This window comes from Saccostrea echinata, unplaced genomic scaffold (assembly GCF_033153115.1).
Source record: "Saccostrea echinata isolate AGI-Se365-2 ecotype Australia unplaced genomic scaffold, CSIRO_AGI_Sech_v1 ptg000030l, whole genome shotgun sequence".
Classification (NCBI taxonomy): Eukaryota; Metazoa; Mollusca; class Bivalvia; order Ostreida; family Ostreidae; genus Saccostrea; species Saccostrea echinata.
In genome coordinates, this window is record NW_026889779.1 from 3,410,134 (window position 1) to 3,463,845 (window position 53,712).

The window sequence follows — 53,712 nt, forward strand, 5'->3', positions numbered from 1 at the left end:
AATACACGGGAAAAAAATCTTTGTGCATTTCCGATCGCCTGTATATTTGTTTGTTTGTTTGTTTTTTGTTGTTGTTTTTTTCAAGCGTAACATTCTTGTAGTATCCGTAGTGACCCACAACGCAGTTCAATTCATTCAGCTGAAATTGTCAGTTCAAGCCATGCTGGTACCTCATTTGCTAATCTGACGCAATAAAATATAGTCCCAGTTCCCATGCAAGTATGTTTGTCCAAAAAGAATAACTGCAGAGTATACTGACATAAAGAATACTAATCTAAGTTTGAATTAATTCAAGAGAGATTGAAGTACATTTCTACAGATATTATACAGTGGTGAAAACTGAAACACAACATAACTTTTCTGTTTTACTATGTCTCCACGTGCTAGTCACTTCCTAGCCACATTTCCGTGAATAATTTACCTTATCTCGCTTTAGTCTCGCTAAATCTCACCAGAGCTACTGCGAACTCCTCGGGTTTTATAATTTGCAAAACATCGAAAAATAAAAGGTTCCGAACACATTAGTAGGGGTGCAAGTAATCATTTAGAATACTCTGTCGACGAAATCTGAGGTCATAAGTTCAATTAAACTGCAGACACATGCGTACTGAAATTACTTGACAAAACAATTGGCATTTTATGATAGCCATTTAGTTGTGTCTGACCAATAAAAGTTACTTTCAAGAAGCTGCAATATCTTTACATATATTGTTATTGCCTTCCCTAAAGAATCTTTCCGACACAATAAATATTTAGAATGTTCGGTCTGAAGTATCTGTCCAAAACATATCAGTAATAATCAGAAGTATCTCACTTACACAAAAGCCTTTACCTGAAAGTATTCCGCACATATACATACCAATGGTATAAGAAATTATCGGTTTGGATGCCGATTTCCAGACTTTTGATCTCGAGAACACTTTATTCCTACACACGTGTATATATATCTCTGTATAATTATTTGCACACATTTAGAAGTAACTGACTAGGAAAATCAGTATTTCTTTCTTTCTTTATAAATTGTCACTTGCTTTACAGTTTATCATGCAGTATACACAATATGATACAATCAGATACAGTACAGAGATGGATAATTTACAGGAGAACAATATGTACATACATAAATAATAGTGAAACAAAAAGAAGGAAAATTTACAATTATTGGATTACAAGATCACCTCTTCGCCTCATGCTATAACACTGTATAATAAATATATTTACCGAGGTTACACATATCCTTAAAGTTCTCAGTACTGAACAATTGCAATAATTTATACATGGATGGTTTTTAAAGAAATTTGCTTCGATAATCTGCATAAACAGGACATGCTATAGAAATTTATATTCATTCTCAACACAAGTATGCCACGAAAAAACATTTCATGTGGGCTTTAATAGCTACATTGTAATAGGTGTGAGGATAATCTTAACTTTGATATACATTTTTGAAACTTAGCCGGAATTGATTTTCTTAAATAATACTGTAGGTAAAACCCATCAAGTAGATATTTATAGAAAGAACATTTCTGCTAAATTTCAATTTTAGCAAATATTTCTTGTTTAACCTGATATGATCCAAGATCCTGTGTTTAATAAATTTTAAGGAAGCTGTATTAATTTGTTGTATACACGTGCACCAAACTTCACTACAACCAAGATCATTTAAGCATTTCTTCACCTGAAAAGCCCAGGTTTTTTTTTTTTTTTTTTTTTTTTTTTTTATGAGATTCACTGTTAATGTAATTGTCTGGGTTCTTAATGTCACCTTTTTTGAAAATAGGCTCGATTACAGACGATGACCAACTGTATCTAATATACAGTTAAAAAGCAAGTGGAATGCTTTGACCTCCAGAAGTTCTAGGATGATGATCAATATTTAAACGAAAAAAATTACCAACATCAACATTAAGCTTATCAGTAATTTTTGCAATACAATTATCCAGATCACTTTGAGTTGAAATTTCATTAAAGTTTACATGACTACAAATGTTGTCCAATGAATTAAAAAAAATCTTTACATAATTCACTATAGGTAGGATCCCGTTTGAAAATACTACGTGTTTTATAAACATGCGCATCAGTGTTTTCAAACAATTTCAAAGCTAAAGAACATATGAGTTCAGTATGTAAAATTGCATTGTCTGAAAATGTATTGAAATTGCAAACAATTCAATAAATTTACTAATAAAATCAAACATATCAGTTGTGGTCAATATATAATCTATTGTGCGAAGTCCACGAGCACCATCAAAAGTAAAGTCATTGGAATGTCCACCATTATGCCGACTGTTCACAATACGCACAGCTGTGGCTTTACACAATGTCAATAACTAGGAAAATCAGTATTTACATTAACTGATTTTTTTTGTTTCTTCAACATGTAAGAGAATCCGTAGCGAGCATTGACTGGGTAATGAGATTTGATTGGTTGCCATGATCTGCAAAGTAATCATGTACACAAACTTTGAAGAAATTCAGTTCTGCAAAGGCAGAAAAGAGGTTCCATAACGTGCTTTTTAGTAACCTTTTTTTTTTCTCGAACTTTCGAATCTCCTTTATTTTTTTGTCAAGAGATTGGAAAGCTTCGGGACTTTTGATGATAAAAATGAAGGAACTCGAGTTGGAGGAAAACTGTTAACTCACTAACATGAGTTTTGGAACCTTTATGTATTCAATATTTAGTTGTTATATTGTTCGTTGAAGAATTAGTCATATTGTAAGAGGCAAATTTCAAATTGTACTCTCGTGTCAGTTTGTCGCAGTAGGCCTTATTCCAAAACATGAATAATAGTTTCAGATGATAACGAGGTTCCGTCATCCTCCAGATATAAAACACTGGATTCATTGCACTGTTCAGGCATAATAACATTCCGCATAATGAGTGGGCAGTTTTCCCAAATGTTGTACTGTAATCCAGGATGGGAAATGTCAGGGTTACATAGAAAGGTGTAGCAATGACCAAAAAAGTAACCGTTATGACTGAAATTTTCTTGGCGATTCGAGATTGTTCGTTTGTGATTCCAGCGGTGGTGGATGATATTTCCCCAGTCTTTCGCGTGATTTTACGAATATGATGTAACAAGAAAATGTACATGACAATATTGGAGAATATGGTGACCAAAAGAAGATATTTGGTGCTTTGGCTGACAATGTTCTTCTTCATATCATACGTAAATGTACATCCAATTTTATACGGGTCATCTTCGCTGTAAAACATAAAGTATGAAGTGATTAGTCCTATAACCCAAAAAATCACGCAAAGCCAGACCAATCGTGTTCTCGTTACGTACTTATAATACTTCATGCCTAATACAAAGACAAAACAGCGGTCAAGGTTGTACGTTGTTACAGTTAATAAAGACACGTTGATGCATAAAAATGCCAAGTATTTTTTGAATTCGCAATTATTTCCATATTGGTAAACGGAAAGAGGAAAACACAAAATAGCGCCCGTGGAGATATCTGATATCCCCAAATTCATCGACAGAACCTTGACTTGAAAGTTAAGTCTTTTACACCGATATAAAATTACCATTGCCACCAGGTTTTCAAAAACAATTGTTGCTCCGATGGAGATGAGCATGCCATCAGTAAGTATTGGCTGTGACATATTAGATTTCGCTACGGTTAAATTATCATTCAGCTCCATTGCACTAAATTGTCTTTAGTAGAATTTTTTAAAATTTGTTATAGTGTTTATTATATATTAATTGCCAATAAATCTTTGTTCGGTTACAATTCCCCTGATTACAAGTTGCCTTGTCTTCACAGAAACAACCTTTATATTCCAATAGCATTATCACATGATTCTAATGGACTAATGGGGAGCCGTAGAAGATGGAAAACTGAAACTATTGTGATCAATTTCTTCACACAGTGAACATGTAGTACATCCTACTATTCCAAATGTATATTGAAAATGAACACGATATTAATTTTCTTACTGGCATTGTGAATAATAATTTATGCCTAAGGAATTTCCACAAAGTTGCTCGTGTAATAAAATGCATCATTTTGGCGAAAATTAAAATCTTTTCGACAAACATAGCTAAAGTGATTATATTATGATTTGAAGAGAACATGTTAGTTTGTTTAATGCCCCTTAAAATAATTCTTCACTCATATTGAGACTCCACCAGTTGCCGGTGGAGGGCTGTAAATTGAGACCTGTATTCGGCACTTGCGGTCTTTGAGCAGTGGGAGATCTTTTTCGTGCCAGTACCTACTCCGACACGGGACCTCGTTTTATAGGTCTCATCCGAAGGTCCGGTCTCCACGTCACACAGTGGATATGAACCTGCGACGTAAGGATTAACTCCTTACTCCGCTATAGAGCAAACGCTCTAACCTCTTTGCAACGCGGGCGACGAAGAGAACTCCTTTTCATTCATAAAGGCAGTGATCAAAAGTCACTGCTTTTGACATTTTATTTCTATCATATTTAGAAGTAACTCAATTTATAAAATAATTATATGCCTTGTATATACTATGCCAAACTAGTGGCCACAGTTTTGACATACCCGAAAAGTGGGTGTGTGAAGTATATGTGTCTATACTAAAATTTAATTTCAATTTCGGCATAATATTAAACGGACGTCCATTTAGGACCTATCAAAAATGTTTTTAAATTCTATATAACGATTGCCGAATTTATTTAAACAAATTAAATTCGTGGAAACAAATTGTTTTATTCGTTGTAACGAATCTAATCTGTTATAACAAATTTGTTGAATTCGTTATAACCAATAGAAATACAAGTTGAATGTTACTAGACCTTCGAGACATAGTGACAACAGAAATCAAGTTAATTAAAATATCAGATTTCAAGAATTGATCATCAGGCATATGACGAGGGCTGCAATTACATGAAAAGTTGCATAAGAGTTTTTTCCCTTATCATTTATAACCGTAGTACGGAAGCCCATTAAGGACCTATCAAAAATATTTTTGAATTCGATATAACGAATTGTCGAATTTGTTATATCGAATTTAATTCGTTATATCAATTTTTTTTTAGAATTCGTTAAAACGAATTTAATCTGTTATAACAAATTTGTTGAATTTGTTAAAGTTCAAAAATTTGTTATAACGAATTAAACTCGTTTTAACGAATTCTAAAATTTGCTATAACTTATTATATTCGTTAAAACGAATTCTTAAATTTGATATAACGAATTACATGTATATTTGTTTATTTTATTTGTTTATATTACAATTCGTTATATCGAAGTCACATATATTTTTCAATAGACCCTAATTGTCGAATTTGATTAAACGAATTTAATTCGTTATAACAAATTTTAGAATTTGTTTAAACGAACAAAATTCGTTATAACAAATTTTAGCATTCGTTTAAGCGAATTAAATGCGTCATAACAAATTTTAGAATTCGTTATAACGAATTCAACAAATCTATTATAACAGATTTAATTTGTTATTACGAATTCAAAAAATTGTTATAATAAATTAAATTCGTTATATCAAATTCGACAATTCGTTATCTCGAATTCAAAAATATTTTTGACAGGTCCTAATTGGGCTTCCCTACCGTAGAGTTAGGCGTCTTGTAGGCGTGAATTTTATATATATATATATATATATATATATATATATATATATATATATATATATATATATATATATATATATATATATATATATGTTGTTTTTTCTGTTTTCGCGTTTTTATATTAATATAACGTTTTCTTACACCCAAGTGTCAATGAATTTTTTTATCACTGTCTATCACCGTATGGCAGACAAATGTATCATTGTGCCAGACTAGAGAGGATTAATGGTAATTATCCAAACAAAAAAAAACATCGAGAAATTTGTCTTTTGGTTTTTTCTAATGTTTTAATTTCTCACAGGTTACATACGTCTGACTTGGAGCGATAGTAAAAAAATGGAAAGAATAATTGGCAAACAAGCAAAATATTTGATACATTAAACCGTTCATTTATAACTGGTTGCTATGGCATTAAGGCTCTATCACAAGACGGTCTTTGATGCTGTTGATACGGTTTGTAACGTAGGCGTAGAAGAAATAATATTTTATATAATAGTGTTGTTCTTTGCATTCACTATGCCTAAATAGTAGTCAGGGTTTGACACATGGTGCAAGAGCCACCAACCATCAAAAATTGCCCTGTCTCAAAAAGTAACGGGGTTTTGTCAATTGACAGTGAAGACCTTAAGCTTTGCTTTGCCGTTTTTCTTTTTTCGATATCGATTATATTTTTTGAAAAAGAGAGTTTGCAGTATGATGGTGTTTTTATTTTAAAAAAATGCTAGTTGAACGTCATTTTCTGTAACGTAACGTCGTAGGGCGGAAAAATTACCTTGATCGATTTTACGTGTATGAATATGTGACTTTGAATTAAAACTAGAATTAATAATATAATAAACATCATAATTAATCTAATACTATTAAAAACATCTGAAGCTTGATTTTACATTGCCGTCTTTATGGTAACCTCGTGTTTAACTGATTGAATTTTATAGACACATGTAGTAAAAACTAGAGCTAAGAGACGCAAAGATATCCTCTATCTTTGGTAATGGATATTGTTCGATTTTCATAGAGGATTAACTGTCACCTTGTATTCACCGCAAATTCTCACTTTGCCGTTTGCCTTGAGTAACGGTACTCGGTTTCCCGATTCCAGTTTCAAACACTTTCTTATGTTTCTCCAGAATTTCCTGGACAGTCATTTTCCAGAAATGTTATGTTTGTCATTCGATAGTCTGATTGATTTTATTTCCTTTAAGATTATTTTTTATGACCGGTTTTCGAACGTTTTGGGGTTTTCTAGCTTCCCCCATTGAGCCTACTCTTTTTCGAAAAGCAGAGAAACGTTTTTTTGCGTGCGAAGGAGGTTAAAACATTTCTTAAGACCCTTTTTCTGCATGATCTGGTCCGTCGCATTTTCTTCCTTCCAGTTACAGTATATTCGATATACATGTGTTTTGGAGTTTAATTTTTCTATTTTCCAGTTCTATAAGATCAATATCCTGTTTCAAAATCATCATTGTATATATGAAATTTAACTAATTTGCTGTTTACTTAAAAATCACACTTTTTATTTCTTTTGTTTAGTAACAGGCCAATTTTGAAGGATATCAGTACTGAGACAGTCTGATATTACGATTAATATCAGACTGCTCACTAATATCGAACTGCCAGAGGTATATTTTTAGACTGCAAGAACAAAGGAATGTTTTAAGGCTAGGATACATTTAAAGCCAGGAATGACTATTTCTTCCCTGTAATGCATGGAAAACTTGAAAATATTTTTTATTAGTCGTTTTTTGTTCGCCACTGTATTCCGAGTTTAGGATGAAAATTTGATAGACCGGATATCTCTGGAGCATAGGAATCTATAGCACAGGAAGTGATACCTTTACCCGCCACGCAGAAATTTTAGAATACAAATGGAAAAATATAGAATATAAATAATAATATTAAAAAAAATATAATAAAAATCAGAATTATACAATAGAAATGGAAAATTATACAATACAAATGAAAAAGATCGAATATTGCAACGATTGACATGCCATAGTATCACCAAACATTTTGTATCGTGATATATCACGATTTTTCCCAAAAGTATCACGATAAAATCATGATATTTTTTCACATAATTTTTACTATGATTTTAAATGAATTTCCATGATTTTTCTAATAAATATAGTCTGAAAACATAACTTCACTTTTTTTCATTTTTATTTATATATTAATATATTTATATATTAATATATTTATATTAAACATGTTTTGATGCTAGGATGCCGTTGTGTTACTATTTTACAACATTTTTTACAATTCTGTTAATTGTAGTTTAATCAAGAGTTTGAACAAAAAAATTAATTATTTCCGGAATTTATAATTACATACTAAATACTGGTATTTAATCTCCGTATCACGATACGTATCGCGCAATAAAAAATCACGTTATACCGATATATCGATAAAATCACACATCCCTAATTTCGGGTAAACTTGATACCATCAAGCGATATTATATAAATACTGATGTAGTTGAGGGTAACATTGAAAATTTTCACCCCAAAAATCCATTGTTAACCTCGGCTGCGCCTCGGTTGACAATGGTTTTCTTGGGGTGAAAATGTTCAATGTTACCCTCAACTACATGCTGTATTTATTATATTATACTGAATGTTTTATGCAGATGCATGCAACACTGAACCGTGTGCGCATAAATTCTGCGCAGTCAATATATTTTGGAATATCACCCGTCGTCAAGCAATGTTGACTGTTGCTACGCTGGAGGGCGTGGTGTCATTATTCAGAGGGTAATAGTGTTTTTTAAAACATGTTTCTCGACGAATCAGATTCAAATAATTTACATGAAAGTATAATATTTATTGATGGTGAAAATCTGCTTGTCCGTTTACAAATGTTTTTTTTATTTACAGGTAATCTTGGTCATACCCCGACCATCTGATTTATAAGTGATAGATATTTGATGTAAAGTATGCTTACTCTGCTAAGAAAGTCCTTAATGAAGATTCACTGAACTTTTATGTAACAGTTCTCTAGGCATAAATGAAACTCTAAAATATGACAAACTTCACGATGTGATGTCTCATTTAATGTTTTCACAACTTGTTAGAACTACTCTTGTTGCATAACTTGTACTCTTCAGCTTCTGAAAAGTCTGGCACCAGAAAAAAAACTTCTTTTTTATTTAAGATATCCCAGCTGAGTAAGTGATTTTCTATATCAATTTGCACAGGCTATCACTGTCTATTTTAGTCAACTGATCATGACTTTTAACGAGGATTATTACTGTATGAACTTCAGATCTGTTAAAGTGAATACTGTATTTGTTTAAATTTCATACAAGGTTTTTTTTGTCTTCAAAACTCTTTTAAATGAGATTACAAGATGATTCAAATTTTTTACTCCGGGTACTCTTAGTATTAATGTTATCTTATAATTCGACACAATAGTACTCCGTGTTATTATACTTTAGTTTATAGGTTTTCACTACTTTCCTTTCATTGTCCTCTAGCTTTTGAAAAAATCAGTTGCCAGAAGAAAGCTTTTTTGTTCAGCATATTCCAGACAACAGAGTAATTTTTTTAAAGTTTTTTTATATTTTCAATCAATCTTTATAGTCTCTAATAAAGCCACTAGTACTGTCAGAATATCGATGCAGAACAAAGATCGGATTCTAAGCAGAATGATTTTCAATGCACTGTGAAAAAACACTCTCAGATGTCTTTTTCAAATGCTCAAATGAGCTGTTCTGATTAAATTATGTCCATTGTCTATTCGTTTTTATTCATCATTTTTACGTTTTATAATTTCGACTTCTCATGACCCTCTTAGTCAATTTCAATCAAACTTGAAAAAAAGCTCATTTCAGTACATGATTCAAATGTATTTCATCGAAGGCCTTGCCTTTCTTAGAAATTACATAAAATGAAATGTATGGAGATAACGAACAGTATTCAAGTCAAAAGTCCATTAAACAATACAAATTTTGGAGCAGGGCAAACACGGACCTCTAAAACATCAGAGGTGGAATCAGGTGCCATGGAGGAGTGAGCACCCCCCCTCCCCCCCCCCCCCCCCCGTCGACCGGTCACACCCGCTGTGTGCTCCTTGTCATGATCGGAATATAACGGAAAAATCCGTCGACAATTCAGTGTGTAAATAATGGCCTAACAATTAGTATGAAAAACGTCAGTCAGTATTTGACTTAATGATAAATTGTATTTGCTGACAAGGTCATTGTATCGATCATAGAACTTACAAAATGGCGACTTTAAACGAGACTGCTGATTTTCTTGTTTCATCAGCTTGTCTGTCAATAACTTATCTCGTTTTAGAAATTGTTCATACGTAGAACGTGCTTTTGCGTATCGAATCAACTGAGAGATATAAACCCCATATGCAGGTGACGAAGGTATATTGCTGCATAAGTAAGGGAAGTTGACGATTGAAAAGTTAAAAGTCATCATGTTTATTATAAAGCTTGGTTGTTAGATTACCATTAACGTCTTTTCAAGTAAAATATCCAAATATGAAGCAGATGTGTCAGACTCTGTGGTATCTTTTATTTCAAGCTCACCGGGATATATCGTATCGGCATAAGAATGGAAATAAGCATTGTTAATTGACAATATATACGTCGTCGATATATCTAAATGTCGAGTTGAAGGCCACAGCAAGTGTTTTCTTCTTTTCACGTATAAGATTTTGAACAAATTCTGCTTCATATGAATACAAAAATAAGTCTGTTAATAACGGGGCGCAATTGGTACCCATGTGAATTCCAATAGATTGTTGGAAGACCTGGTCTCCAAAAACCATAAAGATATTGTCAATTAGAAACTCAAGCATCTTTTTAATATCAACTTCAGAGTACTTGTATGTAGAATCAGAATGTTTTTTAAAAGAAGACAAACAGGGAGGCCATTTAGAATTCTTGAGGATCGATCATTTGGTCCAGAAGCCAAGACATGTTAAGCCTTTCTTTTATCGTGCAGCATTTACCAGCCAATGATGGAACATCTCAGTGACTCTGCTTTTGGATGCATTTCATCTCGGGTCATAGATTCAGTTCAGTTCAGTTTATTTTCTCAAATCCATTGGAAATGGCACATGAGGTACAAAAAACATATATACATGTAATACATATAATACAATGGATCAAGCAAGAAGTGTGATTCAAAATATCATGTTTTTGTGCTAGTGACTAAAAACATGGGTTTAATGAAGAATAATTATATAATTATATTAATGCGCTATCAATAATCATTAATTTTATTGTAATTGAATGTAAGATGCAGGTGATAAACGCATTCTTTTGCTTGGAATGATTAACATTATTATTTTGGATAATTGAATGAATTTTCATATGTTTAAGTCTACGATAAACAAATCAAGTTTATAACTGATATTTACATGCCCATGTATTATTAATCTCGAAAAAAAGATCGTCGATCTGGGTGAATCAATCTCGGTATTCAATTCGTATCGGAATTAAATGTACCTGAATCTCTTATCATGTTACATTTAATTTATTAGTACACATAATGCCAGTGACGACGTTGTCAACATCGTAGGGGTTAGTATATGACAGTTTGGTAGATATTTTTCCTTCTATTGTTCACACTATACATGATTTCATTTCACAAAATAAATAATTGTATAAATAACCAGACAGGAAGCATTTTCAAATGTGTGTGGGAGGGGGTGTACATGATATTCTTGCCAAGCCCCCAAAAAGTTAATCAGGGAGTATTATTGATATAATAATTGTTATGTATGTTATCAATATAAAACAGTTTAGACTCACATCACCTTTCTTCGTTCCTTTCAGAAAGAAAAAACAAACTTAAAAAAATACTCTTACACAAGACAATATATTGCAAATTACCAATCTTATGTACAATACACATAATACAATTATACTCAAAATTTTTGTTTTTGCGACACCTACTCGTATATCAGGCCCGTAGAACGCGGGGGGGGGGGGGGGGGGGCAGGGGGGCCCGGCCCCTCACTTTTTTCTGAGTGTAGTATTTTGCTATAGTAAATTTTCTTTTAGATGTTGGTCCCCCCCCCCCCCCGCCGCTTTTTGTTGTAAGATCGAGCACTGGCAAATACCAGGATTTGGACAGTAAATTAGTTTTTTGTTTTTGTTTTTGTTTTTTTGCTTGTAAGATTTTTCTTGGGAAATTGGTCCCCCACTTTTGAAACCGTTGCTACGGGCCTGTTTATTATCATATGACTCCATATATGTATATATTATATATCGGGATGCCCTGTCCCTTATTAAGGACAATAAATGATTATTGATTGATTTTATGTTGTTTTACGCCCCGTTCGAGAATTTTTCACTTACTTAGAGACGTCATCATATACCGGTGAATCGCTTGAAATTTTGACCTTTACTCAGCACTCAGGACCATTGAGCAATGAGAGTTCTTTATCGTGCCAACGCCTACCGTGACTAGGGGCCTCGGTTTTTTAACGTCACATCCGAAGGACCCGCGACTTTCACTTCAAAGTACCGAGCGCTTGGCGAAGGAACAGTTGCTCCATGTACCTATTTATTACCGACTTAGGTAAGTCGTGGCCGTGATTCAAACACACGACCTTCCAATCACGGAGCAAGCGCTCTACCGACTGAGCTACCGTGACGGTAAAATAAGGCCTTTCCAATTTTTTTGTCCATTTAGCGTCCATCCATCTTTCAAAAACCTACCTACCCATTCGCAAAAAACACACAAACCAAAAAATAAAACACAGACTTTACAGTCTATTGTAAATCACCCATCTATTCCTCGAAAATTATTTCTATACATATTAAGAATCTAGACGGAATACAAGTTAGGGTTGTAGTCTACGATAGAACCAGAGACCTCAGAATGGAAAACTCGAAAGGCTCTGGTTTTATCCTACATTTATAACCCCAGCTGGAAGTTCTTGTATCCCTGTATAATAACAATATCATCGTCACCTTAGTACAAGTAGAGCTTTTTCAAAAAGCTTACCGTCTTTAGCAACAACCTTAAACAGTAAACTGACATCCTATCAGGCCGTATTATTCTTAAGCATTTCTTCATCAACATTTTACTGACATTGGCCCTACCTTGTGAAAGTTCAACCAGACGCTCGGTTTTTTCCGTAGTCTTCGACTCTGCTAATCGGAGTTTACGGAGAAAGCCGAGGGATTAGAAAGACAGTGCAAAACAAAGAAAAAGAATAAAGCTGACGAGCAATAAAGAACATTTCTGTTTACAATGAAAATATAGAAACGCCTTTTAGTAATTATTGTGATAAAATATCAAAGTGTTATTTAGATTTATTTTATTGCCATTTTCAACTGTTCGTTTGTCAATTTTTTTGAAGATTGAAAATCTTAAGTTGTACGAAAATTAGATCAACAGAAAATTTTCTCCCTTGCGTTGAACAGCGTTTTAACCAATGATATAATTGGAATTTTCACATCATGTAATTTCTACTAATCACATAAGAGAGGAAGTGCATATAGTCCGAAGACTGTAAAATACTTCAACTCTGTATACCGTCTTCCAAGGAAGACGGTAATAAATATGCAAGCTTTTTTCGGAGACACTTTATGTGCCGATTTTTTTTTAAATCTACTCCTTTCTAAATTTCTCTACTTGATCCAAAATACAATGATTTTGATATGGCTGGAGTATATCAATTTTAATTCCTTCTAAAATCACATGGACATTTGATATTCGGACCACTGCCTATATTTTATATCAGTGTAGTATCCATTACATTTCTTCATATCATGTATTCCATGCATTTCGTTTTAATTAAAAAAATAAAATGAAATCCAAAACAAATAAAGTATGAGGAAGATACATCAGTAATATAATGTATTTAAATTTGGGCTCACTTAAGTTAAACAATGCATCAAGCTTAAATACAAGTGTAAGTATTATAATTTTATTTTTTCTCCAATGAGAGGACACATACAGAAAACGAACAGTTGAACAGTAAAGTAAAAAACCTATCAAAATTTTCATAAAATTCTGGACACAACTCCCCCCCCCCCCCCCCAAAAAAAAAAAAAATATAAAAGAAAAAAGAAAATTTTGTAAAAGCTTTTAAATTAATCAATAACATTTTTACCCTACATCTGTAAATAAAAAAAAATTGCAAAAGTACATGCTTAATATATGTAGGTGCAATTTCAATGATTCATCGATTGAAAACCAAAACAAGAGGCCTATTGGCCACAACGCTCACCTGAGTATATATTTGGCCCTCCTTGTTCATCAGCAGATTTCTTTTCCTATATATTCTCATGTAAAATTTGACCACCATTTGTGTCCCCATCCCCGGGGTCATAATTTGAACAAATTTGAATCTACACTATCTGAGGATTTTTTTAAAAATAAATATGACAAATCATGACTTTGATGTTTCAAGGAAAAAGATTTTCTTCTATGTATGCTTTTGTAAAACTTTGATCGCCCATTGTGGCCATACCCTACCCATGGGATCATGATTTGAGCTAACTTGAATCTACACAACCTGTGGATAAAACCATATGAATATGACTGATCATGCCTTTGATGTTCTTGAGAAGAGGATTGCTATAGAATTTTTCTATGTAATTCTACAAACTAGTATTAAAACTTGTGACCCACCTTCCATCCGGGGATCGAATTTGAACATACACTACCTAAGATGATTTTTAAAGATTTTTCCTATTTTTCTATTTATATCCTTGCAAAACTTTGATCACCCTAGCAGCCACACCTACCCCCCCCCCCCCCCCCGACGGCGAGGGTATGAATTGAACAAATTTGAATCTACAAAACCTGAGGGTGGTTCCATATAAATATGATTAGTTACACCTTTTCTATTCTTGAGAAGATTTTAAAGATTTTTCCTATTTATACCAATGTAAAACTTTGATCGCCCCTAGTGGCCACAACCCATAGGCACTTGTTGCGTATACGGTGCACCTCAACTTATTTTTACCACATGGTACTTAACTCAATTTCAGGCACCCCCGCTTCAAGCTCATATTTTGTAAACCACTCATTTCTTCCTCGAAAATTACCTCGATACAAAAGAAGACTTTGAATGGGATACAAAAGCTTCTGGTTGGGGTTATAAATGAAGGATAAAACCAGAGAACTCGGAATGGATTACTCGGAAGTCTCTGGTTTTATCCTACATTTATAACCCCAACCGGAAGCTTTTGTATCCCATTCAAAGTCTTATTATGAATCGAGGTAATTTTTGAGGAATAAATGAGTGGTTTACAATAGAGAGCCTCGGCCAGAGACGTCTGAAACGATTAATTTGACAAGAAAAAAGTCTTTCGGTGCGAACGATGTCAATTTAAAGTAGGTTAATGATTGATATATTAACAAAATAAGAGCTTGAACAGGGGTTGCCCCTGAAATTGAGTTAGGTACATGTACCTTGTGGTAAAAATAAGTAGCGGTTGCCCTGTATACGAAACAAGTGCCTGTGCCACAACCTACCCCCGGGGGTCAGGATTTGAACTAACTTAAATCTACACTACCTATGGGTATTTCAATATAAATATGACTGATCATGGCTTTGCTATTCTTGAGAGGAAGATTTTTAAAGAGTTTTCCTAAATATATATACATACCCACTTTGATCGGCCATACTGCTCCCGCCCTCGCCCCAGGGGTTATGATTTGTTCAAACTTGAATTTACAGTATATCAGGAAGCTTTCACACAAGTTTCATCTTTTCTGGCCCAGTTTTTCTTAAGAAGATTTTTAAATGACCCAATGTCTACTTTCTCTTAATTATCTCACCTTGGAAGACAGAACGACTCTTCAATTGAACAAACTTGAGTCTTTCTTATCAAAAGATACTCTTTGTCAAGTTTGGTTGAAATTGGCCCAGTGGTTCTGGAGAAGAAGATGGAATTGTAAATAGAACAATGACGGCAACGACTAACAACGGAAAAATTGTGATCCGAAAAGCTCTCTTAAGGAGGTTGGATATTGCCATCAAAAGTAATGAGAATTTTTTATCAAGTATATTTTTAGAATTTATACACATAACTTTATTAAAAATCAAAACATAAAATGGGGGTCAATGCGCTTCTTTTGGCGCTACAGAGCATTTAGTTTGACCTTTTTGCACTGTAAATACGTCTTACACATAAATCAATTTTTAAAGTTTTTCCTTCAATATTTTTTGTTCAAATAAATTATGGTGAACAAACACAGTCTTATTTCATCTTAAATAGACACATTAAAATTTGTAACAACGAAGAAATTTTCGAATTACTCCGCATGTTCAATTATTTGACCTTTTTGCACTCAAACATTTTCATTTTTCTGGCATTAAAATTTTACAAGCAAAAAAATCATTTGAAAGTAATGACATTTTACTGAATTTAAGAAGAATGGTTAAAAGTATCGTATATATTCAGAACAGAAAATTAAAAGTGGGGGTCTGTGATGTTAATTTTTAGATATTACTAAAATAGAGCTAATTTCAAGCTTAAAGTAAGGCTATTTTTTTCTTCATTTCCACAATATATTTGCTATATTTATCAAATATGATGTATTTATCAAATATGATGATATAGAATTCATGACAGTTTATTTAGTAAATAATTTAGGACCAGTATAAAACAGTCCACTGCACAAAATAACTATGTGTGCAGACTGCATGTAAAAATAGGAATCCAAACTTAACATACTTTAAATACTTCGAAATAGAAAAATTGATCATTTTCTTCTAAAAAAAACCTTCCGCCACAAAATATAGTTCCTAACTTAATGCTTTTGGTATGGAATTTACTCGTAAATTCCATACCTCGTTAAGTCTTCGGCTCAGATGTTTGGAAGAATATTTATTTGGAGTTCCTATAAATTTTGAAATATTATTTTTAAAATATTTTATCGGATGATAATGATAATGATAATGATAATAGAAGTATAATCAATAAATACAAATGAAGGTAAAAATTATACAATTAGGGTTATTTAAAATTATGATGTGGATTAATTAACTGTAAAGCTCACACTATTTAGAGAGAACAGTCTAAGACTTCTTTATCAAAATAAGGACAGGTTTTGGTTACGTTTATCCCGGTGAAGTCATTTCGTTTGTTAAGACTATTGAGACGGTATGACTTCAGCCTTTTCACCCAGAACTTTCTTTGCCTTTTTTCTAAGCATCTTGGGCTATGTCAATAACCACTACTGTCGTGTCCTTCACTTTGTGGCCTCCAAGGTTGAAATGTTTCCCAAATGGTTCATTGACTTTCTTGGTTTTAATGGTCGAGAGGTGATTTCCTCGGGCTCCTATAGGCAGCCAATGGATGTTCCTTTAGGACCTCTCCTATTCTTTTGTTGGAATAAAGAATTGGCGGGTTCCTCTTAAGAATATATTCCTTAAGCAGTTATTCCCAACTAGCAATTTCATTTGTAGAGTAGAAATTCTTGCAAAATGTCCTTAGATGCGTCCCAAAATATTAAGAAAAAGAGTTCCCTTGTTCAAAATACATTTGCATTGAATCTTGATTTTTTTTCTTTTGTTCTAAAAATCTATTGAAACGAAAACTCATATTTTGATGTCCGAATTTCTATTCTAAGCAACGATATAAATTCATAATAATATATAACATGTGCAAAGGAACAAAATTACAAAAACTGGCTTAAGTTAGCATGTTTGACAGAGAACATTGGATTTTGTGAGTATGTGATTTTCTGGAAGAATCGCCGGTCCTAAGTTAATGACGTATGATGCATTTTCTTCGTTGTGCCTTAACTGGAGTTTTTCAACGTAACTTTGATTCCAGAAGCATAACGATCGTCTCAACTGATACCTAGCCTCGCGAAACCTCCATACATACAGCACCGGATTTATAGCACTGTTGGAAAGAATAGTCAAGGCTGTAATGGTATGAACTTTTTTCCCAAATGGAGTGCTGTAATCGAGGACGGGAAAAGTTGTGATAATGTATGGGGTGGCACATAAAATGAAGCATCCGGTTATGGCCAAAAGCTTCTTGATCACAATGCCTTGTTCTGTGTACCTGCCTGTTGATCGAGTAAGGACATTTTTGTCTTTGATGTAGAGGTACCTTTTACGAATTTTACGTACTAGGTAGATGAACATGATCACATTCGACAGAATCGACAGCAATAGAAAGGAGCTTGCACAAATGGTAATGGAGTTTTTAGGGGTACTGAATATCGGTTCACAATGAACTCCATAATATCCAGTGAAATCAAAATACACCATGTAGGTGATCAGGAAACTAATGAACCAACAAACTGTACACACCGAAATTAGAAATCTTTTGCTTATGTAGATGTAGTATTTTATTCCAAAGTGGATCGCCAAACATCTATCAATGTCCATCACTGTTACGGTTAGCAAGGAAATGGTCACAAAAAATGAATTGACATACTTTTTGAATCCACAACTCTCACTGAAGTGGTAAAATTTCAGTGGAAAACATAGCGACAGACCAGTTAGTAAATCAGAAATGCACAGATTGATGGATAGAATCCGAATTTGGTAATTAAGACGGGTACACCGGTAAAGAACCAGGAAAGAAAATATGTTCTCAATGGTGATGATAAACCCTACTGGGATCACGGTGTGGTCCATTAAAATTGGCGATGCTATTGAAGCATTCTTGGCCATTTTTCCAGAAAATATGTTCAATATGAAAATAACTGGCAGACTCCTTTGCTTATGTCGATCTGCTGTGACTTTTTTCTGTAAACTTAATTAAAACATCTGATCAAGAAAGAAGAGATAATTACGAAGCTGACGTCCAAACACTCTGCGTCAGAGACAGTCAGAAGAAATCCGTGTAGAAAACGATACCATATAAAAATTGATGTACTCAAAAACCATTATTCAGCGCGTGAAATATCAATATTTCTCGATACAAAATTCAATTTCTACAGTGATATTTTTAGAATAACAGTTAAATATAGGTCGGATTCAATCGGGAGTACTACCCGAGTACAAGCATTTGATGTTTGATTGTGTCTTTTGAACAGAAAGTGGTTCCATATGTTTCACACACTTCTTACAACTGTTGCCTTCATATCAGGGTAGAATTCGAAATCTAAATTCACTATTAATATATCTCAATATGGATTTCTTTCCTTGCACGTCATACTTGCATGACATATAATGATGCTTTACCCCTGATTTATCTGTGTAAAGAAGCTTAAGCAATCATTGTTTTTCCGTGCAACAATATATTTTGATAATTCTTTAAGATTGGAATTATCTAACGGAGGCGCTTTAACATGTTTCTGATTGAGTTGTAGATTTAGTTAGTGGTTTTTGGAAATTTCTTCTACATTTCTGCGAGTTCTGCATCATTGATCATTGTTAAACACAGAATGCAGAATGGGTCTTGTTGTACCGTCATTCATTTCTCTCATGCAGTGTTGTGGATTGATACCATTATTTAAAGCAAGCAAAGTTTGACATATCTGTCTGACGACAATATTTACTCGCCTTTTAATTGCTTGAGATATTATTTGACTGTCAGCAATATACATGAATGCTAAATTGAAAGTTTATACAACTAAACAACGTAGGTATATTAATTATTAAAAAGCATTGGTTGGTTAATTATTTTTAGAAATTTCAAAAGATTGAAATTAATTGTACATCTTTATGCTAACTACGGATTTTGCTGTTGTCCGGTAGGAATAGTAAATACAAAATTCCTGTAAAATATAAATTTCATTATACTGTAATGGAGCTACTGATAAAAAATGATATCCAATAAAAGCTTTATAACAAACTTATTGCTCATTGCAGACACATGTATTATTTACCTATTTTCATGAACAGCATTTCTTAAAATTTCTGGTGTTTCGATTTTCTGTTGTGTAGAATAGATTATGACATTTTGATTAGAAATATTTATCGATGACATTTGTTGACGAGTTGTTTTCTGACAAGAATTCCGGAATCAACAAAAACAACTACCTAGGGAATTTCGTTAATGCAGGTATACTCGAGTTCCCCTTTGTCCCTCCATAAACAGGCGATGGAGCTATTTCTCACACAGATGGGGCCTTTTATCGAATTTTTATCACTAATTATGGACAGTAATCTCACTACATTTTACTAAATACGCACACTTCTTAGCTCTCACCTGAGCCGAAGGCTCAAGTGAACTTTTCTGATCAAAGTGTGTCCGGCGTCCGTCTGTCGTCCGTCGTCTGTAAACTTTTCACATTTTTGACTTCTTCTCAAGAACCATTGGGCCAGTTTCAACCAAACTAGCCACAAAAATTCCTTGGGTGAAGGGGAATGGACTAGCTAAACCAAAGGGGATATAAGGCAGTGCTTTGAGGAAGTCAGGCATTTAGAATCTAGCTGAAGAAGTTGGATGTTGAATCAGCAATAAAGAAGTTAAGGTATTCCATCCCTAATAGTAACAGATTCAATGAAATTGAATACATATCAGGTGTATTGATGTTGAATACTTAGTATACTTAGACATAATTCCCATTTATAACTATTAGCATGTAAGGGTGGGATTTATCTTAATTTATGACCTTGAACTTTGGTAAGAGTTATATCCCTCTGTTTTTAATTAATAAAAAAAATCAAGTTTAAAAAACTTATCTGGTAAAAAAAAATGTTTTCAATTGTCATTTTATTTCTAATGTTTTTATGCATCTTTCCACCATAGTATTTATTGATATTATTTGAATTTTTATTTTTGAAAAAATACTTGTCCCCATAGTCTTTTATCTTTGTTAATTAATTACTACTTAGTTAATTACATTTTTGAACGTTTTCTTGGTAAATCCTTTTCTACTGTAAAATGCTTTAAATTAATATCAGAGTTTTATGCCTGTAATGGACATTTTAGGATAGAGAATTTGGTCCTTTCAGTGATGGAAAACCTTAAGGGTAAGAGCAAAATAAAATTAACAAACACTACTGGCAAGTATCCTACGGAATTGATGTTAGGTTCTGGGTGTAGTAAATCTGAAGAAGATTGAGACACCCAGTTCTTATCTATCAGTGGGAACCTAGAGGAGAAACACGGTGCAAGTAGTACCTTACCCAGTCCCCGTCTCCAAGGCCCTAACTAGGCTCAATTTTTTAGTGAGGCAAAGGAATCTGGGGCCACCCGAGTTTCAAGCGGGTCTAGGGTAGTGTCCTGATGGGTGTTCTCTCCGAGGGAGGGGGAAATTCCCGAAACCTGGGTTTTAGTAAATTGACTTAAAGATCTTTGAAAGTTTTCACGTTTTGAATTATTTTTTTTACATGCGTTTTAAACGATAATGAAGCACCCGGTGAAATGATCGATTTACAGAAATTGAAATAAAAGTTGAAAATATTAATAAAGTACAAAGACACATGTAATTAATTAAAGTTCAAGGTAAAACTTTTTTTTTCATTTTTCAAAAAATTCTAAAATTTTAGCGAGGCATTTGCCTCGCTTGCCTCAATGGTAGATACGACCTTGGTCTCTAGATAAGAGAAAATTCAAGAACGGTGTGATATATACCCTCAGACAGAGATGTCTTAATAATCATTCCAATCATTAATTCACACAGAGTAAAAGGAAAACCTATATACCCCTTGTAAGAACCTGATCATGCATGTTACATAGGAAATATGAGTGATCATAGTTTTACATAGGAATACATAAGACATTAATCTCTTTGTGATGCATCTTCAGAGACATTTTTCATTTTATGTATTGTCTCGCACGTTTCCCGTTTACTCTTACTTTATATTTTGATTTGGATGTTTGTTTGATGTTTATGAATATTTGGAGCACAAGGGCGGTAACTCTGTTGTCTGGCGGTCAAGTCAATTTAATTGACAGATCTTCAAAGTAAAACTATACAAGAGATCATTACATGTATATAACTATATATTAAAGCACATAGAAGTGAATTATCAAAAAAAAAAGACCGAGGAAAAGGGTAACTTACTAAAAAGTAATAAAATTATGAATGAATCCCCACCATTTCCGGTGGCCAATAATTATATTTGTTAATGAAATCAAGTATATGGAAATTATCATTTCGATACTTGTTTCTCAGTAATTATTAAAGTAGAACAATCCCCAGCAGTGTTCTCTGCAATATCTTTTAGAAAATTTTAAAGCAAATTATAATACTATATTTAGTGTACAATATGATAATTTGAATTATCATAAAAATCAACAACAATTCTTATCTTATGGTTGAAAAATTATGCACAAAATATTTTATTTTTTATTAAAAATATCACAGCAATTCTAATAAAACTTAATTCTCAAACAATCCACATTTTTTTCGTTAGTTTTATTGAAGTAAAAAATATAAAAAGCAATTTTAAAAAAATCAGATCTCACAACGACGTGAATTTTCAAGATGTGACGAAGAAAAATCTGATCACTCGTGACCATCGTTTTAAAACTCTAAAGAAAAAAATTGTCTACATGAAGATTCGCTGAAAAGATAAATTTACATACATGTATGTAACCACTTCAAAATATAAAAACGTATATCCTACTTATATCGGATGGGTACTCAAATTTCATAATCTACTCAATAATTGGAAAAGTATGTACAGATGAATTCAAAATGGAGAAAAAAGTCTTCAATGCGACTATAGCTTTCAGGCTTGAAATAAAGGATATTTGGGAGGAAACAACATTTATTTTTTAAAACATTTATAGATTGGTTTCCTCGTGTTAAAGGCAACGCATTCTACATGAAAAATCTATAGCTATAAACAGAACCATTTACTTAAGTATAGGTATATGTACATATGAACTTTACCAGCAGTGGAGTGAAGTATTTTGAATAGTGTTACAGACTTTTATATAATTATAAAAATATTAACAGCAAAAACACTGTTGATAAAAAAATGTCCTCTATTGCATTCTATATTTGTACTAGCAAGCAGGATCTATTAATGTCAGAGAAAACTTTTGGAGGAGTAACACATTATGATAACATTATAAACATAACGATGACAGCCCGCCACGCAAAAAGAAATAAGTAAAAAAATAAAACAACTGAAAGAAAGAGATTAACAGTAACAAAAAATATAATTTAAACTAATTTACTGCTCCTGAACTGTTTGTACAAAAGACTTTGGCATTTTCGGATATTTAGCATTATTCGTTACTTAACGATCGAATTAGCCACAACTTAAATTCGGCCTTAATCCCACCTCTAGTATTCAGCAGGTTGGGGGTGAAAAGAAACATTAACACAAGTTGCTTCCATTCACATGTACATGTAGATACTAGATTTTTTTTTTTTTAGATAAATATACCAGTTATTTTAGAGAAGCCATACTTTGTAAGTACAAAGGGTGCCTTACAAAGTATGGATAGCGATGTCATATGAGTGAATCAGGTGATTTTGTTAAGCAAATATGAGCTGCATTTTGTGAGAATTTTATTTTGCTATTAAAATATGTTATTATGCTACATTTGTATGTATTTTTTGTATGATCAATTACACTAAAATAAAGTATTAAATTGTTTCAGAAGAAAGACTTCTGTACAATTGAAAATATAGTATTATATAAGATATCAAAATTGTACAAGACGACAATAATGTAGTTTTGCTTCAATCAAAGCTTATAAATAGTTCTTTCATTGCAAATATGATCAACAAAAGTTTATAATCGGTCTTTTTTCTATCCTTGAAGTAGTTAATAACAATTATTTTGCAACAGAAATTTCCGACATCACAGTTGCAGCTCATATTGCTTTAAGCAATATATCTTATTTTTTACGTAAGCATACACACCTTTGAAATAAAAAAAAATATAATTAATTTTTTATTGTAAAATAATATTCCAGCTTTCAAAAATTATTTTTACCCAAAGCAGAACAGCAAATGACAATGTTTATTGATAACATTCAGTTTTAAAAAAAATTCAACAGTTTGTGTTCCTCTCTGTCAAATCATGGCTGAGAATCATCCTCCTTCGCGGTCTTCTTGATGAAGGAGTTTTGCAGCTGAATAGGAGGGGCGGACGGTACAACAACTACCCATTGTTCAGGAAGTGGGGTCTTTTCAGAACCAGTAACAGGTTCAATAAAGTCGATTGGTTCCACCTTATCGTTTGCCTTTGGATTCTTCCGTCTAGTTAAATGTACAAATATAATTTGGTTTTTAAAATATAAATTAATTTAGATTTCACACCATCAATAATTCAGGAGTTTTAATAATCATATATTGTGAAACTAGAGATACTGTTAACGAATTCATAGAATGATTTCACCTATCACGATTTATTCCGTTCTTCAATTGACACTAACCTTAGATGAAGTTTTTAGACACATTTGCAACATGACAACCGTAACTATTCAGCCATTTAAATCAAGCAAGTAAACATCATATGCCATGATGAAAAAGTTAATCTTTCTATTTTACATTTTTCTGGTAAAATTCTCAAGAGATCTTGGGTAGAGATTAAGATCATAAATCTCTCATACAGTAGATCACAAGCAATTGTATAACAAGTATGCGTCTGAGCTTCCGATGTTTTTTCGCTCCAAACTCATGACCATATGCATACGCGTAGGGACAGAAAAACAGGATGATCCATATGCATGCATCAAATTTTGTTTGCAGGGTTATGTAACTATGACGTATTTTTCAATAAGTTTTTCTGGCATAACAACTTACTTGTAAAGTTTGTAGATGCACATTGATAGCAGTATAAGAAATACCACGAAAGCAAGACCAGCGGATGCCATCATCGCATGTTTCTTGTAGCGTCTACCATGCTTGTGTTCTAAAAAGTAAACACATAAAATATACTACATGTATGTCGAACACAGGTAAAGAATTAAAGGCTAGTCATTACAATGTAATATTTTTACAAATAAATTAGCTTATTAAATCAAAATTACAACTACACTTTTGAAATACCATTTCAGATTTTTTTCAAAAGCTTGCAGTAATAAAAACAAACACCAATCTTTTAGTGAAGCATTATTGTGTAAGTATCAACAGTTACTTTTTTCATTTCTCTCGTCGTCGTCTCTGTCATCTTTGTCACATTCAGTTGTCGTAGACGGACCTCCTGTTGTCGGAGGAGCGGTTGTGGTCGTGGTTGTTGTCGTTGTTGTCGTTGTTGCATTTACATACAGTGTACCTAAAGACGGGCAAATATTCAAAATTATAAGCTATAAACTCTGTATCCAAAATACACCAAAAGTAATTGTAAAATTTATTATAAATACATAAATTATATATATATATATATATATATATATATATATATATATATATATATATATATATATATATATATATATATATACACTGTATATGTGATTGAAATAAAAATGGTGCAAAATACGCCTCTTTAAAGTTATTCTTGCAGTAGATACGAACCGAAACAATATGAAATTGGACATCCAGAAGGCTTTTTCAGAAAATACACATAGTATGTCCCACAATTCTTGACTTTGATAGTCAGCGAAGATTCGCAACATCCGCTTATTCCACTTTGACACACTGTCCTGTCCACTTCACCGTCAGATATCAACGGAAGGTTGCCTGTAAAAATACACATGAGACAGATCAATTTTTAATCCACGGAATCTGAAATATTGTGAATGATTTAAAAATGTCAGATTTAAAGAAGTATATTGTGGTTGAGAATAATAAAGAAGATGAGCGTACTTGGCGCGTGATCTGCAGGAATCGTTCATGTATGTACGAATTATAGTTTAAACAGATGATTTGGTCGGCTCCCCACGGATGGACATATAAAGTAATGCACATAGGAAAAAATCACATTGATGCATTTAAATACCTTGTGAAATTGTAATATTTAAGTCTGTTTTATCTTAATAGTAACAATTCACAGTGGCGGATCCAGGATTCTTGAAAAGGGGGGGGGGGCGAACTAGCTGGGGTAGGGTAGGGGCACAGAGGGCAAAGCCCCTGAAAGCTCTCGGGTTTTAGAATTTTTTTGGTACGGTCTTTTGACTTACTTTAGCTGTATTTTAGGAATAAGTAATGCAAATGCAATATCCCACACCCTAAAGAATTGATTTATTAATAAATTTTCTTATGTATGTTTTTGGACACAAAGGGAGGAGGCGGGCCCCCTGCCCCCTCTAGAACCGCCAGCGTTTCACATATATAATAAACACCTATAAGATAATTGGGAATAGTTAGATGTAAACGCATAATACGTTCAGTAGGTTGGAAGAATTTCTTTCGCTTTTGGTGCAAAAAAATAAAATTGAATTATATTGAAATTTTTTTTATTAAATTAGTAAATAAATTAAACTATAAACGACTTGATTGTTTGTTTAAAAAAAATACGCTCCATGCGAGGTTCGAACCAAAAACATCGATTCATTGATAAACACTGCAATGGACAGGATATGCATACCCCTGAGAATTTGTCGCCACATTATAGGTTTTAAAAATAGTCGCGAATTAATACAATGGATTTATTTTTTTGTAAAAAGTTCATTTTTTTTTTAAGATTTCCGGGTCTTCTCTCCATTTTTACAAGCCTTTTTTTTTCATTTTTTAAGTTAAAGTGCGCACATATAACGTTTTAAAATCGAGTAGAGAGCAACATTTACATACCATTCATCCACATCGGATACATTGTTCCACACTGCGTCATAGAAGGGCAGGAGCGGACAATCTCGTTCCCGGCTGGACTGTCTATCCGATACCATTGCTCTGTCAGGAAGTTGTCACAGATGGCAGTGTCGGAAGGCGTCAAGGTATAGGCTGTAGATCGGCGAATCTCTCCCGACAATACACTGTACATAGAACACGGATCTCCGTCTAAAAGGGAAATTTCTATCTAATAATGTCATTCCACGTGGTACAATGTATGTTAATTCTGCCTCACTGTACAGGTTTGTCTATCTAATAATGTCATTCCATATGTCATGTTCTGTCTCGTTTGTTAAATATATTCTGTACTGGTCCCCCAATGCAAGTTACATTTACACTTTTTTATTTCAAATTGATAATTGTCAAAAGTACATATAAGTTCTGGTGGTTCCTGGTGATTTATCAACGTTTTGCTTAGTTCTTCATGAGTGCGTTTTGTTGGTCAATCTTGTTTATAAAATAAATCACCATCTCCAAACTAAAGATCTTATAAGTTTAAAATAACAACTCTGTTTTTAAATAAATTGCTGTATTTTAGTATCGCTGTCCTCCTTTCGTTTTATTTTAATCACAGTTTTAATACCTTCAGACTGAAATAGACATTTGTTTAATATCAATGTCGTTATTCTAATAGGAAGATTTTTTTAAAAATAGTTATAGTTTAACATACTTTAATAATGGATTGAAATCTAAAGCAAAAAATCAACTGATCATATACCAGAGAGAAAAGAGATATTGATCATGTCTCCAAATAGGGAAACATGAGAATCGAAAAGAACATTCATTAATTTAAAAAAAAAATTTTTTTCATAGTTTACCTCACTAAAATTCATGAGGTATACAATTATTCACAAAATGGGAAGTAAACTACTGCCATTAGACCCAAATAAATGTATCAACTTACCAGCTTTGTCCAAAAAATACATCAAAAGGAAAAAACTGAAAATAGAGAGGGACGCCATTCTAGCAGTCCTTCAGAACAATCTTCCTGGTTATGGGGGTCTCTACCCACTGAAGCATATCTAACAGCAATGTCGTTAACATGCAGATTTAATAATGATTTTTTGTTCCCGTTTTGTCCCTTTAAAGCAAAGATATAATTATACGTGTCATATTATTGGGAATGCGCCAAAGCTAATGTTTGGTTTTTCCAATAAAAAAAATCTATGATCTGGATTCTAAATCTGTACTTTGATTTTTAAAAAAATAAAATATACATTGTATCATACTCTTAGCATTCAAAGTTGGCTTTCGCAGGCAGTAAGTATAATGAATTATAATTGTCGCACAAAATGTAGTTACAAGTAAATTTACAAATCTCTGTTGCGCGACGTTAGAGGTGTCCATTATTCTGTATACTTTACACCATAGATAGGTAGATGGATAGTTTCGACATTGCTATCTTCTGTTGTAATAAAACCCTGAAATGTTCAAGTGTGTGTGTGTGTGAGGGTGAGGGTGTGTGTGTGTGTGTGATTATCCACGTACATGTAACTGCTACGGAAGCCCATTTAGGAATCATAAAAAAATTTTTGAATCCGATATACATTGTAATGGATTGTCAACTTTGTAAAACATATTTAATTCGTTATATCAATTTTTTGAATTCGTTGTAACAAATTTAATGTGTTACAACAAATTTCTTGAATTCGTTATGACAAAATCAAATTTTATTATAATGAATTAATTTTTTTTAACGAACTCTTAATTTTGCAATAGCTTATTAAATTCGTTTAAACGAAATCTGACAATTCGCTTTTTCGAATTCATAAATATTTTTCTACAGGCCTTAAATGTCGGATTCAATAAAACGAATTTAATTGGTTTAACAAATTCTGGGAGTAGTTTGAACGAATTCATTCTGTTGTAACATTTTTTTTTTAATTTGTCATACCAGTATTTACATTCACTGTAATTTTCTCAAAGAAATCCATTGGAAATCTACACCATTCAATACCCCATAACACACACGAAGCCTTATCATTGCGCGGTAGAATATACAGTAGGAACTATATGCATTAACGAATTCAACAAATCTGTTATACTATCAAATTTAATTCATTATAACCAAAGGAAAAACTGATATATCACATGAAATTCGTTTTAACAAATTCAACAATTCCATACATCGAATTCAAAATGATTTTTGATAGGTCTATATGAGCTTCCGTAAATTACACATGTATACTGTAAGACTATAATATATTCTGTTATTTTTTTTATTATCATTTGACAGAATAAATGGAATAATGTGAATCTATGTAATTTTTTTTTTTTTTTTGAGATGAACAATTGCAAAATTATTAAAACAAAATACAAAGATGTGCAGTTTTAATATCTGTTGTGAAAGTGAGTACATTTAGTCATTTACCAATCAGATATCCAGTTCCTTTCATTCATTTTTAACGAGAAAAAGTAATAAATCCGTGTACTATAACTCGACAGTACTGTACAAAAATACTAGTATTAACATAAAGACGACACTCAGTTTATTTAAAATATAAATGCAAATGACTCAACATTCTATTAGTCACTCATAATTTAAATAAATTCTTAAAGATGATCATGCAAAATTATTAAAATATTTGAGACCAATTATATCTAAATTTACAAAGGTAAGATTTGTCCCTTCATTACAACCGGGCCTCCATCATGGAGTAACACCGCAGGCCAAATACAAATATCAACTTTATCTCCAGAGTGTCCCATGCACCGGAAGTAAGTTTTATCAACTTTATCGTTCCTTCTTGCAAAGAGTAGCTGCATGGGAGGGGTCTGTGCACACATCAACCAACACAACTCAACTGCAAGGTTCACATATGATTCTATCTTCTCCATAATTCCAGGATAACTGTTTAAAAATTGTCTATGTTTACAATAATCTTTATAAATCTGAAAAGCAAAAATATCGTTATTTAAACAATAATAGATTTTTTATGTGAATCATAATCATAAATATTGTTGAGAGCAACTGTTGTGATGGGCTGGGACTATCCGAGGCGCGTCTGTGAATTTAAATTTTAGATTTGTTCATAAGGTTTTCAACTTAAAAATTCTATGTACATTTTTTGTGTTTCTTCTCATGTAAAATGTGTTAAAAGGAAGGAATATTGTTTTTTTTTTAAATTCTTTATTTATCCCTGATTTGGAATTAATTAATCTACAGTCCATGTAGTTTCATTATAGAAATTAAATGTCTTACATTTTAATTGCTCAAATGTTTGCCTAGGTAGGCAAGACCTATTAATATCGATGTTATCTATCACAGTATTACATGCATGTGACCACTAGTCCTTACCTTGGTCAAACCTTGCACTGAATACACAGCGTTTCCTTTCTGAAACTCCGTGGCATATTTTTCACACATCCAACTCAACATTTCATCTGTTTTTCCAATCCCAGAAAATGACTAAAAATATACGGCATAAGAAATGATATAATATAATATTGAAGTAGTATAATGTTATACTGCTAGAGTTTTCTTTTTTTCTTATGCTTTTTCAAATAACTTGTCAAAAATATTGAATTTTCATTGAAAATCTACATTTAAAAAAATGAAATCCTCTTTCGATTTTACCTTTTTATCGTCAAAAAATCGAGGCTCCCTTGTTCTTTTTTCCAGATCATGTTTGATGTCTGCAATTTGCTGCTGTAAGGCCTTTTCACAATATTGGAATATATCCTAATATGAATATTGTGAAAATTAGTGTTCATTAATGTATATACATGTATATGTAATATGTGCCCTGGTTATTATACATCGTAATTCATTTAATTTATGTATTCCATTCAGCTTATGGTTGTCCGTTCCTCGGGTCCTGCAGTTAAGTTTGTTTGTTTGTTTATATGTTGTTTAACGTCCCTCTCGAGGATTTTTCACTCGTATGGAGACGCCACCACTTGCCGGTGGAGAGCTGCAAATTTTGTCCTATACTCGGTACTTACGGCCATTGAGCGATCTTTTTCGTGCCAGCACCTACTGCGACACGGTACCTCGGTTTGTACGGTCTCATCCGAAGGACCGGTCTCCACGTCCCCCAGTGGGATTCGAACCCGCGACATAAGGATCAACTCCTTACTTTGCGATTCTAGAGCAGACGCTCTAACCATTGCGCCACGCGGGTGACCCCCCAGTTAAGTAACTGAAAATGCGCACAAACATGTCACTGAATTCACGAAGTACATGTATTGTGTATATATCCGTGTTATTTATTGAAAGTTCATCAGTTTAGTTAATCATATCATTTAGGGGAGATTATCAATTCTCAAATATATATTTTTAAGAAACGTTAATAAAAGCACCAATTATACATTTTATAATTGAAAATTGATCAACGAGTATTTTTAGGACAAAAAAGAACTATACGTATGTAGGCATTCGGAAAAAAAAACGCATGTTATTTATATACGTATGTGGTATTTTATTTCTTCTATTTAACTTCAATTGTTATATAATGATAGTGTAAAACGTGATGTCACAAATCCCTTTCAATTTCATTTCATGCTAATATACATTGGTTATAATGATTGGTTATAAACTAAATGAAATTCAATTTCTCTAAAAACGTTACATTGTATTTACATACTAGTATTTAAATATTCACATAAATTTATTCATTTTGTACTTTTATGGGATGCAACTGTTTACTTTTTACAAGACCTTTTTGAAAACTTCAAAGAACCCTGAATCTTATTTAGATGCATGAAATTAAAATTGCAAAAAATTAATTTCATTCTTCATTTTGAGAACTATTCAATTTATTGATAAATTAAAGAGCTATGTTCCTGGCTGAGGAGCGGACATCCTTAATGGCACGATTAAGGAATTCTAAACTTAGGCTAGATGTATTTAAATAATGAACTCACCTTGACAACCTCCGCAAGAATAGAGTATATAATATTCTCTGAAGGTATTGAAATTTTTAGAGTTTCGTAGGCTTCAGACCACTCATTATCGTAAAGCTGCCCAAACCGTTCTCCTAATTTTGTCGGACGATTTTTATCACTTAGATCAGCTATGCTTGGGTTGTTATACATCAAACTATTACTCGCCGCTTGACTCAATCTGAAATAAATTTACATCGTATCATGTGCAAGAACTAGTCTACATTTACTAATTTCACGGAATTGTGTTCTTTGAAAATCTTTTATAATGGCCTACCTGGTTGTCAAGTCTTCAATTTCTGTGTTTTTGATATTAAGCTGCTCATTCAGCTTGTCGATTTCTTGCTGTAACATAAACATTTGCTCTTCATCGCATCGTGATCCTTCGCGTTCTCTCTGTATTCGACCTTCTTCTGGGACCATTCTTACTGGCTGCAGTTCTCTAATATTTTCAACATTCCCATGTTTTGCCTGAACACTTCCCGATTTCTTAAATTCCTGTGGCATTGGCGCCATCTACAATCAATTTTGGATTCTCAAAACAAGAGGCCCAAGGGCCTTAACGGTCACCTGAGTATAATACAACAATTTAGAAGTTCAATACACTGACAGATGAAGCTTTTTTGCCCTAAAGCAAGAGAAGTAGGAAGATCAGGATCAACAAAATAATTAGTCTAGTATTCAGTATCAACTCATAAATTAAGTTCTAATCTGTGCTCCACTTAACACTATCACCATGGAGACTATTAACAAACTATTAGTGCTTCTGTACTATTTTTAAACCCATATTAAGACCTCTAGCATTGACCTCTCTTATGGTCTTTGAAGAACTTTTAATAAGATAAGTTATTTTTGTCTCATTTTTATTTATCTATTACTTACAGGTCTACCTGATTATTAAAACTAAGAAAATACTTTTTGAATTATATGATAAACATTCTTGCATAATTATCTTATTCTATTTACCTTTCAAATACATTATTTACAGTGATTAATTATCAAAAGTGAACGGAAAAGGGGAATAACTTCTCTCAGTAGAATACAAATTAATAGAGCCCTGCCCAGGACTAGAATGCTTAGACAAATGGTCCAGATGTTCAAAAATCTGGTAGAAATACGCTTACTTATATCATTTTTCTTCCGATATGCCCAGAAGCAGAGAAGAATTTCACAGGTACAATGCATTTTCACTACAGATTCAACAAAGCCTTACCCTAACACCAGAACCCAAGACCAAGGGTCAAGAAATTTACAAATTTGGAAGAGTTACCCTCATCATCATAACTATGGACTTCAAAGAATTAACACTTTTCCACTATATTATCAAAAGCCCCCCCCCCACCCTTGTTATGCCAGAACACCTGACCCTAGGACCACAAGATTTAAAAATTCTGTTTGAAGCTCCCATTTTCATCATAGCTAAGCAATTTATTTATCAGCTCAACGCTAAGGAGCAGACAGGATTAACTAATAGAATTAATGCTTTTTTACTATATAATCAATAGAGCCCCCCCCCCTTCCTCAAGAGCCCCAAAAACTGAAGCCACATATTTAAATATTTTGGAAGAGGCATCCTTGCCTATCATAATCATGCACTTAGTTTGTTTAAATAATCTCCAGTAGCAGAGAAGATTTTCAAAGAATCAATGCATTTTCACTATATAATCAAAAAAAGCCTCGTCCTAACACCAGAACCCCTGATCCTGGGGCCATGAAATTTACAATTTTTGAAAAGGCATCCTTATGCATCAAAACCATGCACTTAGTTTGTTTAAATAATCTCCAGTAGCAGAGAAGAAGATTTTCAAAGAATCAATGCATTTTCACTATATGATCAATAGAGCCCCACCCTAACACCAGAACCCCTGACCCTCGGGCCATGAAATTCAAAATTTTTGAAAACGCACTTTTGCTCATCATAACTATGTACTTAGTTACTTTATTTAATACCCAGGAGCAGAGAAGAAGATTTTCAAAGAATTTATGCTTTTTCACTATATAATCTATAGAGCCCCGCCCTAATACCAGAACCCCTGACCCTGGGGCCATGAATTTCACAATTTTGGAAGAGGCTCTCTTGGTCATCATAACTATGTACTTAGTTACTTTATTCAATACCCAGGAGCAGAGAAGAAGATTTTCAAAGAATTAATGCACTTTCACTATATGATGTATATAGCCCCACCCTGGGGCCAGAACCCCTGACCCAGGGGCCATGAATTTCACAATTTCTGAAGAGGACTTCTTGCTCATCATAACTATGTACTTAGTTACTTTATTTAATACCCAGGAGCACAGAAGATTTTCAAAGAATTAATGCATTTTCACTATATAATCAATAGAGCCCCACCCTAACACCAGAACCCCTGACACTGGGGCCATGAATTTCACAATTTTGGAAGAGGCACTCTTGCTCTTCATAACTATGTACTTAGTTACTTTATTTAATACCCAGGAGCAGAGAAGAAGATTTTCAAAGAAATAATGCACTTTCACTATATGATCTATATAGCTCCACCCTGGGGCCAGAACCTCTGACCCAGGGGCCATGAATTTCACAATTTCTGAAGAGGACTTCTTGCTCATCATAACTATGTACTTAGTTACTTTATTTAATACCCAGGAGCACAGAAGAAGATTTTCAAAGAATTAATGCATTTTCACTATATAATCAATAGAGCCCCGCCCTAACACCAGAACCCCTGACCCTGGGGCCATGAATTTCACAATTTTGGAAGAGGCACTCTTGCTCTTCATAACTATGTACTAAGTTACTTTATTCAATACCCAGGAGCACAGAAGAAGATTTTCAAAGAAATAATGCACTTTCACTATATGATCTATATAGCCCCACCCTGGGGCCAGAACCCCTGACCCAGGGGCCATGAATTTCACAATTTCTGAAGAGGACTTCTTGCTCATCATAACTATGTACTTAGTTACTTTATTTAATACCCAGGAGCACAGAAGAAGATTTTCAAAGAATTAATGCATTTTCACTATATAATCAATAGAGCCCCGCCCTAACACCAGAACCCCTGACCCTGGGGCCATGAATTTCACAATTTTGGAAGAGGCACTCTTGCTCTTCATAACTATGTACTAAGTTACTTTATTCAATACCCAGGAGCACAGAAGAAGATTTTCAAAGAAATAATGCACTTTCACTATATGATCTATATAGCCCCGCCCTGGGGCCAGAACCCCTGAGCCAGGGGCCATGAATTTCACAATTTCTGAAGAGGACTTCTTGCTCATCATAACTATGTACTTAGTTACTTTATTTAATACCCAGGAGCACAGAAGAAGATTTTCAAAGAATTAATGCATTTTCACTATATAATCAATAGAGCCCCGCCCTAACACCAGAACGCCTGACCCTGGGGTCATGAATTTCACAATTTTGGAAGAGGCACTCTTGCTCTTCATAACTATGTACCAAGTTACTTTATTTAATACCCAGGAGCAGAGAAGAAGATTTTCAAAGAAATAATGCACTTTCACTATATGATCTATATAGCCCCACCCTGGGGCCAGAACCCCTGACCCTGGGGCCATGAATTTCACAATTTTGGTAGAGGGCTCAATGCTTGTTACAATGATGCAAACAGTTTGACTGCTTGATGTCCTGGAGTAAAGAAGAAGATTTTTAAAGATTGCATTATTTTTGGTGGTTTTAGCCCCACCCCTCAGGCCCCAGGGGGGCAGGGACCATGAAATTCACAATTTTTGTTCCCCTTCACCCATAGATGCTATATGCCAAATTTGGTTGAAATTGGTTATGCGGTTTCAGAGAAGAAGCTAAAAATGTTCAAATGTTAACACACGACGCACGACGCACGCCGACGGACGAGAACGGATAGCAATAGGTCACCTGAGTGACTCAGGTGACCTAAAAACGCCAAGGAATTATAAAAAATTAAAAATTACATTTTTTTCCCAAAAGTCAGTAGCTTCAAAAACATAACTTTGCTACACTTTAATAGCTGCTTCTTCAACGAAATGCCCATGGGCCACAACGCTCACCTGAGTAACTTTTGCCCTGCTGTTTTCCAGAAGATTAAGATATTTTTATATTCCGATGAAAAATATTGAACCCATATTAAAGCCAACCCTAATTCTAAGGGGTATCTGATTCCACACAACATAGGGATTCTTCAGTATCAATCTGACTAAAACATGGCCTTGCAATTAAGAGAAGAAAAAATCCTGTATACATTCATTATGTAAATTTTTATCAAGATGAAAAGTTTTAAAAAGTGTTTTCTCATATTTTTCAATGTAAAACTTCCCTTATCGTGGCTCCAACATATCTCTGGGGCCACGATTCGAAGAATTTAGAATCAACATTATAATTATTAGAAAGCTTTCACATGTTTCAACTTTTCAGATTTTAAAAACTTTTTCCTATATATTCCTTTGTAAAACATTGACCCATTTTGGGGCCCCACCCTACCCAGAGGACCAGATTTAAACAATTTTAATATAATCTACATGTACATTATGTCAGGAAACTTCAAACAAGTTTTATCTTTTCTGGTCCTGTGGTTCAAAAGAAGGCTTTTAAAAGATTTTTTCCCTTTATATTTCAATGTAAAACATTTATCCCTATTGTGGCCCCACCCTACCATGGGGGCATGATTTGAACAATTAGAATCTATAACACTACCTGAGGATGATTTCACATACCTTTCATCTATTCTGATCCAGTGGTTCATAAGAACAAGATTTTTTTCTTATATATTCCTATGTAAAACTTAGATCTTCTTTTGTTGCCCCAATCTACCCCCAAGAACTATGATTAAACAATTTAAAATCTCACAACCTCTGGATGCTCTCTCTTAAGTTTCCTCTTTCTAGTCCATTGCTTCATGAGAAAAAGATTTTTAAAGATATATTTATATATTTTAATATAGAACTTTGATCCCCTATTGTGACCCCACCCTACCCCTGGGGGCCATGACTTGAACAATTTAGAATCTACATAATATCAGGAAGCTAATGGTCCATAAGAAGAAAAATTTAAAAGGTTTTCGTGTATGTTTCAATGTAAAAATTTGATTCCCTTTCCTGGCCACACCCATTTTAAGATCTACAAATACCTCAGAATGCTTTCACAAATGTTTCACCTTTTCTGGCCCAGTGGTTCTTATGAAGAAGATTTTTTTATGACTGCATCGTATTTCGCCTTTTCTGGATTATCTTTCCTTGGAAGGGGGCTAGGCCCTTTATTTGAATACTTTACTATCTCCCTTACTCAAGGATCCTTGTGCCAACTTTGGTTAATATTGGTCCTGTGGTTCTTAAGCGGAAGTCAAAAATTTGAAAAGCTTACAGACGGACGGACGGACAGACAACGGATGATCAGAAAAGCTCAATTGAGCTTTCAGCTCAGATGACCTAATAAAAATGGAACTCGAAATTTTTCACATCTTATAATTGGGCCTGCATCTACAAAATATCTGTAAAAATCACTCTGGTTCTTCACTCTGAGGCCAAAAGGATACTGGAGTTCTTCAGAGAAAACATCTATGTAGTCTTTGGAGACAGGTCTTCCAACAATCTGTCGGAATTGTGATGGGCACTAATTGTGACCCTTTATTAGCCGACCTGTTTTATATCCTATGAAGCAGAATTTATTCAAAAACTTCTACATGAGAAGAAGAAAACACTTGCTGTGACCTTCAACTCGATATTCAAGTATACTGACGATCTTTTATCAAATAACAATAGTTGCTTCCATTCATTTGTCGACTCGCAGTGAACTTGAAATCAAAGACACCACAGATTCTGTCACATCTGTTTCATATCTGGATGTTTCACTGACTGACTATAGACAATAAGAGCCAACTAACAACTTAACTGTTTGACAAATGAGATGACTTCAGCCTTTCCATCATCAACTTTCCTTATTTATGTAGTAATATCCCACTATCACATACATCTGATGTTTACGTCTCCTAACTTATTTGATACTTAAGAGCAATCTTCAAGAACGATTATTTTTTAAACCAAGGAGGCTATTGACAAATAATTTGATGTTTCTGGGGTTTCAACGACCTCGTTTAAAGTCAGCATTTCATAAATTCTATTGTTGTTCTGAACTTGTTAGCAAATACAACCGATCATTAGGTCAAATTTTGACTGACATATTTCATACCAATTGTTAGGCCTTTGTTTTTATACTAAATTTGACTATGGACTACTTTGTCTACCTGACCAATACATAGGGTTCAAGGCGGGTGACCAGCTTACTTCTCTTAGGCACCTGATCACACCTCTGGAGTTTTCAGGGGTCCGTGTTTTATGGCCTGTTCATAGATTTGTATTGTTTGTAGGTTTCTTGTAATTGACCACTGTTCGCTATCTTCACCAATTTACTACGAAAGATCATCAACAGATCCATCACTAACACTATAAAATTGATATATCACATTAAATAATTCCTTGTCGTGATGGTACCTGTGTCATATTGTCCTTACTGTCATATAAAACTTCTGAATGAAGCATGGATCCATAATCCATTAGAGCAAACTCACTTCCCTTAATACCTTCCTTCTGTGCGCGATTTAAGACAATATGAAGAGGTCTGTTTGGAATTTCCACATTAATATACCCGAAAGTTCCATCAATATTATGAATTTTCCATTTGTCTTTCCTTACTCTCTGTGAAATAAAAGTAAAAAAAAAACTCCAGAATTTTAAAACATTCTAGAAGGAACTCTACATACCAAGGATTTTTTTTATTATTTTGAACTTTGATAAAATGATATCTGTATTATAATGGTTTACATTTATGCATACATGTATTGATATATAACAGGTCGGAGAGAATACTCGAAATCGGGTATTATCCGTGAAATCGCGTATAGTCCCTGAAATCGGGGTATCGTTGTATCCGCGAAATCGGGTATAGGCGGTGTAATCACTATACAAAACTTAAACAATGGGATGGCGCATTTTGCCGAGTCAATTTCCACCTAGAGACAAATATTATCTAAAGGTATTACTAGTCAAGTAACGATCTGGAAGTCTGGAATAATGCGCATATGACAACAAATACCCGTGGAGCTTTGTACATTTCATGGTCTGCTCCCAAACAGGCGTTTGTTCTGCTTTATATTTTTTATAATGTTAAAAGTATTTGCAACTTCTTCAAAGTCATACCCAACACAACAAAACTGTAAAATATCCAAAGTCGGGAATTTATAATATTTCCACATCAATACGACAAACATGAACAATTTGTAAATAACTTAAATTATACGGAAACACATTTCACACACAAAATAATGTCAGGTGTAAACAGGGGACTGTCTATCGTATCCAATCATGCGTCATTAATTGCTTTTACATTCATCTTTTGCATAAAATCAAATTCGTTACAAAATGTATAAATCATTCAATGGTTAAAATGCTTCGAATTACGGCTAAAAAGCAATATAACGCGTGCATACGTATTTTTTTTGGGGGGGGTGGGGGGGGGGTGGGGGTCATGAATCTATTTTCATGAGTTGATTTTTGTTTGGTCATAAATGCATATATGCAGAAAAGCATTTCTTACATATATCTTGTATCAGTACATATGCTTTACAAACAGAGAATGTCAAATAAAGCTAATTTCCAGAAGTTATAAAAAGGCGATATATTCTTTCTTCTTTTCTTTATTTATTAAAATTTCCTTTGGATTCAACATGCCTCCAACGTTTAAGCAAAGGCAATGCTGTTCTCAGCAACACAGCTTGTGAGAGAAAATAAATGTAACTGTTGATCGTTTAATTCGCTAAGTAGGCAATATTTTACCATTTTTAGGCTTCTTCAGGGGAAAAAAGTAAATAGCTGTAACTGGGGGGGGGGGGGATCTATTCACCTAATAAAAATTATATTCCCTATATTGCCCTCTTGAGTGAATAGAATTCATCATATCTCCAAAACATTTATCATGTAAATTTTGAATTTACTAGGGGGAGGTAAATGTAAAATTGGAATAAACCTGCTATTTTTTTAAAAACAACCTCTACCGTGGAATAGTTCTTGTACTATTTGCCCATAATGAAATAGTCATCAAACTATCCACCGGCAGCATTTCGTTTCCCTCGCTTTTCAATGATCTCGGGACTCTTCTGGTATTATCCGCATAGTGACGTACATAAGTCTGCTTTGGTATAATAAAGTTATGAGGACAATAGCAAGTTTATCAGTCGAAACCCCCCCCCCCCCCGCCAAACAAAAATCCTTTTAACAAGACTTCTCGCTCTCAATTTGTACACAAACAGGTAAAATAACGTCGATTACATCGATCAAAATGCAACCAAAACATTGGCGATCCCTTTGAATGAAATTAAATTTTTCACGCTAAATTGATATTATTTTTTTTCTTAAAAAATACGCGCCTTCACCTTTCTCCACGGAAATTGCAGGACTGCACTGCATGCATACATCATAGGAAGAACTGATGATTTTACTGTAGAATCTTTACTTTACCTATATATCAATACATAACACAGCGTTAGTCGGTAAATTTCTTCAAAGTTTTACATTTTGTAAATAATGCACGTGTTAGGAAATTAAGCTTGAGGAATAAGTTATTGGGAAATAAACACAAACGACATGTAGTTATTTGTTTTTAGAAATTACACTCCGTACAGTGTATATATTTTTAAAAATGTTTTTAAGTACATGGACATATTAAATTAGATTTCATATAATTTCATATAACATCATTTTTCAACCTGCTTCCCATGTGTTTTATTTTTATTTTATTTTTTTTCCCTTACGATAACGTCGGTATTCTATATCGATAAGAAATACTTATCAACTGAGAAATAATTTTTTAACGTGAAAGGGACGCCATACATTTTTAAGTAAATCATACATAACACAGCGTTAGTCGTTGAATTTCTACAAAGTTTTACATTTTGTGAATTGTACATGAGTTAGGAAATTAAGCTTGAGGAATAATTTATTTGGAAATAAACACAAACGACATGTAGTTATTTTAGAAATTGTACTGAAAAATAATGACGCCACCGTGTCTTCTTTGCTACCCCAGCAGTGTTTGTCGTGTGATTTTAAATTTGTCAGACAACCATATAAATTGGGTTTAATAAAAATAAACCCCCAAGATACAGATGTAGATGTAACACTAACTGTCATGATGCGCCGTTGCTTTATTTTTCTGTTTTTACAGAAAGTTGCACGGGATACCCGATTTCGCGGATTCAACGATACCCTGCAATCGGGGACTATACGCGATTTCACGGATAATACCCGATTTCGAGTATTCTCTCCAACCTGTATAATGTAGGGCTTGTATTTTCCAAGAAAAAAGTATTCAAAGACAAATTAAATATTAATGAACAGACATTACTGTTCCTTACCGACTCTGGGAAAATGCATGCAAATAAAGTTATATCAAGTACATAAGTGATTAATTTAATATAATTTTAAGAATACTTCACTGCGAAAATACAAATTGTCATTCAATGAAGATCTCTCTTATTCATCTTAAAATCTAAGAACAGATTACTCTAACTTCATAAAACTACCATGGAATTAGAACCCTTAAGTATACAGCGTTAAAAGCCTCCTTAAAGATAGTGCTATTGTTAGGTTCAATTGAAATTATTATCCTCAAAGGTTTACTAAGTTTTTTTCTACGCATTAAGTCATTATGAATGCATTTATTGTCTTAATTATAAGAAAAGGTTAACAAGTACCGTACCAAACTGTCATCCCGTGCTATCATCTTCTCTATATCCTGTAGCTTCTGATATTCCTCTTTTGCGTTTTTATACACCTCAGGGTTTACGATATTTTTCATTTTGTTCAATATATCCCCAATGCTCTTTTTTTCTGATGGTTTGTAAACAGATGCACTTGTTCCAGCTGCTTGCTCACTTATGGCCTAAAAAGAAAAAGAAATAATGTAACGTGCTTTTACTTTTTCACATTAACTCATAACAAAATAACTTCCCTTTATTATTTAATGTAATTCCACATTTAATATATTTTATTCTAACCTTCAAGGATTTTGATTTTCAAGTAAAATTGCATGAAAGCAATAAATTAAAAATTGAAACTTGATAAATGTGAAAATAAATTTTGGGTTTTTTTAATTTATATTTATTATGTATCATAGCAATTGTAATTTGGTTGGTTATGCCTGCTGAAGACCTGGCAAGACGCAGTGGGAGAAGCGGGATTTCACTGGACGACAAAAATAAACAACAATCGTTCCCGATCAAATGTCGAAAAAATTAGATTTTATTTAGAAGAAGGTCGGGTGCAGTTGAATATTAGGGTTTTTAGAAAGATAGATTTTAGCCAAATCACAGAAAAATCATTCAATCTTACAGTGAAACATATACATGTATATTAATCTACCGTTGGGCTCTCCACTTCCTGAAAAAGATTTTCTGAGTGAAGAAGAGAGCCATATTCCAATAGAGCTAGCTCGCTGTCCATAGTATTGTCATCCTTAGCATGTTGAAGAACTTTGTGGAGCGGTCTCTCTGGTCGTGGAATAGATCTCAGCAATTCCAAGGGCCCCTCCGAACCCTTCATATGCCACTCATTCTTACGTTTTTCCTGAAAATTTCAAAACTAATCTTACCATAACAGGAGTAAAATTAAATTTACTGAAAGCAATAGATCAATCAATCTCGCTAAAATGGGTTTTCATTGAAATTATAGGTTACGTTTTAATCTCTGATGTCTGGTAACCGTAAATTGTGCAATGTAAGAGTATTCTTTCGAGTATATTTAATCATCTTTTTACTACAATAATTAAATTATGCATTACCAAATCCTTCCTATATTTTAACTCTTTGTCGATTTTCTTGAGTTGCTTAAATTCCTGCTCGGCTTTTTTAAGGAGGTCTTTCTGATACTTTTGAGAACATCTTTGTAGAACAGACTCAATGCAGTTTGTTGAGAAAAGCTTTGCTGACACCATAGAAGAACTAGCCGTTGATGTACGTGAACTCTTTGTTTCATCATATGTCGTCGGCGTATGATGATCCTTATTTATCAATTTATGTGCACCCAATTAGTTAGTTTTATTAAATTTTGAATTCATCTTTTGATTTTACCTCATAGATATACATGTAACTCTTCAAGTATGGTAATCAATGGCAAACATTGATAAACAACTGTATCAAATTCTTTAAAATTAATTACCTTTTTTAAACGATGATACGTTTGCATTATGTAGAAAAATTCTCTGATTGCTTCCTCTGCGATATCACGTCTGTTTCCCCAAGCTTCACTAATGATACGATAAAGTTCCGGTGCTGTTTTCATGTGTGCTGACGATATGTGTTGAGGTTCAATTTTTGTTTTCTTGTTTTTATCTAGATTTGTCTGTAGCTATACGGAAATTGAAAGCAAACATTTTAAAATATCTTTGGATTTCGTGTTTAATAACATGTACCACTATTTGTTTGATATTCTTACCTCAGTTCCAAAAGAACTAAACTGATTGCTCATTATAGAATCATATTGCTTCCGAGCCTCTTTTAATGTTTTTCTGTCATATCCCATCATTTCAGAGTCCTGTAGGATTTCAGTAATGGCACTTTTACTTTCTTTTGAGTCCATCACTTCCTCTATTCTTACTCTCTGACCAGATGATAAGTTTTGATTAGTAATGTACATAGATCAACTTATATATTTACATTAATATTTTTGATTTTAAAGACATTAAAAATTTATTGAAGAGGATCAAAGTTGCTTCAATTCAATTTTTTTATATTATCAATTAGGTTTTACATTATTACCAAGTAGTAATATATAATAATTTCATCCAAAATCACATTTCCTCCAATTTGTTTTGCAATAGCACTTCTTTAAAATATATGTAGTTACATTGTTTTATCTTTTTTGGATGTTTGAAAAATGTTAATTAACATACGGCGCTAGATATTCCTTGATGCCGTTTATAGACCTCGATAAGGAAAAGGTAATTTGGCCAAACATCCGTGAGATTGACTCTGTCTCCTACTTTATATAGAGTGTCAAATAATGCCCCACCAAGCTTCTTATCATCATCTGTCAAATAACGGAATCTAGTGTCCTTCGTTTGTGTCCTCAACTGAAAAGTCAGAATACTCATAAATAGTACATATGCATGTACTCCTGTAAACTAAATATTATATTGACAAGCATCCTTGGAACTGTAATGTGCACAATACAAAATACACACATGGGTATCTGTTCAATAAACATGTACTTGCTTGTTCTTTGACAGTGATTCCCAGATTTTTGGCTAAGTCAGACAGGAAGGAATAGTGATTCCTGGCTTCTTTCAGAGTAGTGGCACTTACACATCCACTGCAGAATTCCAGTGCTCTACTGATAGATTTTGCCTAAAATTGAATCGGTGTTTGAATCAGTATTCACAAGACTAAAATACAAAGGCATTACACAAAATGCTGTTTATAAAAGAATTCAACCTTGAGCTTTTCATTTAAATTTCTATTTCAAGTTTGTAAAATTTGAAGAATTCAAAGTGAAAGTAGGAAATGTACTAGTAAATATATGTTGCAAAAAGATGCAGGAAATATTTTGATATCATCGTCGAAAACTCTTGTGATAAAACTAAGTTTTTCCTTCCATCCTGTATCTTACATGTAGATAAATATCAGAATAAAATATCGTTTTAAAAAAAATCAGTTTTATAAACTCAAGCAAACTATATATACTAACCTTCGCTTTTGTTCTTTTGCTTTCACTTGCAGACATATTTAGACAAGTTTATTCACAATTTCAGAAAGAGAAAAAGACACTTTTTATCAAACCATTTTATCGCACGAGCAAAAATTGTGTTGTTTAGAATCAAGGACCATGTAAAGTTACTGTTATAGTTGGAATTTAAACGGTGTGTATCCTACTTGCATTTAAATTATTTATTGATCTATAAATAATCTTAAATATGTCTTCTGTTAAGTACAAAAATTACCGTTTCTTTATACAGTTTGATTAAGACGTGTCACCATCTATATGTGTGTGTGCTTTTTTTTAAAATTGCAGAACATTTTTATACATAGCACAACACATAAATATACACACATACTATGTACGGACGAGGAATAAACAGATATATACACCTGTATATATATCACATGTTAGCAATTATATTGGCGTAAGTAATTGTAAAGCCTTCTATGCTAAAGTATGTTTTTTTAAAAAAAAAAAACAAAAAAAAAACAATAACAAAACAAAACAAACAAACAAAAAGCGTTTCCAATTTGACCATCTTTTTTTCTTCAAATAATTCATTACTATATATCGTTATGTCCTAAAACATGATAATTCTACAACTGTAGATACTAATCTTTACACAACCGCTACGTTGTCACAAATTAAAGGAATGAGGAATAACTACTTAAAAAAGAGACTACATTCGATTTTTAATGAAATATTAATAGAATGCTTTAGAATTGTTCGCATTTAGATTTCAGCACTTGTTTTTGATTAAAACCGAAAGTAGAAAGGTAAATATAAGTGTTTCATTTACGTAATTTGATATACAATAATACAGGTATTAGAATAAAATCGCCGATAGTTTTAATCGCAGTACTTACTTTTCCTTGTGTTATAAAACGATCTTTTAATCTTTTTACGTAATATTGTATCTCAAACAAACAAATTTTACAAAAGTTGATTTGTTAAGATTTGTCGTTCTTGAAAATTAATAACGACAACTCTTGTAGCCTAAAATAAATTGCATGTTGAAAAAAATCGCAATCTACATTTCTTTTACAGTTGTTAATGTATATACAAAAACATCAATCTTTGCCAGTATTTTTGTATCAGATAAATATTTCAAATAAGTTCAGTTTTCATATTGATAAAATTAAAGTTGATTGAATATCCAGAAAATGAGATGAAGGAGGGTCTTATATAGGATATGGCAAGTCAAACGGTGCAATATTCGATCTTTTCCATTTGCATTGTATAATTTTCCATTTGTATTATATAATTTTTCATTTGTATTGTATATTTTTCATTTGTATTGTATATTTTTTATTGTATTGTATAAATTTTATTTGTATTCTATAATGTTCCATTTGTATTGTGTAAAATTTATTTGTATTCTATAATTTTCTATTTGTATTGTATAATTATCCATTTGCATTGTATAATTTCTTATTTGTATTAATAAAGTTCTTATTTATATGTGATAATTTTTCATTTGTATTGTATCCGAGGATTGTTTACTTGTTTCGTTACGAAGGATTTCATTGGTCAATATAGAATACAAACAAAAAAATATACATTGCAGATGATTTTTTTACTATACAAATGGAAAATATAGAATACAAATAGATATTATACAATCCAAATGGTAAATTATAGAATCCAAATGGAAAATTATAGAATCCAAATGAAAAATTATACAATACAAATGAAAAATCATACAAAAAAAAGATGAGGGTAGGAGGAGGCCGGTATACCTCTATTAGTCTATTCTGGCGGATTATTTGAGTTTTTTTTTTAAGTCAGAGAACCCAACTAGGTATATGAATACAATTTAACACATTAAGTCAATACAATTCACAAAGTTGAGATTCACATGAAATATTTGAACAGAGATCAATGATTTCGTGCACATAATCTTTCCAAAGAAAAAGGGAGACATTTGTCTATACCTACAAATGAAAGATTTTGCAATATTTGCAACACAGGAATAATGAATTTCATTTTCTATTCAGCTGCCAAAGATACAGTTATCAATGGTTATTTTTTTTAAAGAAACTTGATTTTTTTTCAAGGAAAAATATCAATTATGTATAATTATACTAAAACGGTTCAGCTTTGCTTGAATAGCAAATGTCTAGAAATACTGAATATAACTCACTCATTTATTAACAAATGTAATTTAAATAGAAATGATTTGTTACATAATTATTGCACAAATGATTGTGTGATTTATGCATATCTTATGTCAAAAGTTTTAAAATGTATTAATGTATGACATATTGATGATACTTGTATGTTGGACCTTTGCCAATGATTGTAACTGTGTTTGTGTCAATAAAATATGTGTAGAATGCAAATTCTAAAATATAACGGAATATACCCTTTGTTGTAGTTTTTAGATAAACAAAGATCACAAATTCGGTCCTCCTTAATCACACTTCTAACAGGAGTCCTTCTCCTCTCATACATTACATTGTTTATCATTCCTCATTGGACATAACGAATTAACTACAATTAATATGTATTGTTTACGGCATAAAACTAAGTCTTATTTTATCCCGACATTTTCTTCGACACAAAGGTAAACTACAACCTTTAAATTGATTGTAAGAATATCTTGTACACTTGATGTTCAATACATTTCATTGCTATGAGATATGGTTAAATAAATTACAGTGTCTTAAGCCCCGATGGAAAATTGAAGGTTATGTAAAGGAAATTGACCAAAACTTTTTAGATTATCATTTATTTTCATTTATTAACATCACTCTGTCAGTAAACAAATTAGACAATGCTAAAAAAAAAGTTAAGTACATGTAAGACAAGTAATTTTAAAATGGCGTTTATAATTTTTGGTATAAGTTTTATATAATTTTAGATTTAATTCCCTGTTGACATATTTTGTTTACTTCTGGGGTAAAACATGACCTTTACATACAACGCTACCATCTTCACTTAAAAGGAGTGCAGGCCACACACATATGTCAACTGTGTCTCCGGAAGTCTTGTACATCTTAAACAGTTTTTTATCTATGGTTTCTCCTTTTTCCGGAATAATAAGAACCATCGGCGGGTCCTGAATACACATAAACCAACAGATTTCTACACAAGCTTTCAGATATGCTTCATTGTCTTTTAAAATGGCGTCGTCGTTTGTTTCTAAAAATATAAACGATTCCTTGAACATCTGCAAAACAGAAATGAAGCTGTATAAACATCATTTCTCCTCATCAATATCATCATTACTGTCATCATTACGAAATCGATCGATCTTTTACCTTGTGGATATTGGGAAGAGACATTGAACAACACTGTTTCCTTAGTTCTAACAAGTGACAAAGAGCATCTTTTTTCATCTCAACGATATCTTTGCTTTCGCTGGTCTCCTTGAAGAAGATTATATCAATTTTTAATACATGAAATATATTTTAACAAATTTATTAATCACAAAATAAAATTATTGTAACTTGACAAAATATAGACTGGTTATGAAGCTAGTACAAGGGTTGTTCCAAAAGCAATGTCGCAAATACTATAAAATCTTTAATGATCAGATATTATCAAAGAAGACAAACTAATAAACCTATCAATTTTGATTTTAGCCTGAAAATAGCATTCGATTATATAAAATACTGTTAAAAATATTCAGAAAAACACAACGTTAAGTTTTGTCTTTCGCCGTACGGCACTTTTCGGCACTCATTTTTAGTTCATCTACATCTCTTTTAAACCTAACCCGTGCTTCTTTTGCCATAAGTCTTTTGTTTTAAGTTTACTATTAGATTCAAAATAAGTGTCGAAGAGAAACGTCATAACGAAATCGCTGCATTCTTGCTGTGCGGCAATAGACGAGATCCAACGTTGTGTTTGTTTTGATATTTTAAAAAGCATTGCTTATATTTGAATGAAATTTTAAGGCAAACGTCAAAATAGATTGAGGCAGTAGTATATATAGTTTTGATGAAATCTTTCGATTAATCAAGATTTTATACACAGTTGTTACATTACTTTTGGATAAACCCACGTATGTAGTAATTCTTGAAATCGATGTTATTCTTAGACGCACTTCTTTCTGGTTTTGGCAATATGACATAATCTTTATAGTCCAGGTTTGTAATTCTTCAAGCTGTTTTGCGCTTTTCTCTTTACAAAATTTGTATGCCATCTAGTAAAATAAAGTGTTATATATATAGGAAACAATAATTTGATATATGATACATGAAAAGACTAAAAATCCAAACAACGCAAAGACAAATTGAGAACCGATATATTCAGACTGAGGATACGCACCTGCACACAGTTACAAAGTTTTATTATTCTTTCTTTTTCATCTTCAAGCTCCGATTGTAAACTTTCAAATAACTGGGTCCATTCGTTGTCATATAACTCTGAAAATCTCTCCCCGATTTTAGTGGGACGATTGGAATCACTGAGATCTGTGTGGTTCGGATTACCCGTCGCCACTTTCTGACTGGCAACTTGACTTAGCCTAAATCAACATATACAAGGGGTGTACATTATGTTTTGTTTCATGTTTGAAGTCTTTTTTATATTCTGAACTCAAAGATTGCCTTTTGATAATGGTTACATGATCATAACGTTACATTAGAAATAAGAGATAACCTTGTTGTAAGTTCCTCGATTTCTTGTGATTTTAATTCATTTTGCATTCTCAGTTCTTCAAACTTCTCACGTAACTCGTCAATTTCATTTTCATGTCGTCTTGTCTGCAGCGGATAAAATAACTTGATTTCATTAAACCATGAAACAATCATACTGAATTCAGAACAAATCAAATAAATCTATCAATAATCAGAAAATAGAATGTCTACTTTAATTTGAATTCTAACCTTTTGTTCTTCACTCCGCCCCAGAAGCTCTGATGAATGCAGAAGAGATCCATACTGGCACCAGGTAGCTTGACTTCCTTCTAAGTTCCTCTGCAACGCTTCTTTTATTGTTATATACAGAGCTCTATCCATGTATTCAATATTATCTAGAAATTTCTGAGCAGCAACATCGCCATTTAAAACCCATAACTCTTTCTCTCTAGCCTAAAACACAAATTGACAAAGAAAAATTTATTAATTCTTTTCCGTTTGTAGTTACAATTTTTTTTATTTATCTGATTAAAACTTACCTAGAATATGACAATTAAATATTAATGAATGTTAATCTAAAAGTACCATATATTCATGTTTAAAGTCATATACATGTATAAAGCTGTCCAGAGTGGTACACAGTAGCAAAACTATTGTGTCGTTTTTAATCGTTGAAAATTATAATAACTTTATAAACTGGCTCACCAAATCCGGATCACGTTTCATTTGTTCTTGTCTCTGGATGAGATCAAAGTACTCAGTTTCTGCTGCTTTCCATGTTTCTGTATCCATACATGATTTCATATTTTGCAAAATATGGGGAATAAAATCGTCTGTTTGTTTGATATGAGGGCCCTTGAGCAAAAAGTATAAAACTGAAAATATTATCAACGTGATTCTTGTATTAAAGATGGCAAAATGATAAATTAACAAATTCTTGGCATGCTTTGCTCCTGTTATACCGATTTTTTCGAAGATTTGTTCTGTTTATTGTACACCTCCACTAGAAAAACATAGGTCGGCCAGACTTTGGTCAAATCGAGCATGGTTTCTGCACTACACAGAAAATCATATAAAGGAAGGCATGCTTGCTTTTGATCATCACTGAGGCATGCTGGGTAATTTTCGCCATTTTCTTCGTAATAGGACTTCAGATACTCATGCTTATCATGAAGATATGAAATAAAATTTAACAAACATGAAATTCATTCGACATAATCCTGCTTTTTTTAAAGATACAAAGCAAAGCAGTGCATTTATTTGTTTTCATATATAGCAATTTTGTCAATGAACAACCAATCTGATCAAAAATACCGTTTCAATAACAAAAAAAAAAAAAAAATACCGTTTCAAAATCTCTCTTTGCCAGGTAATTTGCATGATCACAAAGTATTTTGTACTTTTTATACGCCTTGTTATGGTGCTCTGCATCAATATGTTTCCCAAATCTCTTGAAAACCTCAGCAATTGTCTGTACAGACCACTTTCATCAGGATAGAAAAAAATGCTTCAATTGATTTTGCATTCACATTATATTTTCATTTACCAAAAGATATTAAGAAAATAATAAATTAAAGCTTAGTGGTTGTTAATGAGATCCTAACTCTCATATTATTATTAGTTCCTGTATAATGATAATATATACACCATGAGCTCAATCGATTATCATATGACATAATTGAAAAAAACGGCATGTTTTATATACAAGTTTAGTTCGGTATTATATAAATCATAACATATTTAAAACATGTATTATATAATATTTAACATTTCTATCAGTTAAAACACTTTAAAAACGACTTATTATTTTGTAAGTACAGTGTACACATATACTTACCTGTTCTCTACCCGCCATGTTAAATCATTATCGTACTGTCATATATGTTATCTCATGTGTTATCTCAGGAGATAAGTACACATATTGTATATACATCAACTTATATATCACAGTAGCGTTTTAATTTTCCTTGAACAGAAATTTTGATCATATTGAAGTAGATTTATTCAGTACCCTATAATGTAACTTTAATTTTTGGTCCGTTCGTTTTACGAAATGCTGCAATAACACTTCACTGTGTCACAACCAGTTATTCTGAATCTCCATCTTTAAATGGATTTCAAATAAGCAAGAGCACACCAACATTTCATATTGGCTTCTTTAACCAAGATAGCCCTAGAAAATAACAAAAACACAAATAAGAAAGCTAAAGAATAACTTGTGCCCCCCCCCCTAGTTTTGCCGATATAGAGAATATTATATGAAACATAGCTACTATATGCTTGTGTCCCCTCAATAATTCTGATGACCTTTTTTTGTCAAGAAATTTTGGTAGTTTATAGTGCTCCCCCCAAACTGAAAATGTATGGTTGTGCCCCATCAAAGTGAAACTGTTTCCTACGGGCCTGCGTCCCAAGTATTAAATAGTACCTCGATGATCTGCCAAAATGAAATATAAGTTCAAAGAATAAGAAAAATTAATCGTTGATGTTTACAAACATACACTGTGCCTGAATTTTGTGCCATCATAGACATGAAAAGTTCAGTTCAGTAAGGGATGTTCCTCCTATGTATAAGGAGCACCCGAGAAGGTGGTATAAAAAAGAGGATACAAATTATGATTTAGAAGAGGCCTAGGGGCCACATCGCTCACCTAAGTACTTTGATCTCCTATTGTGGCCCCACTCTACCACCGAGGGCCATGATTTAAACAAACTTGATTCTACACTACCTGAGGATGCTTCCATATTAATATGATCAATCACAACTTTTCTGTTCTCAAGAAGAAGATTTTAAAGATTTTTCCTATGTATTCCAATGTAAAACTTTGATCCCCCATTGTGGCCCCACCCTACCCCCAGGGGTCTTGATTTGAACAAAAGTGAATCTACACTACCTGACGATGCTTCCATATAAATATGTCCAATCATGGCTCTTATGTTCTTCAGGAGATTTTTAAAGAATTTCTTATGTATTCCTTTGTAAAACATTGATTCCCCGTTGTGGCCCCACCCTATACCTAGGATCATGATTGGAACAAGCTTGATTCTAGTCTAACTGAGGATACGTCCATATAAATATGACCAATCATGGCTTTTATGTTCTTGAGAAGAAAATTTTTAAAGATTTTCCCTATGTATTTATATGTAAAACTTTGACCGCCCATTGTAGCCCCACCCTACCATCAGGGGTCATGATTTTGAACAAACTTGGATCTACAATACCTGAGAATGCTTCCGTATAAATATGACCAATCATGGCTTTGTTGTTCTTGAGAAGAAGGTTTTAAAGATTTTTCTTATGTATTCCTATACAAAACGTTGATCCCCCATTGTGGCCCCATCCTACCACCAGAGGTCATGATTTGAACAAACTTGAATCTACACTACCTCACAATGATTCCACATAAGTTTCATACTTTCAAGCACAGAGGTTCTTGGTAAGAAGATTTTTAAATGATGCTTCTAATTTTTTGCAAAATCATAATTATCTCCCCTTGTAAGAAGGCATGGCCCTCCATTTGAAGAAACTTGAATCCCCTTTACCCAAGGATACTTTGTGGCAAGTTTGGTTTAAATTGGCCCAGTGGTTCTTGAGAAGAAAATGAAAATGTGACGAGTTTATGACGACGACAACGACAGACAACGGACAAATTTCGATCAGAAAAGCTCACTTGAGCCTTCGGCTCAGGCGAGCTAAAAAGAGTAGCGTGTTTAAAAAGAGTTAGTAAAACCTTATCTAATATTGTGCAATAAAAACTCTGGGTTTAGAGAAGGTGCCAAATTTCTAATATTTTATAGATCTAGGAAGTGTTCACAATTTGCCTAAACATTTAGAGTAAAAATATACTTGCTGATTACATTTTTAATGAATGAAACTAAGGTGCAGCCTAATAAAACATTGATACTAATATTATATGACTTGAAAGTCGTTTTTTATTTCATAAAAAAATAAATTGCAACTATCTGTTTTCTTTGTGAGACATGATGCTCTGCAAATTGATAGTTGAAAAAAAATATCATATTTAATTATACAAAATCAAATTAATCTTGATAATTTATATCAAATTCATTTTAAAAATAAATGGCTTGTCATCCAGTAACTATGTATTTTGACAGACTATAAATTAAGAGAGCTAGAGAACAGAGATCTTTATTTCTTTCTGCCCAATTCCAAGGAGATATAGATAACACCTGCTTGATCAGAGATGCCCTAACAGCTTCCCACACAGAACTCATTATTATTTAATCTTTAACTGGATGTATGTCCACTCATTACTCCCAAGGGACAACTGGATTTACGCTTGCTTTGTAATGCACTGTGTTCAATGGAAAAGGCATATCTATATCATTCTGTTGAAAACAAAGATTTTTTTCTTTTGTTACAAAGCTTTATATAATGAAAAAAAAGAACTGTGTTATCTTGATGCAACTTTTTTTAATAAGGTTACTGCATGAATCTTGGATTTGTAGGGACTATCTATCAAAAAACCTTTTTTTAGACTCGGTGATTTTATTCTTAGTTTTAATGAGTAGTTTTAAACTGCAGTTCACATTTTGTACAGATGTACCAATTGGCAGTTCTGGATTCTATTTCTCAGACCTATATGTACATAAAGCCAAAATGACTAAGTCAGAATAAATGAAAAAAAAAACAAATGTAAAATGCAGAAAAATTACCCAATAATGATGAAAATAGCAGGTGCACACCTCCATATGGTGAATAATAAGTGTACAAATTTTCAGACAAATCCATGCAAGTCTCCGAGAACAGGTCCGGACAAAATCTCGTCTACAAACAGACGGACATGGTGATTCCAATATCCCCCTAAACTTCGTTTGCGGGGGTACACTAAAATTAGGAGTGATAGACAAAGTCAACCCTCAACTTAGAGAGTGGACCCTCGAGAATCGTCAAAGGTATAAGCAACCAATAAAGAATCATACTAGGTGTTATCAAAATGAAAAAAGAACTGCGCGTGAGTGATGAAACACAGCTGATAATGGAAGATATAGATCTAACAGCGATATTTCCTTCTATAAAGCACACTACTGTATACAGGGAAATTTTCGCCCCTTTCGCCCTACTATCAATGGCGAATTTAAAACGGGGCGAATTCAAAGAACATTGTAGAATTTCTTAAATAGAACTGGGCAAATTTAAAACTGGGCAAATTTGTTTGCAAGTATCAGAGGGCGAAAATAACACGAGGCGAAAATAACCCTGTATACAGTATTCCCTTTCTACACCTTACAGAGTTGAAAAACTTTCAACGATTGATTACTTCAATATTTTCATTACGAGAACAATACAGTAAAATTATTTATTTTTTAAAAGTGTGGTTAAAAAAAACCTGAAACAAAGAATATTATTATGAATAAT

General features: G+C 33.0%; 3 protein-coding genes across 3 annotated transcripts; all 3 read right to left on the reverse strand.

Moving 5' to 3' along the window:
• Positions 1-23,302: 23,302 nt before the first annotated feature.
• On the reverse strand, positions 23,303-27,130 carry LOC133196218 (oncoprotein-induced transcript 3 protein-like). The gene is made up of 6 exons (XM_061332130.1): positions 27,047-27,130; positions 26,104-26,310; positions 24,889-25,053; positions 24,509-24,646; positions 24,175-24,283; positions 23,303-23,628 (listed from the first exon to the last, which is right to left on the reverse strand). Exons 1-6 carry the CDS (start codon positions 27,102-27,104, stop codon positions 23,448-23,450), a joined length of 858 nt encoding a protein of 285 aa, XP_061188114.1. The 5' UTR covers positions 27,105-27,130; the 3' UTR covers positions 23,303-23,447.
• A 1,612-nt stretch (positions 27,131-28,742) lies between these two features.
• LOC133197114 (uncharacterized) lies at positions 28,743-43,808 on the reverse strand. Its single transcript, XM_061332965.1, has 14 exons — positions 43,735-43,808; positions 43,263-43,394; positions 42,941-43,120; positions 42,484-42,648; positions 42,208-42,396; positions 41,831-42,049; positions 41,413-41,616; positions 40,751-40,933; positions 37,489-37,692; positions 31,304-31,542; positions 31,009-31,207; positions 29,720-29,824; positions 29,441-29,551; positions 28,743-29,034 (listed from the first exon to the last, which is right to left on the reverse strand). Exons 1-14 carry the CDS (start codon positions 43,768-43,770, stop codon positions 28,750-28,752), a joined length of 2,451 nt encoding a protein of 816 aa, XP_061188949.1. The 5' UTR covers positions 43,771-43,808; the 3' UTR covers positions 28,743-28,749.
• A 2,811-nt stretch (positions 43,809-46,619) lies between these two features.
• Positions 46,620-50,213, reverse strand: LOC133196219 (uncharacterized). The gene is made up of 10 exons (XM_061332131.1): positions 50,170-50,213; positions 49,678-49,815; positions 49,295-49,495; positions 49,038-49,187; positions 48,582-48,785; positions 48,355-48,458; positions 48,022-48,220; positions 47,798-47,896; positions 47,010-47,117; positions 46,620-46,918 (listed from the first exon to the last, which is right to left on the reverse strand). The coding sequence occupies exons 1-10, from the start codon at positions 50,185-50,187 to the stop codon at positions 46,637-46,639; spliced, it is 1,503 nt and encodes a 500-aa protein (XP_061188115.1). The 5' UTR covers positions 50,188-50,213; the 3' UTR covers positions 46,620-46,636.
• Positions 50,214-53,712: the final 3,499 nt, after the last annotated feature.

What these genes read in the sequence shown, in the direction of transcription:
- LOC133196218 (XM_061332130.1), bottom strand. Translation starts at nt 27,104, where the DNA reads ATGGCGTCCCTCTCTATTTTCAGTTTTTTCCTTTTGATGTATTTTTTG. An exon ending in GTATTTTTTGGACAAAGCTG is followed by an intron (nt 26,311 to 27,046) that starts GTAAGTTGATAC and finishes TTTCCCTTTTAG; the next exon opens with ACGGAGATCCGTGTTCTATG. An exon ending in CGACGAGAGAAATGAAAAAA is followed by an intron (nt 24,284 to 24,508) that starts GTAACTGTTGAT and finishes TTTACTTTTTAG; the next exon opens with AACACAAGCATGGTAGACGC.
- LOC133197114 (XM_061332965.1), bottom strand. Translation starts at nt 43,770, where the DNA reads ATGTCTGCAAGTGAAAGCAAAAGAACAAAAGCGAAG. An exon ending in GTAAGGACAATATGACACAG is followed by an intron (nt 31,543 to 37,488) that starts GTACCATCACGA and finishes AATTGATTGTAG; the next exon opens with ATGGCGCCAATGCCACAGGA. An exon ending in GATTTTTTGACGATAAAAAG is followed by an intron (nt 29,552 to 29,719) that starts GTAAAATCGAAA and finishes GTATATTTTTAG; the next exon opens with TCATTTTCTGGGATTGGAAA.
- LOC133196219 (XM_061332131.1), bottom strand. An exon ending in ACAAATCTTCGAAAAAATCG is followed by an intron (nt 49,188 to 49,294) that starts GTATAACAGGAG and finishes TTTTTGCTCAAG; the next exon opens with GGCCCTCATATCAAACAAAC. An exon ending in CTCTTCCCAATATCCACAAG is followed by an intron (nt 46,919 to 47,009) that starts GTAAAAGATCGA and finishes TCTGTTTTGCAG; the next exon opens with ATGTTCAAGGAATCGTTTAT.